Genomic DNA, 72,089 nt, shown 5'->3' with positions numbered 1-72,089 from the left:
AATGTGTGTGCACAAGATGGTGCATGAACCACTCACCTGCTGGTTTCACAGCTGGTTGATGTTTCTCATGTGGTGTTCTGCAGCAAATCTGCTTTTTAATGATTTCTGTTACGTACTATAGCTATGGAACATAGATGTGCTGTGCACTAGATACCAATATAAATAAGGGTTCAGTCAGCATGCTGGCTGTGTTCATGTGCAGAGCTTTTGCTCTTGGAGCTCTTACAGGCTTCTCATGAACCCTTTACTCTTGACTATTGTTCACCTTCTGCAACTTCTGTTTCTCTGGCTTCTAAATTATTTCATATCTAAAAGCCGGTTTATCTGTATTTGAGAGTAATATCACAATTTTTAAAAAGTCTAAATATCAGGATAGTCACAATAGTCATGTAACTCTTCTTGGAATCCTTGTTCTTTCTCAGCTTTCACTTTTTAATATCCTGATAATTGACATGAAGATTTAAAGGTTCTCTGAAATTATGTCCAGTCCAGTAGCTTTTCAAAGGAGCACCAAGGGCTGACTTGTGATATTGCTGACTTGTTTATGTGTATTTTTTTCTTCATTAAAGCATTTCCAATCTCAAGAGTGTGGAGTGTACTAGAATAATATAGATGAGGCTGGGAAAAGATAATTTAGGTGTTTGTGAATATTAATGCCAAGGACAGAATGCTTGGTAAAATGAATTGATAGTCTGCAAAGTTACTCAATTGGCCAGATCAAGTGTTGGCTGCCTTAATAGGGATATTTGAACTTAAATTATTTTCCCCTTGTCTTTGCTCGTGTTGATTTTTATTTGGTACTTTGTTCCACTTAGTAAAATTAAGGGTCTTTCTGCATAGGAAGTCTTTACAACTTTCCCTGTTGGTGACTGTTGCAGATAATCAGTAACCACTTTATCTGTCAGTGTCTCTCATATAATCCTGAGAATTCCCTGGCAGGCAAGTCTGTTAGGATGTACAACTGCATTCTGTTCAGTGTTACTAGAGATGTGTGATTATGGCATGAAAAATCCAGATATTTGTCCATTTCTTAAGCAAAACACTCCAGCTTCTAGATCAGGAAGTGATACTATTTAGTTTGTTCATCCTTTAACTTTATAGTTAATAAAACTAACTGGTGGCCTTTATTCATTCCTCCCCCATTAAGACATGTTTCACTGCTGCTTCACACTAAACCATAGCTATATTTGGAGTAGGAACCTCCCAGACTTTTCCCTTTTGCCCATCTAACATTACCTCTTTTCAAGCTACTGAATCAGAAGTCTTTGAAATGAAATTTTATATAACTGATGGCAAAAGACTTTTTTTTTCTCCTCAAAACCAATAATAATAGACTCTGATATCTGCTTGAATGTTGCTGTGCTAATGAACACATGGAAATGTGTTGTATATTACTGATTGTTTTCTGGCCCATTCTTGGGCATGCTAATTTTGCATTCTCCTTGCTCCAGTGCTAGGAAGAAAACTCTTGCCTTTAATCTATTAAAAAATACCATTTTAGTATACTTTTCTTTGAGGTCATGCTCTCCTGCTACAAAAACCCTTGTAGTTTGGGGCTTATTTAAAAATGAAAATAAGAACTTCCTTTCTATAAGAGTTTCCTGTTCACCTCCACTCGGGTGTCAGACTTTGGTGACCATGGACAGGGACCATCAATGAGCTTGGGCCAGCCCAGCTGGATCACAGCAGGCCCAGCCATGCTGTGATAGGGGACATTTCTGCGTTTCTTGGCTGTATTGGTATTGACCATAAGTATTTGGATGTGCTCATCCTCTCCAAGAGGATTCTTGGGTGTAGTTCTGGGTAATCATTCATCTGATTGCAAGATCTTCCTGGACTGTTTCTTTCAGTATTAGAGCATCCTTAACAACAAGTACTTTGATGAAAAAAAGATGAATACACAATTTTTTACCTAGAGTATGTTCTGCTTTATTGGACTATGCTTTGGTTTGCTTCAGTTTTGCAGTAATTGATGTCTTACAGTGCTTATGGCATTTTGGTGCATTTTGGGTCAGTACACTCCATTGTACAAAACAGCAGTTTATTTCCTTATTTCTGGACACTGCTGTGTCCATAGTATGAAACAGCCTTTTCTGTGAGAAACCAGGCAGTACTTTGCTTAGTCTCTTGGTAGTGTCCTTTCTATGCCTTTAAAATGCTCATGGTTTTCTTAAGCAGGTGAAGAATAATCAGTATGTTGAAATAAATGAAATCTCATTGGCAAGAGTGATGACGCTGCCAAGTAGAACTGATCCGGTTTGCTGTTCCTCTAAAAAACTGAGTTGTACCAGATGTTAACTGGGTATAATGTGGACTTAAAAGAGGATTAAGGAAGGGATAAGTGTTGATAGTTCACTTGCTGTGCTTTACATCATAATATCTCTTCAGTGCTGTAATACATGTTTTGCAGAGGCTGCAGTCACTCCTACCTGTGTTCAGGAGAGGTGTTGGAAGCAAATCCCAAAACCTTGCTGTGCTACAGGTCTGGCCAGCATGGTGTCTTGTGTGACAGTGCTTGCTGCCAGAGAATGAAGAGAATTACAGTGCATGTGCAGAATAATCCTCCTGTGCACCTTCACAGGTCTTACCATTCCTGGGGTGTCCTGAATCAGATTTTGTTTGTTATCTGCTGTTGAATGTCTCTTTGATACATTTGTCATCATTCTTTCCCCTCATCCACCAGGCATTTGACTTTTACAATGGCTTATCATTAAATCAGTTTCTGTTAGGGGGAAGGATCCTGAATTTTCACTTACTGAAATCAGATTGTTTGCTATCTGTTGAACTAAAGGCATAAATAAATCATTCTTCATATCTGCAGTCACTTAGGATTTTGTAAGCATCACTCAGCTGCCAGCAGCAGTTCTGTCACCAATTTAGCTGTGGCTGGAAGAGGAGAGAAAGCTCAGGCTGTGACTGGAGCCTGCCCAAGTCAGAGCTTCACTGGGGTGGCAGGTCTGGAGCAGAGAGTGGGACTTGAGAGTGCTGCCACCAAAGGGTGGTGGGTGATGGCAGTGGGAGGTGAGCAGAGCTGCTCCAGGTGCCTGAGGCAAGGCTGAGCACAGCAAAGCCATGGCAAATGGGATTTGGCTTTAAAACGCAGGCAGGAGAACAAGTGGCATGGACAAGACATCTGGATGGATTTGGGGAGGGGTAGCAGGCTGGTTTCTTTAGTGTTAGTCAGATACTGACTGACTGATTTCAGCCAACTTGATTCTTCACCTCCCTATATAAAAATAAGGTAATTGATTCAAGTGGTATGGAATACAATCATTATATTAGGACCTTGTACAAGTAAGTGTAGCTGTAATTGTCTCTTGGTAACATTGTTTTTTTTCTGATCTTTCTGTCTTTTCTGTCTTTCCTAATGCACCTGAGAAAATCAGTACAATCTATCCTTGCTGTTTCTCTTTGGAAGAAATTTGATTCAATCTTGCTTTTTTTCTTTTTTTTTTTTGAGCCTCACATTTCTTTTGGACAGTTTAGGGTTCAGTGATGGTGAATTGAATCTAAATTTCCTTCCTGTGCCTTTCTTTTCCTGAGCTCTCCTGAGATCTTGCATCACTCTCGCTTTCATGATGTTTGTGTGTCTTCAGCAGGCTTCAGTTGTGAGACAGATGGGGCTGTGTTGTCTAGTAAGGTGTCACTCAGCCTCCTGGAGGTCTGATTGCAGTAGTGACAGGCAATTAGAGCAAATTGTGGCAATCTCAGTGCTTATTTTCTAATTGCTCAACTGCTTCTTCAAGGTCATTCTGGTGTAATCAGGCTGTATTGTTTAAATTGGGATTCCCTCTCTCTTCATGCTTTCTGCCATGAACTATACTGTGCCAAGGTGTTGCATGTCTTATTCTCCAGGAAAATCAAGGTGAGTTAGTGTGACAGTAACTTCCAAGAAATACAAGATATATTTCCTTATATATTTTCAATTGTAAATAAAATTCATAGTAAGAACAGAAATACTTCACACACACACACTTTTCATTATGGTGAAGAGTGCTTGTGGAGATTCAGATGTTCCTCATCATCCATGTCACCCTTCCTTATGGCATTTACCTTCACAAAATAGCTTTATAAAACACAAAACGTTAAAATCATTAAAAACTCAGGAATGAAAAAATAAGGCTTTTTAAAATAAATAAAAAAGTTAGGGTAATCCAGGAGTGACAGCATCTAGCTTGTCACTTCCACTTGAATTCTCTGCACACAGAGTTATATCTGTCAACATATGGCACAGTAACTCAATCTTGGATGGTCCTTCTGCCATTCTCCAGTCTCTTTAGTTACACGAAGAATTTAGTGCTATTAGCTGACTTTGTCATCTCAGGCACTTTCTTATTAGAGGCTTTGGGTAACTGCAGTTTGTCTTTTGAAAGCTTAATAAATAAATAAATTATAAATAAAAGCAGTTGTTTGCTCCTCTCGTACCAGTGAAGCACAAAGCAAGCATTAACATGCTGAAATTATTAGTGCAATTCTGAGGTCCTTGAATTTCCTTAGGATTCTTGGCTGAATGTCATCCACTCTTGGTGGTTTGCTAATTTTTCACTTGTCCATTTTCTCTGTACTGTTTTTGTCTTTTTTTTTCTAGCAGTGTTTGCTTTGAAACAGATCCTCTAATGCATATTCCATGAAGGCCTTTCACTGGGAGAATCTCTTTAAGTTCCTCCCTAATGAACATGCAAAAAATAATTCTGGGTTTGCCCTCACTTTTGGTTATTTAAGTTTTTTTTCTTAATGCTTCTATTTGTTTACTTGCTGTACCCTTACCAATCCTGACAGGCTCCTTGCTTCTTATGTGTCTCAAGAAAGGATTTAGTTGTAGTTTTAATGCCTTTTTTTCCTTCCCTAATTTATTTTTGAGACTGTCTTGTATTTTTTTTTTTCTGGTTTTAGCTTGCTATTGTTTGAGCCTCATTTGGACAACTTTTACAAGATTCTTCTAATATTTTCTCTAATATGTTATTTAGCCATCTTCTTCCTTGCCTGTCACATCATTATTCATCCCCACTTAAGCCTTTTCTTTTTTTGTGATTTTTATGTTTCCTCTGGGCCTCACATACAATGTCTTATATCTCGTGGTCTACACACAAGTTTTTGATGATTCTCTTTGTTGCCTCCTATTTGTCTAATTCCTCTCTTTAAATTCCTTGGTGTTTTTTCCTCCTGCAGATATTTAGGTCACTTTAAATTCTGGGGGAGGGTTGCACTAATATTTTTAAGCAAATTCTGCACAGTGCTTAGGATCAAGAGATGTCTTTTCTGACAGCTCTTTCCATGAAGCAGTCATTCCTGATATTCAGTATTTTGTCTTGGCTTCCTGTGACATTTAGTGGATAACAAAAACCTCCCATTGTTTTTTGTCTTTACTTTTGTAACATTCTGAGTACCTCAGCTTGGTCACTCAATGCCTGCATGTTTCAGTGTGAAGGCTCATGTATTTCTCATTATCACTGTCTTGAATGTAAAGAAGGTAAATGTACTCTTTTAATGAATAAGTAATGTCTTTGGATGAATTTCTCTTTTTATTCATTTTCTTCAAAAACTGGTTTTAGCTGCAGAAACTGTTTCATTCTAAACTTTCATAGTGGTTTCTTTATTTCTCAATGTATATGAATGCCAATAACCAGTGGACCTCCAGACTGGAGGATGCCTTTTCTTGATGAAGAGGACTTCTTTTTATCAAACAACCTTTATTTTTTCCACTTTTTGGGAAGTGTCTGAATAAAAATAGGGAACTTATTCCACATCAGCATTTTTGTTCCCATAATTTTAGACCTGAGATGCTTGGCTTGCATAAGTTTTTTTTTCTTAAATATCTACTCTGGAAAGATAGCATAGTGTATGGAAGTGAAGTTGTGTGATTTCTTATAGGCATTTTCTCTAGCAGATTTGACAATCCCCACTTTGCCTTTGGAAAAATTCAGCTGAAGGCAGTGGCTTTGCAATAATGTCCCTGTCTCTGAACTGAGTTGTTGGGAGTGCTGTGAGTGTATAAAACTGAAGGATGCTCCTTTGCACTGAGGACAGCTCCAGCTAGAGTTTATGGCTTGGGCACAGGGCAGAAATGTTTTTTGAATCCTGTCAGTACAGCATGCAAGACCTGGGGGGGTCTTGGTCAGACATACTGGTTTTATTGTGGTCTTCAGAGTAGTCTTAGAAACACTAATATCCAACAGCAATAGGTGGGAAACTGGAGGGCAAAAAAGAGTTTAGAAAAGGCATGTGAAAGGTGGAACAGAAGCATGAGAACTGATGTCTGAAATTCAAAAGCTCAACCAGTGCTCAAGAAGAAGGAGAGACTAGAATAATTATCTGACTTTATTTCTCCTTTCCCATTTTTTAAAAAGTGAAATGCCTTTTCTTCAAGTTGGTGTGATCTAGAGCTCTTCATTGTCACTGACTTGAATTCATACATTGTCTTGACTTTACTCTTGATTTAGTGTCCTCAAGTAGTGCTGTGAGAGAGCACTTGGGGCTTGTAAAAGGCATTTCATTGCTGTCTGGTGTAGTCTCTGTAGCACTTGTGTAGAGGAGATCTCAGAGGTTTCTGTATGAGTTATAACCTGGGGCAGGAGGAGGCTGCTGCACTGGAGTAGCTGAATGCCACTGGGAGCCTTGCTGTGGAAAACTCTTCTGGTTAACACTGCATATTTTTCTAAGCAGTGTGGTAGTCAACTTTCAAAACGCAAGAATCTTTGTTAATTGTTTTGATTTACAGTGGAAGTTCAAAAGCTAAATGCAAGCGATCAAATACTGAAGGAAAAATGTAGTTTTGCTTATGACTTTTCTGTTTTCCTGTATCAGTTCTTTCAGCTCAGAGTTGTTACTGAAACAGCTATAGTGCAAAAGTCGAAAATGCAAACTTTTGCATCTGTAGGACGTTTTTACAAAAGAAAAGCAGATTTCTGTCTCTGCAGTTGATGATTCAAATTTCAAAAGCTGTTGTATCAGTCTTCAGATACTGAGGAAGACTTTGTTTAATTTTTATAAAGCTCTTTTAGCAATAAACTCAACTGTTGTAACCAATCTCTTGTTATTTTTCCAGGTTTCACTAAATGGTACACAATTTACAGACAGTTCTGTTGGATCAGAATTCACAGGAGTTTCTCAGGTATGTGCAGCCAAATTTTGTGGGTATATATAAAAGCAGAATTATTTACTAATAGGAGAAGATACTAAGCAGTATTAAAGGTACTAAATCAAACTCTTCAAAAAGAATGCTGTGTGAGATTGGGATGTTGGTAATTGAAGTCAATTTCTGATTATCTCCTATTTAAGCTTTAAAAAACAATGGAATTTTTTTTTTAGTAAAATTTTATTGTTACAGTATGCTTGAAATTGGACTTGGATGTTAAAAATATCTATGCAGTTTTATGGTAATAAAGTTATTCTTGGAAATAAATCTAAATACATAGCAGAGATGCAGTTATTTCTGTTCCAACTTGTCCTACTTCCAGCTTTCATTTATGAATGTTATATCTGAACATGTTTCAGAGATAAAGTGAGCCTGGGTGTTTTCTTGCAGAGATGCATCCCACATTTTTTGAAGCTTGACTAGTGGAAAAATATCCTGCTTTTCACAAAATGTGCACTTTGCTCTGATGGCACTGAAGAGACATACAAATGTGACCTAATTGCAGGCTCTCTTAATCCAGCAAGAGTTTGCTGCTCATGTTGAAATGATCACATGAACACTCACTGCATTCATCATGCTTTAAATAAATAAGAAACTGCAATTTATTGCTACATTTTAGTAGGATGGAGTCATAACAGGTATCAGAGATGCTTGTGGTCTAGATTTTGTTGAAGCTTCAGTTTTGATTCTTGATTTGCATTGTGCTCTAGGAACCAAGGGCTTTAATTTGAGATTCACACCTGTTGCAAATGTAAATGTTCACTGAGTGTGGCCGTAACAAAGATTGTTGTTCCTGCTGTGTTTGCCATGGCTTTTTAGTGATTGTGGTGCAGCTTTAAGGAAGTTGCACACATCTTAACTTCTAGAAGTCCCTGCAGAGTGGCTAAGGTGTGTTTGCCATGACCTTTACATTTGCAAAAGAGTAAGTGTCAGGTTGTCTTAGCTTCTGAACTTTTACATTTTTGTCCTCTTCTTTTCCTGCTGGTTGGAAGATGTCCTGCATAAGATGTTCATAAGGATTTGCCTGCAAAATAGCTATGAAGATGTCATCATTCTGACAGGGGCTCACCTAATCTGGCTTCAAAAACACTTGCTTTAAGAAGGAAATATTCAGGGCTAAGGGATAAGCAGCCATGGCCTCCTGCAGGGGTTTTAGGCATGAATGAGATCTTCAGTTGGGTGCAGGTCAGCCAAGAGCAATGTCTAACTTGGGAAATCTCTTGGTGCTTGTAGAGCCTATAAAGGAATTGGTCAGTCCTGGCCTTTCAGCTGGCAGAGGGAGTCTTCCTGCATGAGAAGCTTTTCTAAAAACCTGCAGTAGACTCCTGGAGAGTTTGTGTTCTTTTTCCTGCCTTAGTGCTTAGGTGCAAATTCCACAAGTGGCAGCAGTGAGCAAAGGTTAGCTGTTCTTAATAAATCTGTTAAATTTCTCATGAATTTTTGAAAGATAGGAAGATATTTATGGAGATGAAATCAGTCTGTCTTTTGGGTTTTTATGTTCTAGAATTCTTAATTTTCCTTTCCATATTGCTGAGTCTGTCAGTTTTACAAATGTGAAGAACATAAAAATCAGTGTCTGTAATGCTCTGCTGTTTTTCTTTAGATGTCAGCACTAGAGAATTGATTTGTTGTTGCTGTGAAGACAAGAAGAGAGTGAATTATGGTTTAGCTTGAACTGGTCCTTTGCCCTAAAGAATTGTTCACCTGTGCTTGTGCAGTTGAGCCTTACAAGATCTTTAAAGCTATATTGTTGTTAGTATTGAGATTAGAGCAGTATCAAGAGCAGTGCTTGAATTACTTAAAATTTGCCTTTTCTTTGAGAAAGAATTAAACTATTTTCATGCTTACATAGAAGGTGTTGTTAATTAAGGCAGAGTTAGCAGTTGTAATAAAATTGGGCAAATCGGTGATTCTGCCGTTACATGATATTTTGTTCCAGTCATCTCTTATGTCTGATAAAATTGGGTTCTCTTTGTCTTGTGCTGCCTGAGTTGTTTTTAACTATCAGCCTTGGTGAAGAATCAGCATTTCATGGCTGAACCATAGTTTCATGCACAGTAGCATCTTGGAAAATAATTCAGGTTTTGAAGTACTTCTGTCCTTGTAAGCTGCCAAGTCTGCTTGATTCAATAGCTGATAGTGGATTTGAGGACCCTTTTGACTTGTGTTGTTGAAACTGACTTAAACTTTTATTTTGTAATAGGCTTAGCTGAAAGTGACTTTGTTTCAGGTAGTATTATAAAAGGAAGTGTCACAGAGCTTCAAAGTGGAGATATTTTTCTTTTTTATCTGTAAATGGTGACAGTAAAAGTAAATATCCCTTTTTAATTTTATTTGCTGGATTATTACATCTAGGCCAAAATATTTTAGAGGGAAAGACTGTAGACCATGCCCTTAAATGGGAGTGTATTAATAGTCTGAGTTGTTTGCCTCATGGATATTGAGATTGCTGTGTTTGTTGGGACACTCCAAGTATTCTGACTAGTAAAATATGTGTGTTGGTTTTGGGGGGTTTTGTTGTTAGTTTCAAATATCAGAATATGTACTCATATGTACTCTGTGAATAACCAGTTATCTATCAAAACATTTGTTTGTAGACACCATTTACCTTTGGCTTGGGCCAGAGGGCACCATATACAACTGGCGAGCATTGTCTTCTTTGTAGAAGTGAGCGCAAAGATACTTCGATTTCAGAGAGCGGAATCAAGAATTCCAGCAAAACAGCACTTTCCACATCTCCAAAAGCAAACAACATGCTGCACCTCCCACTGTGGGTGTGTCCAGACTGTAGAAGAACAGTGGAAAAGGAGGAGAGGCACGCTACAATAGAGCAGTCTCTTGTGGTAAGGTCAAGTAACTCGGTAAACTGAGAAGATCCTTAATTATGGGCTGCATGACACTTTGTGCTGTGGCACCACTGGAGCTGTAAATGCTTGAAAAGCTTTTTAGGTGATTTTGAGTTGGCTTTATATACAATGAACAGGGAAGTTTTTCCAAAAGTGAGGAGTTCTGGTTCTGAGTTGAGGAGTTTTAAGTAGAGCAAGGTTTGGATCTGTTTTTTACTGAGCTTTTTGCTTTTAGTTCATTGGATCTCAAGCTTTGTCCTTATCCCCGTACTTAAATACAATTTCTTCTACTTTTACCAACATGACTTTACTCATTGCACTTTTTTCTACTCTGTCTGCTCATAGTGTGTTTTCCTCTCTTTGTGAAGTAAACTGTCAGAATTTTCCTTGTTCTTTCAGTGGACTTCTTGAGTCACTGCACTTGCACTGACACCTTCCTGCAGATTTCTGAGTTTTGCTGTCTTTTCTTTCCTACATTTTTTAATAAAGAAGCACTTTATTAAAACTTTGCATAGCATGAATGTAACAGTTTGCTAGTCTTGGTAGCACAGCGAGTACTAATTTAATATGTGGTGCTAATATTTCAAGTTGTGAATTCAACCTCGTGTAAGAGCTGTGCTTATTGTTGCAGGAAGATGCCAAGAGTTCATTGACAGGTCCAGCAAAACCTCATTAGAAGCAAACTATGTTATACTGCAGAACCAAGTCTTCATGACTGACCTGGAAGTCACACACTTGGGATAATTGGAAGTACTGTAGATTGCAGCTGACACCTCCTTACAGAGAGCTAACAGGCTTGTGCACACACCCATAGGCACATACAGGTTTTTATTTCAGAAAATCACTGTGAAGGAAGATTGTATAGAGGATGTTGTTTAGCTTGTGTTAAAAGTATAGATAAGAACCTTTTTTGTGAGGAAAATCTAAGAGTATATCACTCGTATACAACTTGTGTTTACAGATAATGTTGCTATTAACAAGGGTGGTAAACTAATCAAAAGAGGTTACATCTAAGGGAATTATAGTGGTGGTATGGTGGTAAACACATCCTAGGGAGTTCAAAGCACAGCAAGACCGAGGCATATTATTGTTCAGTTGAGTCAAATCTTTTAACACATTTAAGCTCTGTTTAAGGAACTAGCAAAGAAAATGAGTGTTCTAGATTTGCAAGGAAGGCAGCTTTTGCTTCCTACATGTTTTGTTAACTTACAGATACTCCAGGTGTAAATAAAAATTCAGATTTTTTTTTAATTTGGCAACAGTTTTCTTTTTAAAGAGGAATTTTTAAAAGCAGACAGCAAATAGATTTTCCAAGGTTGGAAGCTTGACTTAAAAAGGCGACTATATGAATTAGTCAAATTAGAGAAGCCAGCTGGGAAAAAAAGCCAAAATTAGCTAAAAAATAAAATGTTACCAATGACTGCAAGTCAGAATACAGGTGGTTTGCTGTAGGTGTTCCTGTTTTCAGGTTGCTGCTGCTCTCATTAGCTTGCTTGGTAGCAGCTGCATGCAGGTTTGTTCTTACCTGTGTCTGCATCTTGATCCAGGATTTGGGGCACAGAAAAACCCACCTTCAGTCACAGTACTGATGTGAGAGAGGTTTCTGCCTGGTGCCAGGGAAATCTGGTGGCAGACTTGGGAGGGTGCAGGAGAGAAGTGTGGCGTGTGCTGGGGCTGGAGCACAGAGAAGGGAGAGAAACTGCAGACAAAAATAGCAGCGGTTTGGGTGAATGGTCTGTGTCATCTGCTGGAATTGAACAGCACTGTGCACAGGAGATTGCATCCATCTCCAATGGCAGCAGCTTTCTGACATCCATTGCTCTGAAATACTATGTCTGGCTGTTACAAACAAGGAGATTTTATCATTTTTACTGGAAAGGATTGTTAAACTCCGGAAGCCAAACACACTGTTACATGGAGACTGAAGAGATAGTGCTGGTTTATGATTAAGTGTGGGTGATGCAAGCCTTCCTTTAGCTTAGTTCATTGTTTATGCTGAAGTACATAAAGGTGATAATTATAGCCAGTGTACTTTGGTCATTAGAAATGAAGCTTTGTTTGTATCTTTGGTCGTCTCTGTTCATCTCTTGCATTTATTAGTCTTCTGAAAGACTAATTCTTTGTGCCTGATTGAGTGTGCTTCCAAAATACATGCAGCACTAACAATTGCCACTTAAATATTTGTCTACCTAATATCATTTCAGACCTTACAAACTGTTTGGGTTATTCTTTTTGTTTTTCAGAGCCAAGATTTCCTTTTGCACATGCCTCTTGGAAACAGTGGATCACAGCAGGAGTCTGTAGGAGGAGGAAGAATAACTGTTGGTGCACAGACAGTGCCTGCTGCAGATCTTAGCAATTCCTCTCCTTCAGACATAGCATGCAACTGTGAGGCCTGTAATGAACGCAGGTAAGAGCTGAACTCATCCTCAGCAGCACAGAGGTTGTAGTCAGACTCTAGCAGTGTTGTACCTTGTTTGTAGGTGTGTGCTTCAACTCTTGAAACAGTAATTTCTGGATGTCAGTATTCACCCAGTTTCATACTTTATTCTAGGCATTTTCAGATGTACTTTTTGTTTTTTGGAATAGTAGGAATCAAAACACTTATGTGATGCATACAAACAGAGGGTAATTATTTTTGTCTTCAAATGCAGAGAAAATTCAGCAGAGCCTGAACGTGAACCTCAGCAGCTACAGAATTACTGGTCTGAAGTCAGATACATGGTCCGGTGTATTTATCGTCAAGCTGGGACCCCTCTGGCAGATGACCAGGACCAATCGTTGGTACCAGATAAAGAAGGAATGAAAGAGCTGGTGGATAGGTATAATACTTCAAAGAGGATTCATTCTATTTTATTCAGGATTTTTCAATACTAGTTTGAATGCATGGGAAGCTATTAAATTCATATACTGTCTGCAATAAGAATATAAATGCATAATTATGAAATGGTCCCAGAATGTTGTTCTTCAAAAGGCCTTAATCATAAGACACTGTTAAGTTTGAATTGCCCCATGTGAAAATCTTACCTTGTGGAACTAGCCTGAATTAGTAGTAGTTAGTGTTGTACCATACTGTGATTGTAATACCTGGAAGAAATTTTATAAGAATAAAGAAAAGTTAGATTGGACACTGATCACTAGATGAGGCAGATTCCAATTTCATTCTTACTTTAGAAATCATAATTGTAGCTTTTTAAGGTGTTGAAGTGAAAATGGGCTTAATGAGATCCTCAGTGGAGAGCTTTCTGCTTTTTAGAATAGTGGGGCAAACCCTGAAGGGCTCCAGTAGGATCATCTCAGTTTCTCTCTAACTCCATGTGTGGTCAAGGAGTTTTTGTTCTCCTTGGTTCCATATATGTTTAATATACTGAGATCTGAGCAGTCTCACCTGAGCTGTAGTTCTCAATTTCTAGTTGAACCTAAATTCTGATGAGGTAAAGACACATTTGAAAGAGAAATTCATCTAGCACTGCTCTTAATATGACTGTACACCTGAACTGGCTTTAGTAGATAATTAAATAAGCATATTGCACTTTGTTTATATAAAATCTGTTTGGTTTCATACATGAGTTGTGTACAAGCAGAGCAATATAATGTCCCTCCCTATTTAGTCACACTTCGTTTATTCAAGTGTTTAAAACATGCAATATAGGCTTGGAAATCAAAGTTGTTTAAATGTTGCATAGTGTGTTGGTAATTAAAACTGAATCACAGCTGAAGTGGTTATTGATGTTATGCATCTCCTTAATGGAAAAATTTTGGAAATCAGAACATAATACTGTGTAACTTGCTTACGTACTCAGTAGCTTTCATTACTCAGAACTGTTTTTCACTTTTGAGAGAGATTATTAACAATACAAAGACAGAAACAGGATTTCAAAGAAGCAATCCTTAAGTGCCAGTTGGATTATTTTTCACTTGAGTTTCTTATGGTCTATAAAGTGAAAAATAAAAAAGGATACAGTTTGGGCAGGCACCAGTGTGTCCAGTCTCTAGTGCTAGTATCGTGCAGAATTTTTTTACAAAGCTGGTCCATGTAGGTACTGAATGCATTTTTAAAATATCTTCCATTTAGGTAGGATGCAGAAGACCATGCTGTGGTTGAGTAACTCTGTTTAAAAGGCAGAAATTCCCACTTCCATGCTTGGCTCCTGTTAGACACAGCTGGCAAAAAATGGAGTGTCTGGTTGTTTTTGTTGGAATAAGTAGTGGTGTCATCTAATGTTCCTATTGTATGTTGGAATACTTGATGGCAGTATGATAGAACTGTTTTGTGAGTGCTGAGGGAAAAGCATGGATTAGATAGCTGCAGACTTCTATTCATCTAACTCTTAAGTACTTACCCCATTCATTTCTCCCTGTGCTGTAAAAAACCCAAAGCATTCTGTGCATGCTTAAACTCCATGCACAGAAATTTAGAGTGAAATTGGATTATTTAAAGTGGTTCAAAGCAGCCATCATGTTCAGTTTTCTTCTGTAGGCACTAATTTGTCACATGTTAAGAACATCATGGAGAAATGGTGAAGAAGCTTATCTGAATAGTCTGGGTGCCTGCAGGGTTGGATGCAAATGGAGTTAAGATTTTGAGCTCACAAGTTGAAGTGAAATTTTAAATCCTAAATAATTGTACTCCTCAGGTGTGCAGACATGCTATTCCTTAAGGTACACAGGAGCTCAGTCCCATATGTGTACAAGTAGGGGACTGGACTGTGTTCTCTGAGATTTAAGGTAGTTCTCTAAACCTGAGCCACCGAGGTTATTTTTTATGATGATAATAGTAACTGGTAAATACTGCTAGGAAAATGAAAGCTGTTGATTACATGCTCTCTTTTTTTTTCTTTTCTGTCACAAATATTGTAAAACTAAAGGCTTTGTGAAAGAGATCCATACCAGCTTTACCAACGGTTGGAGCAGCAGGCTCGGGAATACGTGCTGGAGATGAAGGTTCGCCTGCTCAGACACCTGTCCCTGGGATCCAAGGTTGCATCGACCTTAGCCACAGAGGGGCCCCCCCAGGCCCAGCAGTTCATCTCCCTCCTGCTTGAGGAGTACAGTGCACTCTGCCAGGCAGCCTGTACAATCAGCGCCTTCCTGGTTACTCTGGTAAGGCTGAAAAAACAGCTTTGTGCTCCTGCTTGCCAGGGCTGATGCTAGCAGAGTTATTTCTGGGCTCTTTCAGGTGTCTTCTGGTGGTTGTGTTCATCATTAGAGACAGGGAGATTCTGAAAATGCAGTTAAATATTCAGAAGTGTGAAGTAGGCATCTCTGATATCTTTTATATATACAGACTTGATGTAATTTTTTTTTTGTTCATAAAGAAAAAAGTGGGATGTTGTTTGTGGCACTTACTCTGAAACAGATCTTTAAGCGGATGTACAAAATATTAGATATCCTAATGTGGAAAACTCTTCTCTGGTAATCTTTAATGGTAGCTTCACAACCATGATTAAGTGACACCAACTTCTGTGTGTAGCACTAACTTAAATTGTTTCCATATATTCTGAGGCAACACAATCTCTTCAAGTAGCCAGCCTGGATTTTGAGTGAAAACTTTTCATTCACAGTCTAGGATGGCTACTTGAAGACATTGTGTTGCCTCAGCCTTAATCTGCTATGTAATTTATTATTTCTAAGGTTCTACCTTTAATGCTTTTTTTGCCAACTGATTGTGATGTTGGACTTAGGATTACATTTTTGGCTATAAAATAGGCAGTAGCCTTAAAAATGTCTTCTTGAGTAACTGTCCATTGGGTGAGTAATACTTATAAGCATGTTCTGTAATTCTATTTGTTTAAGGTCTTAGAAGGTTATTAATCCTGTTTTGTTAATAATCCTTTCTTGTGCATCCTATGTTAATGTCATCATCCTGCCCATCCCTTTTCTTGTGTAAGCTTTGTGCAAGGATTAAAAAAAAGGGGAATTTGGATTTTATTGCCAGTTAGGTGAAATTGACTGTCTGGATGGGTAAAGAGAGGAAAAAACAGATGGGACATACACTATGGTGGCCTCAAGTGAGGATATAAAGTGGAGAGGAAGCAGAGTTTCATTACTGAAGTAGGGCTGTCAATAAAATTAAATTGGCAAAGCAGGAAGATGTTTCCTCTAAGAAACTTGATCATATCTGATGGGGTTTTTTGTTGTCTATGCTCTGTATTTGCTGTTGTCTCTATTATCTTTCTCAGCTTTATCACTTAGATACAGACATGAGGTCACTGCTATCTCCTGTTCATTGTCTGCTTTTAACAGTCAATAATTTTCTAACAAAGTGCTTGAGAGAAGGTTGCTCTTGAGGTTGGTTTGCATTGCAGCTGGTTCAGCTGTAAAGCAAATGGTTTGCAGTGCACCTCAGCTTTCTCAAAGTGGCTCTGCCAATAATGAACCCTTTAATGCCAGAATTACACAGCTGATCAGAAAATAACCACTGTATACCTTTTTCCTGGCAATTACTGTGAACTAGTAGTTATGAAAGCCAGTAGGTATGGGAGATGGAAATCATAGCCATGAGAAAACAGAAGATGCTTGAACTCCCTAGTCAACCCCTTTCCTGACAAAATTTAAAGTAAAATAAAATTCTTCTCTTTTAAAGAATGAAGCATAAGAAAAGAGAAAATATGCCAGATTTTCTTGTCTTTTTCCTTCTGTAGCCCAGTCAGTACTGCAAACAACTTTTTACTAAGCTATGGCCTTGAGAAACTGAAATGTGAGAGTGTAGGATACTGTCTCTTGTCATACATTTCTTAGCTTTATTAAATAACCTATTTGTTAAATTGAGTAGTATGTCACAGCTTGCAGTACAGGTTGTAGGGTCACTAGTTTTTTCAGTGTACATGGATATTTCTTCTGAAGATACCAGTACACTATGGAAAAAGGAACCTTTTCAGCTAAAATACATAACAGGCAGCCAAGATCTCTAAACTTGGTGCTGCCTTCCTTTTAAGGATGAAAGCTTTGCATGTAGTGTACTGTATAAAGGCATCTAATGCCTTGAACCTCCACCTGTGAGAAACTGATTTCTCGATGAAATTGTGAATAGTTGTCCTGCCTCTCAAAGGAATTCATCTGACTTCAATAGCAGGACCTAAAGCTTTGTGCCCCAACAATGCAGGGAATGTCAGATTATACTGACAACAATTTGCAAGGACTCTGGTCAGTACAGAAGGGCCCTCAAGTACACAGCATACAGACTAGAGAAGAAAACTTTGCTGATGTTTCTTTTTGAGAAATACTACAATCTGCACAAACTGGTACACAGGAGTTTGTAGGTAAGTGTTTATTGCTTAGTTCACAGCATATATGGAAATTCCTTTAGAAGTCAGCCTCAGTGAACCTTGAGAAATTATTAGCATTTTATAAAAATTTAAAATATTTTGAAGACATAATACTCAAAATGAAAAAGTACATGTGTCTTGTGCAACTCATAAAACCTCACCACTCACCCTTCTTAATAATAATACTTTGAACTTAATTGTTTTTTTTAATGCTGGTAGTCTTGTCTTCAGGTCTGATACAAATATGTTTGGTTGGTTTATTTTTTGACCCACTGCTATTAAAAAAACTTTAAAATTCAAGAGTATAATGGTGCTTCTGGGTGCTTGGGGTTGTAGTACTTAAGGCCTACTTGCTGACCTGAGAACCAAAATGCTTGCATTTAATTCTGCTGTGTGGTTGAGTCCTGTATAGAAAACCTGCATAATGCTGGCTATATGTAGGAAAACTTGATGCCTTGAAATGTATATTATACATGTTTTGAATTCTTGTGTTTTAATGATAATAATTTTAAGGTTTACCTCTTGAAATTGCATACAATTATATGTTAATAACTTCAAATACAAGAATATTCTGCTTACTGGAGAAGTAAGCTGTTGGTCTCTTCTGTTTAGAGAACTTCATTCTTTAACCTGTAGGTGAGGAGAACTGTTTATTTGATTTTATGTCAGTTTTGAATAAAGATTATAAGTTCACATTGTATATGTCTTTTACTAGATAAGTTCAAAAAACTGAAATATAATCATAACTGAACAATTGTTTGACAAGAAAACCTGAGAATTATGGGTTCAGATCATAAAATGCATCTTTTGGTGCAGAGAGGAAAGAGAACTTTGAGTAATGTAGACTGATTTTTTTAAAATTTTTTTTCCTTAAATTCATGACAATTTAGAAAGAATGATGCTATGGTTATTTAAGTAATTAAAAATTGCTTCAGTTTTGAGGGTTTGGGTTTTAAAACTGCATAAGATCTGAGCTGGTTCATACAGCCTGTAGGTTGGAAATAAGACTTTTTAAAAAAATCTTGCCTTGTACTGAATTTTGGTTTTTTTCCGTAAACCTGGTTTATTTCTGATTGTTTTATTATTTTAGGAAAATGAACATTTGAAGAAATTTCAGGTGACATGGGAATTGCACAACAAGCACCTGTTTGAAAATTTGGTATTTTCTGAGCCACTCCTGCAGAATAGCTTGCCAACGCTGGTGTCACAGCTAAGGTAGAGTTTAACTTCTGTTTTGTGGTTTCAAGAAGAGATGAAAACACATGTTTGCAACCACAGCATTAAAAAAAATATGCTGCTGCAATTGAATTGGTAAAAATCTTTGTGGATCTCTCTTGAAAAGAGTGTTGATTGATCAGGCTGCTGTCATAACTTGCTTGTCAGAAGAATTACAACCCTAATTTGCTTAGTTGTAGGTTACCCAGTAAAATGACAGCATCCTGTGTAAATACTGATGGTATGACTGAGTAGTACTGTTTTCAGTTATCAGGCATTGCTGCTGTTTCTACAGCTCTACAAGCAAATTAAAGCCTCATTACCTTCTGCTTCCCATAGTGCACAGAACTGAATTTGGAATTTTAAGCATCTTCTCACTGGAGAAATCCCCTTGCTGTGTGCTTGTAGGTCTCATGCTTTAAAGCTCCTGAGGCATTAAATTGTATATTTTCTTAGTAGGGTTGCTCTGATTGTAATTTGTGTACTGCCAAAGTGTTTGGGTTTTCTAGGAAAGAGGTATTAATAGAAATTTTCTTTACCCTAAGTCTGAACATCTTTAACATACAGTCATGGGTGGTTCGTGTTGACCTCTCAGTCTTGTCTGTGATGAGGACACATATTTGATCTGTGTACATCATGTCTTGTCTTGGGTAATTTTCCATGGTGCAAGAGTAGTTTGACTAATTCTGCTACAAGAGATGTACACAGTGAATCAAAAAATTTCTTTTGAGTCCTTCTTTTGCTAGTAGATACCAGAAAGGAAAAAAGAAGAGACAAAAAAACTGAATTGTTGCCAGGCTCAGCAAGAAGTCTTAGGTCCCTCATAAGTTACCTGATTTGTTTAGATGGAACTGGGTGGATATTGAAAGTCTTTATCTCCCTGCCCCAACAGCTGATTTTGTTGCTGTGTTCCAGCAGCATTTTAATTGTGTATTTTTCCAGTGATCTGTGCCTTCTTTTTCTGTGACTATCCTTCATCATGTCCATGCTTTTTGACAAGGTCTCTCTGTACCTCTTTACTCCAGTAGTCCTGACTATATAAAAGTATTTGTGTTGCCTTTATCTGCAGAGCTGAGAATGCTCTTAGTGAGCTTTATGGTTATTTCTTAACAGAAGCATTTTCGTTTCCTGTACTTGTTCTGTGCTACTGCAGTTAAAGTCAGAGCAACTGACTTTAACTCAGAAGTTGTGTTTCTGCTGTCACTGTGGTGACAGCCATCTTCAAAGCTTACAAATATGATGGAATCAGAATCTCTTCCTGCAGGACTTTGTTTTCCAGTGCATTTGTGTTTTCTAGGTAGTTTATGTGAAACATCCTTGAACTTATGGTTTTGCCTAGTTTGGTTGACATGAATAATTTTTTGACAGGAAAGGTTCAGCACAAGCTTCCCATTTCTAGGTTATTTAGTGTCTGTCTTGTTTTTCTTTAATAAGCATAGATTCTGTTTGTGTTCATGGTCTCTCAGGATTTTATTGTTGAGTTCTCTGTATCTTGAAGTGACAGAATTAGATTTCTCTGGGAAGGATATGTTTCTTCCTTCCATTGGAAATGAGTGGAGAAATGTTCCATCACAGAAGCCTCACATGGAAAAGGAGGGATCAGCCTAGTCCTCTGGACATTTGGTGAACAGAGAATCACTTATGTGCAGTGGAGAAAGTATTGCCAGAGTTCCTTTACAAAGAGCATTGGCCTCATTATTTTCTCTTTCTGAAGAGAAATGTGAAATGGCATTTTGACATCTCAGCTTCGCTTAGATTTTGGGTGTTCGTCCTTTCTTTCATCCTTTGCTTAAATCACTAAATTTTTTGTATAACTGACTTTTTCAAAATATGTAGTTGGTGTTCTGTGGTTAGTTCCAAGGATGCTTATCAGATGTCAGACTAGAAAAGGTGTTCACATAGTGAGGTTTGAACAGCAGCTCTGTGGGGATGGAGTTTGCTTAGCTGATACAAGATCAGCTGTGTCAGTATTGCACAGCTGACAGGGGACATCTGCTGGGGTAAACTACCTGGGTCTTCATGTGTTGTGTCTTGTTTGGCTACATCTGTGGCTTGTTAGGAGGCAGCTCAGCTGCACAGTCTGCAGACCAGCTGTAAGGGCTGGCCATGGCTTGGCGAGAGTTAATTATTCAGCAGGGCTTCTGGGTCAGACACAGCGGCTCATAAGGATGTATTTTCATAATGAGTGTTTGAGGAAATCCAGTTCTTCCAAAGGTGAGTGATAAAGGTGTCAATATGAAGAGTTTCTTAGAGGTTAAATAATACTGATTGGGTTAAGGTGCCTCTGATTACATGCAGCCTCTGATGTGCCCTCTGAATTCACCACACTGCTTTATTGGGATGTGGTGACCAGTGTCTGGGGCTTCTCTGTCCCCTTTGCTTTTACAGCATGAGATGGGACAGTGGCGAGGATATTTGCAGAGCTTTGGTTAAATGACATTGTCCAAAAAAATTGTGTTCCTGATCAAAATATGTAGGCATACAGTTTGTCAACAGGTATGGCTTGAAAGTCTCAGTTACTTTGAAGTGAGCAATTCTTGTTAAATTTTATTTATGTGTTATCCTTTTTATTACCTTTGTTTTTACTGCAGTTGAGGAACTTACTGCACCTCTGTTAAGAGGACTGAAATGTTAACTAAATTGTTACTTTAACCTTGCCTCGGGGCTGAAAGAGTGTGTTTACTAGGATCATGTTACCTTTACTCAGAGTCACAATAAAAAATTAAAGTGTAAATGCTATTGCATTGCTACTACAAATTTTTTTAATTGAGTTATTTTTCTTCTAACTTGAGCATATTTTAAAAATTATTTCATGTACAGCTGCTGTGTGAAAGAGTAGTACTAGTCAGGAGCAGTAATGATAACAAATTACTGAATTTTATATAGTAGGGATCTGATTTTCACATAATTACATAATACTAGAAACAAAGGTTCCAAAAAAAAGTAGTAAATTGTGGTCTCGTAACAGGAGTTGACAGTGTTTGTACTAATAGTAAGGAAGTGTTATAGCATGAAGACACTGTATCCACTGAAACTTCTTTGTGCGCTCTTCAACCCACGGACAGCCCAGGTTTTAATGTGCAGAGTTGCTTGTGCACCCTTCTTAAGTGGTTGTGTTGCAGGTTCTGGGCAAAAACAACAAAACAAATTTGAATTTATTAGCAAATTCACACTGTCAGCTGTAACTTGGTGCTTACTGAGTTGTCTGTTTGCTCAGCTCTCCGTTATGCTTAATGGCCAAGTTAAGGGATTAGTTCTTTGCCAGGTGACAGCAGGACTGTGTGGTTCTGAGGTTGGGTTGACATCCTATTGCAATGAAAATCTACAACCTCCCTGAAATGCTGGAACTGGGCTTAAATATCACATTTTGTGTTGCTTCAATTTTGGTTTTTTTGCTACTGGCTTTGATTGCTACACAACCTCTGTGACTAATTAATTATCACACAGCTTCTCTTTAATTACTGAGTAAAAAAATGTTGTAAAGCTTCAGTTTATTTATGTCACTTGACATTACAATTCAGTGTGGTTTAAACACATGTTATTGAGTAGAATTTTGTCTTTTATTATTTGTCAAGTCAGTGTATTGGGAGTTGGCATATTTGCGTAAGAAACATTATGCTGTGCAAAATGCAGCAGCAGGAAGGGAGGTAAGTATGTCTCCTATTTCTGGGGCTCCTCACAGACACAGTCAGCAGTGAGTGGCATCCCCATGTTGTGTATCCCATGCTGCTCAAGTGGTAGTAGATAACTGCTTGTATCTCACTTGCCTCATTCTACAGCACATTTCCCACCTGGAACTCCAACTCATCTGGTATTCTTCTTAGCATTGGTCATGAGAGTTCTGCCTAACAAGCTTCTGGCTTTATTTTTATTATGTAGTTCTGCAGTGGATAGTCAACATGTATATTTAGCCCATAGAATTTGGAAGGATAAATATATCAAGCAACCAAATTTGAACAAATAGGTTTGTCATCTGGTTGCTCATGGGAAAGAGGCTCTAGCAATGTGGCACTTCCCACATTCTTGCTATTGTTGGTTACAGAAGATTGGAATAAGCAGGGTTTGGATATTTTTTGAAAAACTACTAAAAATACTCAATTTTTGGGATGCAAGCAACTCTGTGGGCCTAGGTGTGTCAACAATCACATTTTCACAACATTGTTTTTGGCTGGCAGATCTTAAAAGTGTGATTCTTCAGTGAAATGTCTCTTGTGTAACAAGTGCTGTTTGAACTTTCAGGCTTGGAACAACCCACGATTCCTGTAGTGAAGATATGTACAGTACCTTGCTACAAAGGTATCATCAACTGGAACAGGAAATGGGCCAAGTTGCTGAAGCATGGCTTGAATGCCAGAAAAGAATAGATGATTATGTTGATGAACAGGTAAGAGTCATACAAAAAGTCTCAAGATTATGTAGGGAGCAGTCCATGCAGGACTGTGCCTTCAGTGAAGAATAATTGCTTGGGTATTTTTATCTAGGACTTTGAAGCAACAAAATGTAACTTTTTTCATTCATGTAAGTCATTCACAATAGAAAAGCATGAACTTAAAATACTTAGTGGTGATTGTAAAATGACATATTCAAATTGTTGAAGCAGACTGTTGTGTTCTTGTTTAGAGATGGTCTTTGAGCATTTTATAAATATGTTAGCCAGTAAATGAGCCATAGGAAATAAAATAACCTGTTCCACAAAACCCCCTAAGCTTTCAAAATAATAAGTGCATTAAATGAAATCCAAAGGAAGAGGTAGATTTTAAAAATTACTCTATGTTTCATAGTGTCATGGTGATCATTGTACAGTTGTCAAAATGGAAACTCCAGTTTGTCTCAAGGCATAAATATTTGAGACTTCTGAAGCAGTCCTTTAATCAAGTATGTGGTCTGATAGCTTATTCTTCTGAATTTGTGCTACATTTCAGAGAATAATCATGTCATTGTGCTGACTCCTAGGTTGCTAAGAGCTTAATTTTCAGAAAAATAGCTGTTTACTTTGCAAGTGGTTGTTTATACTCTTCAAAAATTTCTCCTGTGGCTTTTGCCTCGTGCTCAAAATAATTAATTTTTTTAAACACCTCAGAAAAAGTGAATATCTGCTTAGTTCAATCCTGAGTGTTCTAGAAGAAAAAATGTCTTGGAAATATAACTGAAGATAGTGAATTCTGTGAATTCTAGAATCTTTTTTCTATTTTGAGGTTTTATGAACAGTGGGAATGTGGAGAACTAATTTGAGATTCAGTAATACTGTGTTGCTTCTATAGATGACAACCATAGTTAAGTCTTATGATGCACTGTAAATGTGCTTCAGAAGTTGTTCCCTGTGTTGAAGATTTAAGTGAACTTCTGCCATTAATTTCAGTGCCTTATCGATGGAGACAGGATATAACTAATTTTATTTTTAGAGTTCACTCTGTATTTGGGGACTGCATCTGTGAGCTTTGAGTTAAAAAGTTTTCTCTTGGTCTGGCTGCTTTTGTGCATCTAAACATTTGACTGCAGCCCAATAAAATGTCATCACCTCACATTTTATGCTATTAGAAGTCATCTTTTCCATGGTGTCAGGGTGTCATGGCTGTCTGATATTGCCTCTTTAGTAAGAAAGGACCCCACTTAACTGCCATCATTCAGCTATTTTTTTAAATGGCATTTCTGTAGAGTTACATTAATATTTGGTTTCTGATGGTTGTCCTGTACCACTTGGTCAGCTCTTAACTGACTTTTCTGTGTTTCTTTTTATCAAGTGACCATGCTGCTGCCATAAGTCCTGTCTTGTAGCATTTTTTAAGTTTGCTCAGTGATGCCTGTATCCTATGCAGACAGACACTCTTCTCCCAGCTGGGGAATTTAATGTGATGACTTATTTCCTAATGACCAAAAGTACCTGCAACGATGTGTGGGGGGTGTGTAGGAGAAGCGACAGTAAAACTTAAACCCTCAAATTTTAAAGAAGATAATCATATTTATATTGCTATTTAGTCATATTTATGTTGCTATTTATTTGTAGGAAAAAGCATTTTCACAGTCATACCTTAAGCCCTGTGCTGGTGATAACCTGTGGTTATACTCTTGATCAAAAATACATTATTCAGTATAACCCTCATACCTGAATTTGCAGTGATATTTTTGTCCACAAGGTAGAAATCAGAAAGCCCAGCTGCTACAGAAACTGTGAATCATTCACTTAATAGTGAATGCATGTTCATTAGTTGCTTGCTTATTGGCTCAACAAACTTGTGAGGTTTTCTTGGTAGTGTTTGAAAAGTTAAAAAGGAAAGGAGATTTAAGAATGGTTCTCACTTATGCATTGTGGAACTGTACCCAGAGGAGTCCATCAGCAAAGATAATTGATGGACCCTCCACTATAGTATGTTATGTTACTTGTTGGTAAAAAAAAGAGATTAGCTCTTGCAAGCAGTACAAATATTAATTGTTTAAGACTCTGTAAGATAGTTGTGCCATGCACAGATATAACTGAATACACTGGGCCATGTGTGTATGCTGTGATGAAGTTTAGAATAAGCAATCATCAGTGCCTGTAATAATCATATGCTACATCTTTGGAAAAACTTTGGCCTATCTTGAATACAGGAGAGTTTTAAGTATATGCAACCTGTACATCCAGTTTCTGATTTCCTTACCAAACTTAGATTACGTTTACCTAGGAGGTCCTGGGTTATTTCAGCAAGTAATGGCTAGACAGTCATATGTGCTTCATGCCGAAAGATTTCCTTTTTTTATTTCCTTTCTTACTTGTTTTTTAACTGAAATGCTTTTGCCCAGGCAGAGCTTCTTATTTGTCTCTCCATATTAATGTATGATTTTTTTTTTTTTTTAAGTCCTAGTCAACTTAATAGACAAAATAATATGGACATAAATTAGTTTTTGTCTTTATGGTGGCTGTATAGATAATTGAAGCAATCATTATTTTTGTGTGCTGAGAGTTTGTGATGGAGGAATTATTTTTGTTATTTTTTATGAAATAGTCTAGGAAAAGAGGTTCACACATGAAATTTGGGAAGATCAAATGTGCGATTTCCATTTGGTGCAGACTTCAAGATTTGGGAGAAACAAGCATCCTGTGATATATGTATGGACATCAGAGTTTTCACAGATGATTTAATGTTATGTTTCTGTTCTGACCAGGCTGCTGGTTTCATTTCTTGATTAAATCCATTTCAGAATGGAAGAATACTTATTCACATGTCTGTCTTGCTTGTCTGATGGAGCTCAAATACTTTTTAGCCTCAAATAAGTAGGGAGGAAGCAAGAGGGTGGTAGTGACCCTCTCTTCTCCATTGGGCAGTGTTATTCATATTCAGTCCAGATGTACAAGACTGAAGTGTAAATTTTTTCTTCTGATGGCATTTGAGTTTATCTCTCACTCCCTAGCAGAGTTCTTGGGCATGAGTCATGTGGTTTGTATTGCATCTGCTTTGCTCTGGTGAAATAAATATTCACTGGGGAAAAGAAAGGAGGAAGAGAAGTGGGTTTCTATTATTTATGGAATCAATAACTTAAGATACTTGTAGACATGGAGTATTGGCAAGGCTGCAAAGGTGGAAGTAGGAACACTTGAGTGTCAGCTCCTGTTCCCATTAATGCTCAGGTACCAGGCCTTGCCCTGTGCTGTTTGCTGTGACAGTTTCTGGGCAGGCTTGAGTGGCAGCTCCCAGTTAATGCACTGGCTGTTTTAAATGTCATTCTGTGGCATTAAAAGTCTTCTCTTACAAAGTGTAGTGAATGCAGGCTGACTTTGATGGTGGGGGCACCCAAACCAGTGAGAGCTGCTGGCCTTAAATATAGCTCAAGGGTTCTCAGGGGCTGATAGTTCATCCAGGATGAAGTTCCTGATGTTGCTTGCCATAGGCTCTGCAGTACCTTTTAGAGTGTCTGAGAAATGGTATGAGTGATTTAAGAATATTTCATAGGTGTCTTTTTTTTTTTTCTAATTTTTATAAATGGTAAACTCATTTTTTGGTGTTAATGTTATCCCACTGGAGTAAAGGAAATCCAAATCCACAGTAGTAATTAAAATATGATGCTGATAGTTTCAGAAATTAATTAGGCAGATTTTTTCTACTTAATACTGCTTCAGATCCCCAGCTTAAAATTTTATTTTCCTAAGTAAATAATGATAATAGCAATAATGTACTTAGCTTAATGTAGTGGGACTTTAAACTTTTTATCAAGTATTAATTTCTGGAGGCATGCTTTTGAAGATAAAAAGAATGTTGGTAGTGGTGTAACCCAGTGGTCTTTGGCTCACTAACCTATTTTATGAAGCAATCTCTTATATTCTATAAGGTGATAGATTATGATGATGATTATTAGGTAAATTTTTAAAAATATCTGTTAAAAGATAACCCAGGTAGTTGTTTTTCCTCACTGATGAAGTAATGATATTAGAATTTTGTAAGGTACAACAGGAGGAGTTTTGTTCTTGCATTTTGTTGTGTTAGAGTTCATGAAAGCTTTTGTGTTCCCTCAGAATCAATTTATTTACTAAATCAGTAAAATAGCATTTGTGTACAAAAAGTTACAGACTCTTGTGTTCATTTAGGTTGATATGATTTGAGAGACAAGCAATTATCGAGTGTTTTTCCAGCCTTAGATAAATCAAGGGGCATGAAAAACTTTCATGATTAAATAGTGTTAGTCTAGGTCACTACTTTTGATTCTTTGACTCTTTGGCTGATTAGTTCCACATGTGGTACTTCAGGGTTTACACTTGAGCCTGCACTGGGCCTTGCTGTAAATCCATTATCTCTAGATTTTAACAGATTGCAATGAATCTGAAATGTTGAGTATTTAATAGCAATCACTGTTTATCAAAAATATTATGAAACTATTTAATGAAAAGGAATATTAACATAAGGAGTAAGAGTGGATAAGTCCGAGTGGAAAATACAAGTGAAAAATCATATAAATAAATAGAAAGTCTTTTGTTTAAGTGACTCAAATTATTAGCAAATAAAACACATTTCATATTGACTAAGTGTAAGTACTTGCAGAGTAATATAGGTAAGCTAGGTTTAATGAAACAGGCCAATGACATCAAAGTAGGTTTTCTATTGTTAGATCAATGAGTTTTTCTTAAATTCTGTTTTAGATGGCAATGAAAACAAAACAACGCATGCTAAAGGAAGACTGGGAATTTTTTAAACAGAGGCGTTTTATTGAAGAGCAGGTAGGATTTTTTTTCCATACCCTTCTAAGTTATACTTATGCTGCACATATATTTGCAAGATGCAAACATGAGTGTAGTATGTTGTACTAGTTCTGTGCAATCTAATTCTGCAACTATGCCAGGCATGAAATTTGCTCAGTTAAAATGCAGAGAAGTGAGATCCAAGAAGAGCATGTAAAGGTCTGTAATCTCAGTTACTGCAAGGTAAAACATAAACACTGTAGTCTTAGGACTGAATGCCAGGTGTTTAAAATTTTTGTACAAAAAAAAAGTGGAATTTTTGTTGCCTTAGAGTGGGATCCAAAAGCAGCCAATACATTGAGTGTCTTGATGTACATGGTAGGGAATATTGTGCTCAAGAGTTTAACAAATGCCTGTGTGTGTGCAGGAGTGTGAGCCTCAGTGTCGGGGCAGGTAATTCCACCTGTTGAGACTCCAGAGATAGCTCCTGCAGTTGTTTCTTGGGGAAAGGGCTGAGCAGAACTGTCTTCCTTTTTTCAAGCTGTAACCAGAGAGGGGCCAGTAGAAGTTTCTACCTTATTGTAAAACTGCTGTTTAAGACTCAGTACTCTCTTCTGCAGCCTAGAAGTGTTCAAGTGTGCATCATGCTTTCCATAAGAGTACAGTGGGCTTCGGCTAGAGTCAACTCTGGATGGAGAACCTCTCCGTTCCTGTGCCAGTATGCAGAAAGAAACGCTAGTCATGAGCCAGAGAGAGTATGATAGTACATTTTAATAAACTTAAACTTAAGCTTAAATTGGCAATGTCTCAAAGCAGTCATCAGTAAGTACTTTTTCCTATAAGGAACCTAAGCCTATGTTAACCATGTATTCAGAACATCTGGTATGCAGGTCTCCTCAGAGGACTTGAGGAAGAATCCTCTTTTTCCTTGATCTTAATTGGCCTTAAGTGAGCTGTAAGACCATGGCTGCTTAGGTAAGGATCAGGTCTGGGCATCTATAGAAGTGGGAGCTTAGGCACATCCTTGTTTAACCTAAGGCTTGTAGGTATCTAATGAAATTAGGTGTTTTCAGGATTAGGCCTCTGCCAGGTGGAGATTATTTGGATTGTATTTTTTTACTAATGCAGTCAAGTCCTGTTTTGGGCAGCTACTCTTGACTCCATACCATTGTAGCTAACAAATTAGTCCTAAATTTTTTTTATTTGCAAGTTAAGGGTCAGTTTGCTTTCTCCATTTGTCAGCAGTGTCCTTTTGTGCATATCATGAAACAAGACAAAAACTGCTCAAGTTCAGAATGCATCAGCAGAAATACAGTGCAAGATGTACCTATGAATCCGTCAGGGAGACAGACTTGTCCACTTTCCTATTTCATACTAGAGACAGACTTTATTTGAAGAGTATTGATGCCAAATGTTTGTCATTTGTAACTTTGAACTTCCTTTTTGTGATCAAAACGCCACCGTCATGGAATTATTCTGAATTATTCTGCTTTTCAATTATTTTGCCCAAAGAACCCTTTTTGGTTATGTGACTTGTCATTATGTGCCATTGAGTTTTTAACGGGAAGACTTGCACTACTAAAACATTACTTTTACCATTTACTTCAGCTTAATAACAAGAAAGCACTATCTGGGGAGAACAACTTCACAGACACAATGAGACACATGCTGTCATCACGTTTGAGCATGCCTGACTGTCCCAACTGTAATTATAGAAGAAGGTGAGCTGATGTTTTTGCTATGAAATCATAAAAAATCATTACTTTCCTGTTCAAGGTAAAAAGAAATACATTATTGGAACAAAGAATATAGTTACTTTGAATAAATGCTAGTTAAACAAGATCATAAAAATCTGTAATTTAATTTTTGAGCAGATGTACTTGCGATGACTGCAGCCTTTCACACATTTTAACGTGTGGCATCATGGATTCTCCCATAACGGATGACATCCACATTAACCAGTTACCACTACAAATCGATTCTGCTCCGGATTATTTATCTGAGATCCGCCCACCCAGTATGTCTTCAGCAAGTTCAGGATCTGGTTCCAGCTCACCTATCACAATTCAGCAGCATCCCAGACTCATCCTCGCAGATAATGGTTCTGCACCGACTTTGTAAGTTCCTTTTCCTGTTTTAAAGTTTTATAGTGAATTGAACTTAAGCAGACAAATGACATTGGCTGGCTATCATTATGTAATGCTAGTTTAGCCCCAGAAAATTATTTAATAATGGTACTGTGTTCAGCTGGCCACAACTCCAGCTGTTTGCTGTGCAAACATCTATATATTAAAATAGATGCTGTCAGGTTTCTGAAAATTTCTGAGGATACTGTATTACCACTATTGCTAGAAGTTTCTGTGGTACGCTTTCCTGCTTTGCAATTACAGGGACGTCAGATTCTGACTGCTTTAGAACATTGTCTTTAAATGTCAGATTTTCCTAAACTGAGCAAGGGAACTGGCATTCCTTTTTTTGAAGGATCATCAATTCACATGAATCGCTTTGGTTCCAAAAAAACCCTTTATTATATGGCTTTTTGGATTGTTGAACCTGTGTTAGTATGGCTTCCATCAAAAATTGTTGTCCCTATCAGAAGTATCTGCCACTCAATTTCTTACACTCCACTCCAAGTCTTCAGGAGATTTGAGACATTAGCCTAATGGTAACTTCCACCTCTTCGTGATTCCAAACAGTAAAAGCTGCCTGGTGGGCTGGCTTTTGTACTCAGTATGGCTACAGCTAACCAGGAGTCTCCTCTGTTACGTGCTGTTCTAAAGAAATACTTAAAAACCCCAACTTGAGTTACTTAAATGGTGGGAACACTGAAATAATGAAATACCTGCTGTAGGTACAGTCAGGGGAATTTCCCATTGTATTCCATGCTCACAGGGTGTGATGAACAAGGACAGTGCAGGTGTGTGGGGTGTTTGTGGTCACTGTCAGTCACTAAGTTCCGTTTTCTCTAAGCATTTATCTACTGCCACCAATGGTTTAGTATTCCATTACAGAGCTGTAGTTTCTGTACCTATTCAGGGAGCCCTTGAAAACTGCTGTGTTCTTAAGTATGTACTTTGCCATTTCTATAAACTCTCACTAATTTTGGTGCTGAAATGTCAAAAATTGTTCACTTTGTCTCTTCAGAAGCTAGTTCAGTTGAATCCAAGTAAGATTCAACTGTAAGAAGCCTATTTTTAGGGAAATACCACTGCTCCTTGGGGAAGTGCCATTTTATGTCTTATACTATCTGCTGTGTTTTGTTTCTTCATTGCCTAATGGTGTCATCATGTAATTAAATTTTGGCTGAGTATTTTATGGTATGCAAAAGATAAAAGTGCACAGTTTAAGAGCTCTTTTAAGAGCTTTGGATTATTGTAGCAACATGAACTAACTGATCTTTGCAACACTTCCCTGGAGTGAGTAATTAAATGTGCACGTCCTATTACTATCTATCTGTTAGGCAAAAAATTCCACTAAGTATTTTAGAACTAATTTTGAAAAGCATGCAGATGTGAGGTTGTCTACAAACTATTGAGAAATTTAAGAGCTGCTGCGATGTGTTCAGTGTTCCCTTTTTACTGGTGTGACATTTAACGTGTGGAAAAACTCAAATTTTATATTCTGGGTTTTTCCACTTAGCAATTTGAATGAAGGAAGACATTGGCATAAAGCTTTTTTCATCAAATTTAAGGTCATCAGTATCCTGGAATTATTAATTCCCTAGGTTCTTGGTCAGAAAAGAGTGCTTGAAAAATATTTTGCCCAAAAGCAGTAGAGAATCCTGTTTTCAATTAAGTCTGTCATTTAGGCATGTGACTGCTACATTGAGTAGGATTATGTAGCAAATCGTTTGATTTTACTTGCTTGAAAAAGTAAATTCAGTTGAACAACTTGGAAGACCATCCATTGCTCCTAATTGGAACATTTATACAAGGGATGCCCTCAACTTTATTTCATCTTGGTATTCTAGCTGCTTTCACTATAACTGAGCACTGGGATTTATCTAAGCCTCTTTTCCCCTCAGTGGTAGTGATGATGATGATGTTGCACCATTATCAGCAAAATTTGCTGATATCTACCCACTGAATAATTACGACGATGCAGAGGTTGTAGCCAACATGAACGGAATCCACAGCGAGCTGAACGGCGGCGGTGAGAACATGGCCCTGAAAGATGAGGTACAGCATTTGCAGTGCCCTAGCTTGTTCTGCTTTTTGGATGTGCTCACTGGAGAAAGGCTTGTCCTTGTTAATGTCCCCATGTTAATGAGTTAATGTTGTCCAGTCTCCTCAGGTGAGCAGTACTAGCAGCAGTTCCTCAGAAGCAGATGATGAAGAAGCAGATGGGGAGAGCAGTGGTGAACCACCAGGGACTCAAAAGGAGGAAATGTCTCTAGGAAAAAGGGCATTAAGGAAAGAGGAAACAAAAATGGATAGTCCACCACCTTCTTACCCCAGTCAGCAGGTACAGACATCTAAAAGCATCTTGTAGTAGATTAATTTCTGAAATGTGGCTGTTGAATGAGAAGACATTTACATTGTCAATTAATTTTTTAACTTAAAATATTAAGTTGTCAGTAGGTAAGTATGACACCTAAAATAACTAATTGTTACATTGTCATGTCAAATAATCTTTTAGTCAAAACCTGAAATATGTTAGTTATATTAAAAGTTGCTTCAGGAAAAGGGGAAAAGGCCTATTCCTACCTGTATGAATGAGAAACAAACTAACAAGCATTTCTGTTTGGAACATCAGCCTGGTCTTTGCTAAATATTGGTGTTATGTTATTTGAAATGAATTAGGGTGGGGGTGGATGTTATGAGTACTTAGTTAACACAGATTTCTTTCATATTTGAGGATAGTCATATCCTCTATTTGAGGATTGCCTTTCCCTGTGTATATACATTCGTTGCATGACTTCAACAGCATGGGTCTTGGGATGTTTGGTTTATTTGTTTTTAATGGCTTGAGATTATGAAGCTCTTGACTGTGAGGTCATCAGACCACCTAGAGAACCATGCCTGGACTACCTGCTCTGCAAGTAGCAGTGTTTGGTTTAACAACTGAGCACCAAAGCAAAGGATCCAATGGATTTGTCTCTGTAACCACAAGGATTTCAATCTAAGTTACCCTGCAGCTACAACACAGGCTCCCTGCTTTGAGAGAGACTGTCACTTTCATTTCTTCTTATTGCATGAGAGAGTGCATAGTGGTGCACCTTTGAGACCTTAGACAATAATCATCTCCCAGCAAGTGTTATCCTCTGGTTAGGATGTTTTAAGACCTTCCACTGAAGGTATTAAGAGTATTAAACCAATTTTCTTTCAGCAAGTACATCGAGGGTTTATTCTATGTATTGCTGACCTATGCCATAAAAATTACATGGGGTGAGACCTCTGTCAGACTAGTTTGAAACTGGTGAAAGAGATTCAGTATTTGTTGTGGAAAATCAAATTAGATTATATAAGTCTGCTTGCCTTAGGGAAGCAAACTAAAATGCAAGATAAAAAGATGGATTTGGCCTTTTTCTTTTCTTTGAGGAGTAAGAGTATTTTCAGAATGATTCTGAGGAACTCTTAATGACATTCTTATTTAGTCTGATCTAATCAGAGCTGAGTAGTGTAGTGTTGTATTTAAGTGATGAATTTCACTTATACATGTCATGTGAATTTGAGATTTTTTGGCATTACCTCTTGGTTTTGCTAATTTACTCAGTACCTCTATTTCTCTTGGATTCCTTTTCAGTACCCAATTCATCAGAATTGGGGTTTGAGTCTCTTCAGTTTGTTTGAAATATTTTTTCCATTTTCATTTGTTAGTAGATTAGTGTTGATTTCTGGATAGTACTGATTTTTTTATTATAAAGGTGGGGGGGTTTGCTTTCTTTATACATGAAATTAATTCAGCTGTATTTAGTTGATGACATCTGTTATTTGTTAAAATATACCTTATGTTAAAGGCTGTAATGCCTTTAAATGCTAATGATGAGTTACTTGTTTCTGAGAGGAAGGGATATGTAAGAAGAGCATCACCTGGCAGTTCTTCTCTAGAAAGCTAATTTTAATGTTACATTTTTGGAAAAATGTGAACTGCCACATTGGTGGGAAAATGAGAAATTGGGAAGTATTCTTGGTATTGCTTCTGATAAAATTATATACCAGTGAAATATCAGGTGACAGTGCTGGAAAAAGTAATGAGCTGAAAGGGAAATGAAACTGCTCTTTCCTGGGCTGCTTTTCTTCTAAAGTCTGGAGTTCTTTTGAGACAATAGAGGCTGATGATACCTTGAGATCTGTCCAAGTTTCTGAAGTGTGGATTTTTCATGGTTGGTGCAATTGTGAAATTTTTAGGAGAAATGTCAGCCTCACACATTTACAGGGTAATTGAGTTTAGAAGGGGCTTGTGCAGATAATCCAGACCAACCTTCCTGGTCAAAGCAAGATCATCTAAAGAGAGTTGGTCAACACAGTGTCCAGTTGGGTTTTGAGTACCACCATGAGTGGAGGCTCTAGAACTGCTGTAGGTGTTATGTTCCAGTGTTCAGCCACTCTCACAAATGAGTGGTTTGAGTGGAATTTCCTGTATTTTAGTGTGTCCATTTCCTCTGATCCTTTCATGGGATGCCACTGAGAGGAGCCTGGTACTGTCCTCTCTGTTCATCCCTTCTCCACCCAGTCAGGGTGAATCTCCTCTTTGAGGCTGAACAGTCCTAGAGCTCTCCTTCACTCCTTGACAGATGCTCCCATCTTTGTGGTCCTTCCCTGGTCTGACAGCAGGGTGTCCCTGTCTCATACTGGGGAGCCTGGCACTGAGCCTGGCACTGGAGTCACCAGTGCTGAGCGAAGTGGAGAGATTGCCTCCCTTGACATGCTGTTTGTGCTCTGCCTATTATACTGAGGACTACTTCCAATTTGATCAGCTAATCAACTCTTACCACTGCTTCCTACACCCATTTTTTACATATGCTTGGAAAGTTGTGAAAAATATTAATCCAGTTAGGCCTTTTCTTTTTATACTGGGGTGTTTGCCTGGTAATGATTGAATGCTGTCAAGGTTTGTATCAGTATTTTGCTTGTTGTCACTCATAGTGGACATTAAATCTCTGTATGGTATGAAATCTCTCAGGTTTTAGGGTATTCTTTTAAGTAAGACAGAGATTCTTCACTAGTGCTTTTGCTTCACTATGAGACTTTTCTATTGGTACTAGAAAAAAATTATATGGATGCTCTGAAAATATTAATTGATGTATGCAAAATGAAATAATACTACTGATTAGTAGGAATTTTTTGTCTGTTGAGTAGATTGAGTTTTTAATAGGTTTTGTTGGGTTTTTTTGTAGGCTGACCAAGGTCCAAATGCTTGTGAATGTCATGTTTGCAAACAAGAAGCCTCAGGACTTACAGTCTCTGCACTTGCTACTGGACGCCTGCCTGCTGGGCACCAGTTTATGAATACTGAAAAACCTGCACATCCTGCACTTCATCTTTACCCTCACATCCATGGGCATATACCATTGCATACAATTCCTCATCTGCCTCGTCCACTTATCCATCCCACCTTGTACACTGCTTCTCCCTTCACACACAATAAGGTAAGCCTGACCAAGGAGATGGATGCATCCCCATCCCAGGGGAAATTCTGTACAGCTGCATAAACCAGCATGACTGAGTATCAGTGAAATAATGAAAAGTTGTTCCAAATTGTGGTTTGGTTATAATATTTCTTTTGCAAGGAATGCTGAGGGGCAGGGAGTGAGATTGAGAACTGCTGGAAGGTTTGTACAGAATGGCTGAGGGTGTTTTTTCGTCAGGAAGACTGATAATGTCTTCATTGTGATTAGGAAGCATGTTGAGTCAAATGAGGCTTGCAAGGTGGAAGCAGTGATGGATCTTCAGTCAGTGTAAGAAAACTAATTGTCTTCATTTTATATGTATCAGAAAAATTTAGTATTCCATTTTGGCAGTAATATTCTGAGATTTGTAATTAAAAATTTTTGTGAATTCCTCTTTTTTTTTTTTTTTGGTTGGGATTTGTTGGTTTTTTTTGAGCAAAGACATACATCATATTTGTAAGGGGTTTTTTGTCCTTCAAGAGTACTCGTGTTTCTGCAGGTTCTGCAAAGTTCTTTTGACCTTAAACTCGTAAATAATAAACAAGAGAGAAAGGTGTGGAACAAGAATTGGGACCAAGTGACAGCTTTTCAGAAGTATGAGTTGAACCCAAGCCTCCCTGTTCTTGGGGATGCTGTTTCACATATGTTTAAAGCAGCTGAACTGTGGGTGATGCTGAGAGGGGTAAAAAAAGCCTCTGTCATTAGGTACATCCTTGTCTTCTCGTGGTCTGATCAACTGGTCAAGGTTGCAAGGAGAGTAGAATAATCCATCAAGATGACTCTTACTTGCTCTTTTTATCCTTCTTAGCATCCACTTTGGGTTTCCTGTCTTGGGTGTCCCTTACTTCTGTTCCATAGCTGCAATGTGCCAGCAACAGCCCATTGCTGTTCTTTTGAGACCATGTTAAGTATTTCTTTGCACCCATGTAGTCAAATTTTCTTCAATGCAGGTTATTCCAGCCCCTCCCACCTTCACCATTAGGCAGATAATGAAAATCCTTCTTTATAAAAAAGGGAGACTATGTATTTAAGTAGTTTGTTTGGCCATGAGTCTAATGTCTGAAAGGTCTTTGGACTCAACTGATATTTTTAATATCTTTATCTATAATATCTCTATCTACTTCTGCATAGCTTTTAATTTGCATCAAATCTAGTATAAAAAGAGAAAAAAAGCTGCTTTTCCTTTTTAAAGGTAGCAGTATTTGAATATAATGTTTATGTTGCATGAGGTCTCTGGGAGACAGGTAATTTTAGAATGTGTAAACAATTTCAGCCAGAAGAAATCGAGTGAGCCCAAACAACTTGTCTCTATAAAATGAGAAAAAATGTGTGCTTCCTTTTCTTTTTCCCCCACTTGGTTCTTAAAAGGAAGGGGTGTATTCCTTGCTTGTTAATTTTAAGTTAGGAACCACTTAATACTTGAAAATTAAAGGAAGAAAATAATTAGCGTTTTTTTTATGTGTTTTGTTTCTTTTTCTTTTGTCCTTATTTTCAGTGCTGAAGTGTTTGTAATCCCTTTTTCACAATTGTGTTCTGTGGTAATGATTGTCATGTCAGAGAAGATTAATTTGTTTAGGCAGCTCATGCTTTGAAAGGTAGTAATTCCTAGCAAGTTCTAAATTCATACAAATACTGGTTTTAATTATATATTGACACAACTAGTTTTTGAGACTTGGGTATTTTATGTTCATCTGTTATTTGATTCTAAAAGCAATGCTTTGTGAGTGTAAAATATACAGATCTACACACAATCTGTCTAATATGTTATATGCATTATAATTATTAACAAATCAGCCTTTCTATCTTTCTGGGAAATAGTGTCTATTATACTTTTGATAATGCTTTTTCCAGTTAAAACACTATGACTTGAATATTGCTATTGGAGTGACTGTGCAAGCAAACAGAATATTAATGGGGAAGATATTCTTTCTTTTTGTTGTAGGCATTACCACCAGCTCCAGTTCAGAATCATACAAACAAGCATCAAGTATTCAATGCATCTCTCCAAGATCATATTTATCCAAGCTGTTTTGGGAGCACTCCAGATTGGAATAGCTCTAAATTTATAAGTCTTTGGGGTTCAGAGGTGATGAATGACAAGAACTGGAATCCTGCTACATTTTTGCCTGACACAGTTCCTGGTGAGGGTTTGTTGCTACTTTATACTGACTAGTTAAAAGCCTTATGTTTTATGTTTCTTTTCAGGACTGGTGGATTTTATCACCATGGTTTTATAAAATGGGATTCTGGCAGATTTGCTGCCACTTCTACTCCAGTTGGGCAGAAAATTGGAAAATAAATTCTTATGTACTAGGGAGAAGATGCTAAAGGCAAACAAATAGCATGCTGGTTTTCACCTGTGGTCATTGTAGAGTTGTTTGTCTTCAGAAGTTTAGTATTGTAAAGGAAAACTTAAATAACTTCTAGACTTCTCCACAAAAGCCTGCCTTGTTCCTACAGGGTAGTAAGAGCACTGGTAATAACGCACTGTGTCCTACTTCTTACAATGCACACAGATAACCACATTGTCACTGAGAAAAAGGCTCAAATCAAGAAAAAGATTAACTTAAGCCAAGAAGCATTTGGAAATCCTAATGGTTAAAGTGAAAGAGAATAAAAGGAAAATTAGAGAAATCTTTCCATTCGCATCCAAGCAAATACTAAAAAGCCGTTTTTATTTTTTGTCTTGTATACAAAAGGAGGCTTGGGGATTTTGCGTGTTGGCTTTCTTTTTCAGACTCATGTGCTGCTAAGTTGTTGAAGCTACTACAGTGATATTTAAAAAGAAAGGCATTAAAAACATCCAGAAAATTTCCCCAGTGGGACAGCTCATCCATTTACAAGTGTAGTTGTGGGTAGCTATTCCAACAGATGGTTGGTGGCAGACTCATCTGGAAGGTCTATCACAAAGGTGTTTCTGTTAACTGCAATTCAAATTAATAAATGGTTTATAATTTTGTATTGATAAATGGATATGTTGTTTCATCTTACAATTTTGTCATGGCCTACTTGGATTTCAGATAGTGGATATTATATCTTTAGCATGTTAAAATGTTGTCAAGTTGAAATTTTTCAATTATAAATGGATGAAGATACCTGTAGCACATTTACTGCTTGTTAACACATTTAGTGACATTCTTAGAATTCTGTCTTCAGGGTTTGTGATTCTGCTCTGATACTTCCCAGCACATTTTGTTACACCTACATTATCTGGGAGGATGGAGAGGGAAAGGAGAATTCCCTTCACTAATCCTACTAATCCAACATTAACAATATATCCTGTGTCTGCATCTGAATTATTGAATGTGTAATTTAAATCCTGTAAAGACACTTCAGTAATTATGTGATTCTTAATTACTCTGTGTTTCAATTGAAGGGAGTGATATATTAGCACCAGCACTCTCAGAAATAAGACCCGAAGCACTTCCTACTACATCTAGCAATGAAACAACAGCAGTTACTGACAGCAAAGAGAAAAAAAATGGTGCAAAGAAGAAATGTCTGTACAATTTCCAGGATGCCTTTATGGAAGCTAATAAAGTTGTCATGGCAACCTCTTCTGCCACTTCTTCTGTCTCCTGCACAGCAACTACAGTGCAGTCAAGCAGCAACCAGTTCAAAGTATCATCCAAGAGACCTTCATCGATAGGTAAGGATTTGTAACTCACATACAGCTTCAGTAACTGGCTCAAGTACATATAGCTAACTATAAGGATTTATATAAGTGTTTAATTTAGTAAAATCATGCATCTTGATGATTTTTGTTAATTGCTGTTATTATTCTTGAGATAGTCTCTGTCTGGATTGAAGTCTTCTGGATTGAAGAACTTTGTGCGACCTTGATGTTAGGGTTGGAAAGTGGTAATGGAAATTAGTTGAAATACTGCTGGTTTTTATAGAAGCTGAGAATATACAGTACTCTGTATGATTTTATGGATAGTTTATGGGGACTTAGTAATTATTTTTAACTGTAGGTGGTTTCTTTTTTCCCACCAATTTAGGTGAAGTGTTCCACAATATTAATAAAGAGGATCATAGACATTCTGCACCAGTTGCACCACGAAATAGTCCTACCAGTTTAGCATCCCTTCCTTCACTGTCTCCTGCTGCACTGTCTCCAGCCTCCACACCACATCTTCCAAACCTTGCTGCTCCTTCTTTCCCCAAAACTGCTGCAACAGCCCCTGGATTTGTGGATCCTCATTCAGGTCTTTGTCCTACTACAGTTGCACCTCCTACTTCAACCACAGACAGCTCTGTAAGTGCCCCACCAAGTGTCTGCAGGTAAGTTTGTTGTTATTCTTGCCATTCTTTTTTATTCAGTAGATAGGAAATGAAAATACTGATACCTCTTCTCCTTTGCCACTGGTTGTAGTGTGAAAGCTGTGTTTGTGTTCAGCAAATGAAACCAAGTGCAGATACTTAGTATTTAGCTTGGTGTGAGACTTCACAAATATGATTTCCATTGTGCAGTCCAGTTACTGAATTCAGAGGCTTGAAAAGAAATGTTTGCACACTTCTAGAAATATTGTCTGGGATATACAAATCAAACTGTTCTTCCTTACTCTAATTACTGGTTAATGATGCTGCTGAGACGCAGACCTCTTGTTTTCTGCATTTTGGCATTACATGGCAAGCAGGAGTGGAAAGCTGTGAAGACCTTACTCTGTAATTTAGCTCAGAATATAAAGAGGTCATACATGGTCTTGAAACCTGCCATGTAGTGACATGTTTTCCTGACTGCACTTTAGGCTTCTCAGATATAACTCCTACCATTTATACAGTGGTTTTAGCGTGGAAGGGATGTTGTGATTTCTGAAGATTTTCAAAGGTCTTGGAGGTGGGAAGCATTTTGGTGGAGCTGTCTTCTGGTAATGTTATGTACTGTGGCAGGCTGACAATGGTGGCAGCCCTTTGATGTGTCTGAAGGGTGGAGGCATAACAGAAAAGGAGTTGAGTCATTGCTCTGAGCTCTATGACCTGTGGGGCTGTGATCATGGATGGTATCAATGTAGTCTCCTGGCTGCTGTAAGTTTTTGGAAGATGGTGTGAGATTTAGTTAGGGTTTGGTAAATACTTCTAAAAATGTCCTTGTTTCTGTTACCAACTGGTTTTATTGATGATGTCTCCAGATAAGTAACTGTTCTTTCATACTTGAGAAATTATCACAATTTTGTAAAGAATTTTTCTTATGTAGTGCAGGGACATAATTGAATATGGACACAGTAGAAATCCAACTTTTTATCATTGTTTCCAGGTGCTAATGTGATATTTTTTGTTTGGGAAAAAAAAAATGAACTGAGAGAGACCCAGAAGCAGTGATTGCAATCTGGGAAGGGGGAGTGAGGTTAGAAAGCAGATTTATACATATTCTGTAGATAAGGCAGAATATGGCCTGTTTTCACCTTTCTAACATAAGAACAAAGAAATACTAATGATAGACAAGAAAGGGGATTTTTTTAGTGCTACTTTCTTTTGGAGCAAAATCATGTCTGTTTTAGAAGACCTGGGCAGTAGAAATGTTGTGTGCAGTTACACAGAGCTCTGGGGGAATCAAATGCTTATTGAAGAGATGTGCCAGTATTCCCCCTTCAAAATCAAGTTGCAGACAGGGTAATGGAAACTTCTAGGTTTTAGCTGACACTGGATTTTTTATTTAAGTCAAGAGCTTGAAAATATATCTAAAACCAGGAGATTTGCAACTGCATTTGAAACCTTCTTGATGTCACAAATGGTGAGAAGGGCAGCAGTTTCAAAACTATTCCATTTAAAAAAGCTAGTCAGTACTTCTGAAATACTTTACCTGTTTAAAGCCAGGAAGAGCTGTTCCAAAACTCACTCTCTAGGCATGCTTGTTCAGGGCATCACTAAATTTGGTTCTTAGAGATGGCTTTCCTGTGTATCATTTTATCCTGCTGCTTGGTTTCAAATGTCTCCATTTGTAAGTTAGTGGATGAAAGCTTTAGGATGACTGATATCCCAGTTCGAGAACCATTGTTCCTGTTAGAGACAGGAACATGTATACATTTCTCTTTTTTTAAATAATCATAATAATATTGTTGTTGTTATTGGTTATTATTATTATTATGCCTTATTTATTATCATTAGGGTTTTATAAGCGTTTTTTTCTAATTGGACACAGTGACCCTGATTGTGAGGGCCATCGCTGTGAGAACAGTAACACGTACGATCATCAGCAGTATGATGGGGAGGAGAGCCAGGATGAAGATAGCTGCTCAGAGCATAGCTCCAGTACCTCAACTTCCACAAATCAGAAGGAAGGAAAATACTGTGACTGCTGTTACTGTGAGTTCTTCGGCCATGGAGGAGTAAGTTTTTGTATTTTAAATTGCCTTTGTTTGCTTTTTGTCACTTACTCATCATAAGGTTGCGTGTGATTTATCAGACTGCATCTTAGGGGATGGCATTGGAACTCACTCAAGAGGTTGTAAAAGGAGTTGAAAAGTAATTTTCTTCTTTGAAATGAAGGATTGAAATAAACCTTTCCAGTTCAAAGCATTTAAGAGCAATAAAAATGACTAAAAGATTTAGGAAGCAACCGACTTGGATAATAGATGCCATGTTTGACTGAAACTGCAAACAGGGGCATTGAGCCATTTAAATAACTGTGCAAAATTCATTTGCTCCTCTGTAGTACTGTAGTTACAATGAATGTGATGAGGTTGGGTAAAAGTACCCTTTATATAGGATATTAGTTTAAATCTTTACAGCAATTTATGAGGTAGTCTGCTAGCTGTAAAAATAACAATCCTCAAAGTATTCACTTTATTCCAATTCTTTAAAAAGGAGAAAAAATAAAAAGAGAAACTCTAGATTCTTAGCTGAAATATAACAGATTATTTTTTTCTTAACTTGAAAATCTGTGTGGCCTGTTTTAATAATCAGTTTACTGGTAAAATTTGAGTCACTGGCATTTTTCCTATTTGAAGTAAAAGCTCAGCTTATTTGCCATGTATTCGATCAGGTCAGTTTCATCTTAGTGTTTCAAGTGAATTAAATCCCCTGCCCTGTGGCTTAAAGGGGCCAGGGAAGGCATCCCATTTCTCCTTGAATGCTCCCACCATATCCATGCTTGATTTGTGTTTGATGGTTACCTGACTGCACAGTAAGTTATTCATTTTGCTGAAGTGGCAGAATGTGACAGGATTTTTAAGTTAATAGGCTTTGTTTTGCTGGTTTAGTGAGTTGAACTGGTGTAGCTGTGAACAGATGGGCACCAGGGCTGGTACAGGAGCAGAGAGGGTAAGGCATCAGGAGGGGAGAGATTGGAAATACAGATATGGAACATGATGCAAGGATTCCACTTGCAGCAGTGTTGAGTTATTCACAGGACTCTGCTGGAGAGTGGGCTGGCAGGCTTCAGTGCAGGATATCCAGCCCTTCACTGGTACAGCCCAGAGGCCTGGGTAGCTCAACCTCTGAAACAGATTTCATGGGAAATAAAAACAGAGCCAGCGTCTGCTCCTTTGAAATTTTCAAATACAGCTTACCAATCATAAGAGAATATGGAAATAAAAGTCACTGTATTTTTTCTTGCTTTTAAAGGTTATTTCTTTGTCTTCTTACTCATGCCATCCTCCTCAAGATCTGCTGTTCTTTCAGTTGGAAAATGTAGTTCAGAAGCCAGCACCAAGTGTGGCAGATCTGTTGCCTGTTAAATAGACTTTAGGTTCACATAGAAACAATGAGCTTGATAGAGGTTTGGACCTCCTGTGTTATTTGAAGGCAGAGTATTTTGGTATTTCAAAAGCATTAAGTCAGTGAAATTTTTCCATTTAGTCACTAAATTTTTGTCGTGTGTCCTTCAGCCTCCAGCTGCACCAACCAGTAGGAATTATGCAGAGATGCGAGAAAAGCTTCGTTTACGTTTAACAAAAAGGAAAGAGGAGCAGCCGAAGAAACCAGATCAGATCTCTGAAAGGGAAACTGTTGTTGACCATCGAAAGGTGGAGGACTTGCTACAGTTTATAAACAGCTCTGAAACCAAACCTGTGAGCAGTTCTCGTGCAGCCAAGCGAGCCAGGCATAAGCAGAGAAAGGTAAGACATGAAAGTATCTTTGTCCTAGACCTCACACTTTTGAATCTGTGCACTCCCCTCAAGAAGCCACTGTGTACTGATTTATCCTAATGCTGTAATTGTGGTGTGTGGCACACTGCCGGTTTGTTTTTACACAACTGGCTCACCTGTTCAGGAGTTATATACTCAACTGGGAGGATTCCTTAAAATGCCATTGTCATGTGTTTTGGTGCAAATCAGCTTTATATGGGAATTCCCCACACTTCCAAAGGTTATTTCTGAGTATCAGAAGTGTTACCAATTTTATTGTTTTGTGGCATTGACATTTAAAAGTGAGGGAAATTAGAAAGTCAGTGTTTCTGTACTGGGATAATGTTTTGATAAAGTGTCTCTGTAGAAAGCCAGGAAACATAGGTCAGTGCTTTTATGAGAGAGGAAGAGTTGCATTTGGTATTTTTAAAATAATTGCACTGAGCACCTTGCTGTCCTGAGTGACAGAGGTTAAGTGCTGTGCCACGTGATGACACAAAGGGTTATCCTGAGCTGGAGTGGCAAGCAGCAGAGAGGGGGCAGGGAAGAAAAAATTACAGGTTGCTTTCAAATAAAAATTGGCACAAAAGATTTCTGAAAAGTTCCACTGTGTAATAGTGAAATTAATTTTTTTGAAACAGTATTTGCTGAGGATAATACAGAGGAAATATGAAAGAGGAATAACAGAAGAAATACCTTTTTTTAAAGTTGGAACAGTCAGGAAATCTTTTCTTAGAGCAGTTCAAGTATCAGCCATAAGTATAAAGTTCAAGGCTCAGTGTAATTGGTTGCTGAAGGTTTTTGATTTCTGGTAAGCGTGTTATGTGATCACACTGTAAATATTTTCTTGTTTGTGGATTTTCTTCTGGCACTGCTTCTGCATTCTTTAAAGGCTTCCATGGGTTTGGAAGACCCATGGGTCTTCCATGGGTTTGGAAGATTAATATTCACAAGTTAAATTCTCTATGTTCATCTTGTAGCACTATTCAGCATCTTGAGGGTTTAGTGGATTACTTATAAATAAAATAAACTTTGTAAAACTTGCAATGCAAAATTCACTTTGCTCATACAGTGCAGTTGGAGTGTAAGTGGAAAATTCCCATAGGGTCATTCTCATGAGTAATTCCCATTTTTGAATGACTTCCATAACTGAAAAAGTAATGCCATACAGGCACCTCTAAATGTGCAAGAAAATAAATGTTCATGGTTGTTCTCATTGTATGACTTTGTTTCATTTTGTTAATGATGCAAGATCAGTGCTGCCCAGCAAAGTTTTAGGCATTGGCAGTAATGGCCGGCAAAATCCCTCATGTCTTTGTTTTTATTAATGAACTAATGGCTGACAATGGAAATCTGCCATCCTTAGGATTTTTGACAACTTCTAATGTAACTATTATTTGCTTAGTGTTTTGGTGCAGAATGTTTTTAATGATTTTTCCTTCTAATGTTCCTGATCTCTGAAAGAGGGCAATTCTGCTACCATAGCAAGAGAACAGGTAAATTGTACAACCTGATACAAGCTTGAGTTACCTGAGAAACACACACGGTCTTTGAGAAGGAAGCTGAATATTTTGTGGCTATAGAAAACTTTGATGTGAAGTTAGGCGTAGCAGCAGGGAAGAAAGGATCAACAGTTGGTATTAACATTAGTCAAATGAGTTAGAGAAACATAGAAAATGTGAACAGAGAAAGGATTGTAATATATTTAAAAGGACAGCTTTTGTATACTTATTTGCTTGCTCTGCAAAGTTACAGATCTAAGTACCTTCATATGTTCACATCCAAGGGTTTATAACATTCATAAAGCAAAGTAGTAATAATCCCTAAAACTCTTCATTTCCAAAATATTTGTCACTTTCAATAAACCATTGTTACTTTGCAGCTTGAAGAAAAAGCTCGACTTGAAGCTGAAGCCAGGGAGCGGGAGCATCACCAGCTGCTCGAGGAGCAGAGGCGGCGTGAGGAAGAGGAGGAGGAGAGACTGAAACAGGAGTTACAGCGGCTCCAGGAGCTTCAGCAGTTGCGGGCTGTGAAGAAAAAGAAGAAAGAGAGAACAAGTAAGGACTGTGCAAAGGCAGAGCTGCTCACTAGGAACTGCCAGGCAGTGAAGGAAGCTGTGCCAAACAGCCCAGAAGACATTCAGAATGGTACCCTTGAGCAATCAGAAAAGATAGAAACCTCAGCTGGTTCACTGTCCCGACATGTGAATCACACAGAACAGAGGCCAGTTCTAGAGACAGGCTGTGAACTGTCCAACCCTGTCAACACTAGAGACTCAAAGCTGCTTTATCAGAAGGAGGGCACTGTAAAGCAGCATGAGCCCCTCTCTTTTCTGCTTGATATTATGCATCAACATAAAGAAGGAAACAGCAAACAGAAACTAAAACAGATGAGCAAACAGTGTGTTGAACAAGTGAAAAAGCCTGTTGAGTCCTCCAAAGCAGCTGAGATCCAGACTAAAGCCAGAAACCAAATAGAATCCAAAGCAAAAGTAGCAGAGCTCCCAACACTTGCGGAACCTAAAAAGGATGAGAAGAAATTAAACAATAACAACAAAAAGCAGTTGAACCATGTAAAGGAAGAGAAAGCACCTGTAACAAGTGAATCCCCATCACCAAGTGAGCAGCAGCAAAATAATAAGCTAATACTTGCAGATTCTCCTCAACCAAAAGGCAAGAACAAGAAAAACAAGAAGAAGAAAGGGGACAAAGTCAACAATTCCATTGGTAAGTGTGTAAGAGAGTTGAAAAACTTGGCTTATGTTCTGTTCTTACCATTTAATTCCAGACATATTTATCTTCAGGCATTCCTGCCAATGTCAATCAGAGAAACTGGAAAACTGGTATCAGGAAAAGTCAAGTCATCAGAATTGTAACAATTAAGAGATGGATAGTGTTTTAGTAAAAAATTGTAGGATGCTTTTACAAACAAATGAATAAGGATGTGTTCTAGGTTTTCTAGGGGGTTTTGTCAGTTAGGCTTTCCAGGAGACTGGCTTTCTTTTCTTGCTTAAATATATTGTTTAATTCAATAGTATGTTGAAATCCATTTTGAATTTTCTTTAAAAGCAAGATTGTTTCTCATACAGCACGAAGAGTATATTATGAAGTTGGTCTTACTCTTTAGGCAAGGGAAATAAGGGGATTCTTCAGTCAAAGAATGGTCTTTCATGTGTGGTCATTCAAGTATGCATTTTTTTCAGTGACAATAATTCCTTTCTTATATTAATTACATCAACAGGTAAATTAATGCGGAAACTAATTTACTTTTTTTTATTTGCCATAGTGAAAAGTTGTAGTGGAATGTTAATTAGTTGATAAAATTGAGTGTGTTCTCCACATTAACTCATTCTAGTCAGTTATTTTTTATTTCTCAGAAATAATAAAACTGTAGAAGATTGAGTTACGTCAAGCAAGTTGCACTTGAATAATTTTATTTACAACTTATTTTTTGTTTGCCTGAACTCATCCAACAGCTAATACCAGGGCTGAGAAACACACACAGTTCTGGCCCATTGGCTTTGTCAGCCCCATAGTCAAACTGCTTTCTCAGGCACTTCTTTATTCCTGCACATCCTGGGTCCCTACTGGGACTACCAGCTGGGATGGCAGCTTTGTGCTTTGTGGTGTGGACATCTGTCTGCTTGGAGCACTCAGTCATTCCCCTGGAATCACCTGGTAGCTGAGTGCTAACATTACATAAATTCAATGTACACAAGTTCTTGCTGCTGTTCTGGTAAGCACAGCAAGACAGGAGACCTTCATGCCTTGGCAGTTTCTGCCAGTGTTCAGAATACTTACTTTTGTTAAGCTTTGTTACAAAAATACAAAGCTAATTCCTGGTTGCAGGAAGTGCTAGGGATTTTTTTAGTGATTTCATGTTTGGATTGGGTCAGCCCACTATCTTTGTTTTTAAATCTGGTGCCTAATGTTTCCATTCTATGTCAGCCAAGCAGCAGTACAGTATGGAACCATTTTCTCTGACACCTCAGTTCTTGTGCATACTCTGTTGTGGGGTGTTTGGGTTTTGGCTCTTTTAATTTAACAAGAATGTACTCCAATGATTGGAGCAAGACAGAGCTCCAGAACTGGGATCAGAAAGAAGAGACTGGAGACATTTGAAAGAGAAAATATGGGAGGGGGTGTTTACTGTAGGAGAATGCAGGTACCTTCTGCATCTTATCCTCCTCCCCGCCCCCACCATTTTTTTTCTCCTGCTTAAGTCAAAGTATACATAAAATTTCCGAAAGTTAATGTTTACATCTGAAAAAATACAGGGATGTGTTTCTGAATTTGTCAAGAAAAAATTGTGCTGTTCTCTGTAGACTTGGGACTGAGTTTTTACTTTAAGTCGTTCTGACCTGAGAGCTACAAGAAAGATACTGTAATACATGGTTTTTCTTGTAGTTATAATTTTTTTAAGATATAGGGTTGATGTACCAAATTAGCAAAGATACAAAAAACTAGGGTAATTGGGAGAACATGAAAAAAGGGAAACAAAGCTAGCGGGTTTTAATTGAGTTTTCAAATGAAGTGTTAAAGCAGTAAATATGCTTTTGGTGAGATCTCTGTTTCTTAAAGAAATTTCTTCTGGCAGAGTATTTTTACTCCTTATTACTAAAGGGCTGAAGAAAGCTAGAAGTGTTAGGGATGCCCTGTGTTTGTAGGGCTTTCTGCTTCCTCAGAAGTAAGTTGAATAACAAACACATGAAATTTTTAAAACTGCCACGAGTGTCTTTAGCATGAGTTGTCTATTCTCATCATCTCTAGGATTCTCTAGTCAGGTGTGTACTTGGTGGGTTTGGTTACTTGCTTTGTCACACCTGGTTTTTGAAATGTATTGTAAAGCTGCTTCAGAAATGAGACTGGAATGCATATGAGACTGGAATGCATGAAATGAGACTGCATGTATATGCAGTGAGAAAAAAAAACTTCAAGAGGAAAATGTTCAAATTGGTTTCTACAAAAATGTGTGGCTTGCAATGCATTTCTTTTTAAAGTCTAAAGGAGAACCATATGCTGGGATAGCACAATGTACCAACGGGCTCTGTGGTGACTTCTCTGCTAGAGTTGAGGCCATACAATTCAAGTCATACATTAATGTGTTAAATATTTGGGTTTGGTTAATTTTTTTTGAAATCTATTCGGTGCTAGCATGAGTTAAACTCTAGCAGACGCAGCCTGATCCTCATGTCCCAGAGGGAGTACAGCAACTCTATAACCCAGAAGTTTCCAAGTATTTTTCTTCAGAAATACAGCTTTAAAAATATTTCTAGAACTACATTTTTAGTAGTCAGACCAAAAATTTCAGGCATTAAACAGCTATCTGATTCATCAAGCCCTCTGTATGATTTGGTTACTCTAATGTGCATTCCAGGTTTATGGTACCTTTTGCAGCCCATGCAATTAGTGAATTTACTGTTAAATCATCTTTTTTACCAGTGTAACTCCTTCAAGTCTGGGCAGAGATGCTAGTATAGGGGTTTTAAGAAGTGTCTATTTAATTATGTGTGTATTAATTCAGTGTAAATATGAATAATGAATAGTCTGTGAGGTTCAGTCAGTTCTCCAAAGACATCTTTAATGCAGCTTCTTCCTCTTTCCTTCCCCCTTCCCCATGGAATCTAACATTGTGCCATCATTTTTTCTTTGTAGATGATGTGTTTCTTCCCAAAGACATTGATCTAGACAGTGTGGAAATGGATGAAACAGAACGAGAAGTGGAGTATTTCAAAAGGTAAAGTGCTGTAATCCCTGTGCATAATGCTGATGTTGCTTCTTTCCATGTGTCATGGTTGTAAAGCAAGCAAAAACAACCTCACAGCAGCCCCCAAGTTAATAACTAACTCCTGGCAGAAAAGCCTGTGTTGTAACACATCAAATCCTGTTACAGCTGACATTCCGAAAACTAACAATCACCAAAGCTGTGATCTGTGGGCACAGCTTATGGCTGAATAGCACAGATTCAGAAGCCAGTGCCAGAACGATCTGTGTGACCCCTAGGTACTCATCAAGGCCTTCAGAATATTCTCAATTACATAATTTATAAGCAAAGTTTGTGTGGATATTTCTTAGCCACACAGGTCAGATACTTATTAATATTTTTATTTTTTTAAAAAAGTTATTAGGTTTAAGTTTCCAAACAGATAGTTCAGAAAGGCTTGATTGTTTTGTTTTCTTCCTTGTTTACAGAAGCTGTTAGTTGGGAATTGTTCACTGTACATTAAGCAGAGGTGTAGAACTGTGGGGTAGTGTCTTACACCAGACTTTAAGGGGAGATGCTTATCCTGGAATCATAGAATGGTTTGCATTTGAAGGAACATTAAAGACCATCTTGTCCCACCCCCCCTGGCATGGGCAGGGACCCCTTCCAGTAGAACAAGTTGCCCAAAGCCTTATTCATCTCACCTAGTACAGTGACAGTAAAAGAATAATATAAATCTGTGCTTGTGAAAGTTTTTTCTTCTGGACTTTTTGGTTGATTTTGGGATTTGTGCATCATAATGAGAGTTGGACTCAAAGATCGTAGCCCTTCCTACTCAGACTATTCTGTGATATTAGTTACCTCTGAATTCCTCAAATATGAGGAGACATCTCATGTTTAAACAGTGTAGCACATGTTCTTCCATAATACTGAAATCTATTTGAATTTGTTCTCCAGTAGTTTGGTTGTGCTGGTTCCCCATGAATGCATCTAGTGAGCTATTCACTATGGTAGCCAAATCTGTAATGGGCACAAATAACTTGGTTTCCTGCAATTGAATAATTTAGGACTCAACAGTAGTATTTCCCAAAGCAACACAAGCCATTTGTTACAAGAAGGGGCTTTCAGTATGGATTTCTTTTCTAAATTCATGTAGTTTTCATAGCCTACATGCCTGGGATGCAATGTGTGTCTGGGTCTTGGAAGGAACTGAGTACAACTCCTGCTTATTATTGCTACAAAACGCCTATATCTAATTACTTACGTGCAAGACAATGAAATTGTTGTAGGTACATGGTCTGTAGTCTTAAAAATTATTTTTCTGAATGGTGCCAATTAAAGGATTGTTTTAAAAATCAAAATGCAGGTTTTACGGGTGAAATATGGCATGTGTTAGATCCTGCTAATGTTGATACAGTATAAGCCTTTGTTATGGAATATTCTTACCTCCTTCAAGTTTGCATAATCTTCAGTAAATGGAGAATTTCTCTTCATCAGTTATTTACTCTCAATTGAATGAATGAAACAGTGTCTTACATTTGCAGAGGTGCAGTTGAATTTTGGGAACAAATTTGTCAAATGTTATCCAACTGAAGCGTTAGCACTTTAAAGCCTGCTGTTTGTAATCTCTTCACTAATTGGTGGAGTCTACTCCTTTACTGTCATCTGTAGGAAGTGTGAGTAACTGTCTAGGTTTTTACGAATACCTGTTTAGGAAAGGTGTCTGAAAAGCCTGATAGGTGCTCTTTTAGGGGACAAAACCAACTACTTAATGCCATTAAGGCTCCTTTAATACCTAGGTAGGTTCTCTACCATTTGGTAATGCCCAGCATAATACTTGGAAGGCAAGTAGCATGGCTTGTTCTAGTAACCCTACATGGCAATGAGCTACAGGCTGACTGAATTAATATTTTTCACTTGGAGTTCATTCATCATCTTCTCTTCATGTTTTGTAGTGGTATAATAGATGAATATCTTAATTACACCCTGACATCATGATTAATATTGCATGCTGCTTCTAACCAGCACAGAAAGAAAAAAATAAGTCTGACTATAGTCTTCCACTGTACCTGTTTAATTGTGCTCCTTCTGACTGCCCTCCTTTTTGGCTTTCAGTTGTTACAGAAGCAGTGTAACCTTCTGTACAGAGAGAGGTTTGCACTGTTTTGATGCAGTCATGCATCCTTTAGCCTCACCAAGCTGCACCTTGCCTCAATAAAGTTCTTCAGATCAGATTAACAGTCCCTGAAAGGCCTGCATGTGGCAACTTTTTCCAGAGTTATTCCATAAACTGTGGTCAGTGCAAGCAAATAAGAGGATTTTTGTTCTAGGAGTGTTTTTTCCAGGCATGTGGGCTACTTATCTGCTGTACTATAGAGACCTCCTTTCCCTAGGTCTTTTGTCTCCAGTGTCCTTTTTTTAAGAAGAGAAGCAGCAGTGTCCCATGCCATTGGTGATGCTGCTTTACACACCATCTGCCACTCATTCTTACCCTTTCAAAATTTTTCATGGGTACAGCAATACCATTTCTGTTTCTAGTTGACATTGAACTTGCTTCTGTGCTGCTGAATGTGCAGCATTCTTTGCTACCTCCTTTGCTTTATTCTTATAATGCAGTGGTGTTGAAAGTAACTGTTTTGTTATGTATGTGAGTGATGGACAAGTGATTTTTTTTAATGTATAGTTTTGTCTTTCTGAATGAGAGCTTATCTCCAAAAGAGGGATATGTGTGGATTGATTTTAATTACACTGGTTTCACTTTATCACTTTTCTTTGTTTTCAGATTCTGCTTGGATTCTGCCAGACAGACAAGGCAGAGACTTTCCATCAACTGGTCCAATTTTAGCTTAAAAAAAACCACCTTTGCTGCACATTGAAATGACACAATACAGGGAGGGAACCCTGCAGGAATCAATGAACGACAACTCCACTTACCTGTCCTGCTGTGCTGAGAGCTTATCTGGTCTTGAGCCAGTGCTGCCTTGCCTTGTCCCCAGTGCTGTGTGGATCTGCACTGAACCCTTTGGCCTGATAATTCTTGCGGACTGAAAAATTGCCACTTTCTACCTGAATTTGTTAGCTTGTGTGCTTGTAGTCTGTGAGTGAGACTTACTTGATTGTAGCTGTATGCTGTTGGAGTTGGAACAATAGCTCTTTTCCAGCTCCTTCTGAATGCCTTGGCCTCAGAGACTTTAAATTGCTTAGGCTTGGGTGGAGGCCAAAATACTAGATTGCATCATCTGCGGTGGCTCCTGTCACTTCTGCATCTAGCTATGTTTTGTCATTCTGACTCCTGACAAAGGAATGGACCTAGTCAGTTGTGCTTTCATCTGCTCCAGAACTCTCCTGACATGACTTCATGAAAGAGGCTCTTATGGGACAAGTATTCCCTCAGTTCTTTCACAATCTACTGTTTAAGAGTGTACAAGTTACGCTATTTGTGTTTTGATTTTTTTCTTCCTGACTTGTAGCCAGCTTGTGTAAGAATACTTGCAGAATGAGAAAATTTAAAAAAGAACAGTACTCACACTATCAAATCTGTTATAGAGTGTATAATTGTATTAACACTGAAGCCTAACTGGCTACTTTTTTAACATATTGTTAAGTAATATTAAAATCATGTCTTTCTTTTTGAAAGATGGAATACATTAGTATGGCAGATGACTTGTGTCTTGCTTTTTTCTGCATGGGTGGGGAAAGGGAAGAAAGAAACATACCAAAAAGTTTTGTCAAATGAATTTCAGCTTGTGTCAAAATTGGTCAATGAAGACTTATCAACTTTAATATATTCTCTGTTTGCCAACTCACTTGATAGGAAAAACTACCTGCTAGAGCAAGAAAGATGCCTCCTGATTATTTGAACTAAGTTTTTGTGAATTACCGTTATGTTCCTATTTCAGTGGATGATTTGTGAGCAACAAGGTAATACAGAAATTTCCAGTTTAATAGCAGTGCAATAGTGAAGTGGGTAGGTTCATTGCTGCTGTCAGGTAAATGGTTGACAATATAGTAGTGGTTTGCAGTTCCATAGTATGCCCAGTGAGAAAGAAGATGGGTGATTTAGGAGTTTGAACTGTGTAAAGATAGCACACTTGTAGAAGTTCTCTGATACTCTGTTCAGAATAGAGACAGCAGAAGCTTTTTTACTTCTAGATGACCATACCCAAATTGTAAGGCAGTCTTCTTCTTTTTTTCTTTTTTTTGTTTTGGTTAAGAAAATGCATCTTCCACTCAGCATATATTTAATGTCCTTTTCCAGAACTGTTGCACAGTTGTCTTTCTTCTACTTGTTAACACATATTTTTCTGTGATCCACCCCCTGGGCTTGGGACTGAATTGCAAGACAATGTCATTACACTGAGCTTGGGACTTGGGAAGGTTTGACAGATGATTGCTTTCATGTCCCCTGTGAGGCATGGATGTAGCAGGATTGGGTTGGCTGCACGCCACTGAAATATCCACAGCTTCACATCCCTCTTTTTTGTTCTGGAGCTCCTATCCCAGTGTGTGCTCCTGGTACAGAATATAGTTGCTCAGCTTATACCCAGCCATTGTAGGTAAAGGAACCCTTAGTCTCCTCTTGCAGAAGAGATTTTGAGAACAATACCTGTCTTCCAAATATAGTTCAGGGACATAAAGGGGACATCTTCTATTATTCTTCTTCAGAAAAAAAGTTGAGGAAGGGATTAATATCTTAGACTCACATTTTTTGGCACTGCAGTGTTTGTCAATGGATTTGTTTGCTTGTGCTAGAGGAATGGCAGCTCAAACCTAAAAAGTAATATCCATGCCACTCAGCACCAGTTGTCCCAGCAAAACTAAAAAACTGTGTGCTCTTGAAAACACCTGCATCAGTGGAAAAGGATGAGCTTTGTTTCTTGGGAGTGTGGAGGCTTGCAACTGTTGCAGCCTGAGTTAGATCTTAGTTTTATATCTATAAATAAAATGTTACTGGAGAGTCTCCTCATGTGGAGCAGTGGCTGGGGAAGAAATTGCTGTTAAAACAGCAGAAGCTGGAAGCGTATGTGACACCCAGCTTCTGAGACTTTTTCAGTTCTAAACCATAACACAAGATGGCAGTGCATGTCATCACTTTGGCAAGGATCTCAACAGATTGAGACCTGGGCTGGGAAATCTGTTTGATGTCACATGGGTGAATATTGTTGGAGATCACACCTTCTCTAGAGTTGGAATACTTTGAAAGTACTGAGATTTTTAATGGTGCTAGAAAACTCATAGCATTTGTTTTCACTAGGAATTAGATAAGAAAGTTGGTTTTATTCTCTACTAACAAAGCAGTTTAAATATTGACATGATTATGACTGCTTTCCTTTTTTTTTGAGATCTTGGGTGCAGACAGCAGAAGTTGTACTTTTTGCATTTGAGGAATATATGTATGTATTTGTAATATCCTTCAAAGATATTTGCCATGTGCTCCATCATGGTGTATTGGTACATGAGATGTGCTCCCGCACTCTAAACAGAAAGCACCAAGAATGAGTCTCCTTGGATTTGAATGAGTCTCCTTGGATCTGATGTTGTGCCCCTTGAGGAGAAGTTAAAGGCAAATCATACTTTTTTATAATAATTGCATAATTAGGTGAAGATAAGCATGGTTTAGTCTGGGAGATTTGAGGGGAAGTTGTAGCCAGGTGGGGTTGGTCTGTTCTCCCAGGTAACCAGTGACATGGTAAGAGGTGATGGCCTCAAGTTGCACCAGGGAAGGTTTAGGTTCAATGCTAGGAAATATTTATTCACCGAAAGGGTGGTCAGGCATTGGAACAGGCTGTGAAAGAGATGGCATGACCACCCCGGAAATATTCAAAAAATGTGTGGATGTGGCACTTGGGAGCATGGTTTAGTGGTAACGTGGCAGTGATTGGATCAAGGTTGGACTTGATGATCTCTGAGGTTTTTTCCAACCAAAATGATTCCATGAGTCTATGAAAAGCACTGGCTTCTGTTCTACCACTTTGTGGCCTTGGGCAAATGCATTCGTTACTGTTACTCCATTCATAAAATGGTTTTATTGAGGATTTGCTGAATTATAAGTTTGTTTCTTAATGCCTAAATTAAGTAGCTATGTGAAGTCTGTTGAGGTACAACTTATTGGAAGCATAAATCATCCTCATTGGTATTTGTGTAGTTCAGATAAAATACATTTCAAGCTAACTTTGAGTAGAGAGACCTCTGTAAATGATACATCATGACTGAGTAAGTTAAGGGTTCTCATGAGAGTTGAAGGGGGAAATAATTCCAAGTTTGAGAGTGGCCTGCTTTGATAGCTGTAGTGTAGCTTATGCCCCTATTCCTTACTGGCTTCAACCTGTATGAAAGATGGAATCCAAGTTCTGGAGGAGGCTGGTGACACATGTATTTTGTGCCTGTCTGCTGAATCTGAGGATGTGATGCTGTCAGGCATTTCCTTAATGGAAGAGGGCATAACTGCACAAAATGTGTCTATCTTGAACTGTGTTGATTTTGGAGGCTCTAAGACAGGGATGTCTTATTTCTGTTTGGCATTCACTACTGCTGCTTCCTGAGGTAATGTAACTTAGAGTTCAAAAATCTTCAGCATGTCTTTTTGGTGTGGTATCAGTGTTACCTAAAACTGTGCAGCTGAGGTTCTGCTTGCTGGCAGCACAGATCTCACCATAGACTGAAAAGAAGATTCATGTGTTAAAAATTAATTCATGTAAGTGGCTGTTGCGTGTGTAGGCGTTTGTTGTGCTCAGTGCTGTTCAAAAAGGCTTTGCAAGTTGCCTTCAGTTTCAGAGAAAGATTAGCTTACCTTCACTTTAGCATGTTGTATCATAATGGAGAAATATAATGGTTACTGGAGTAAATGTTTACATTAATATTTACATTGACACACATCTCCAGTACAAATGAAGGTGTGTGATATGCAATTGCAGAAGCTATTCTAAAAAAAAAAACTCTGCTTGCTTTGTTGTAACATACATCTGAGCTAGATGAGGTGTGTGGTATCTTTGTTGTCTTTGGCTCTTTCTGTTTAAATCTCCAGGAAATCTGAAGACTCAAACCTTTAATAGGGGAATTCTCTGAAGTGAAGTCACAGAAGTGTTGATTTGAGATTCTCCTTTCTTCTTCCTGCCACCAGAAAAGACTTCTAAGAAGAATTCCAATTTTCCAGATTTTCAATGCCTTCCTCATGGACAACAATGTCTGTCAGCTGTTAACCCTGTTTGTCACTTTGTTAATCATAAAAATATTGTATTTTGTACTGTTGCTACAAGTACCTGATGTAAGGGAACTGACATTGGAAAGAAGATGTTTTTCTCTTCTGGTCTCTCCACTGAACAAAGAAGTAGCAATGCCAACCCTTTTTTGGGGGCGTGGGGGTGGGTAGGGGGCTCATTTCTCTTCTTCACAGGTCTGTGCTTTTAGTTTCAGCTTTGCTGCTGCCTTTAGGAGAGTTGGGCCCCTCCTAGCTCACTGGTTAGAGATTTGAAAGAAATTCATTGATGTGCTCTGGATCTACATTTCAACATTCCCATGTTGAAAAACATGCCAGGTAAACCTGTGTTTTCCTGTAACTACTTTTGAGTTTTTACTGGTTTGCTTATAGAGATCATAAGTATAAATGGGATTTTAAAATGGATAGTGTCAATTTCTATCTCTCTAAAAAACCAAAAGAGTTATATTGATTGTGTCCTCTCTGATGGGTTCTTCTCAATTTAGAATGGCTTGATTCAAGGGTTTTCACACTTGATTCAAGGTCCATAGCCTTTAACATTGCTCTTTTATGAGAAATATGCAGTCTTTTTTTGTGTTGTTAATGGCTCCTTGGGCAGAGTTTCCAGGAGAGCAGAGGGTGTGTGCTCTGGGTGTTTAACCTACCTTTTCCTTCCAGTATGTCCGTGTTGCAGAAGTTCAGCAGTCCACAAATCTGCATAGAGGGAGCTACTGGGCACTTCTGGAAATTGCCCAAATACAAACCCTCTGCCAGTGAGGAGTGTTTGGGAATCTCATATCAGCTCTTAACCTCCCTTTCCTTGACTGTTTTCTTCTGGAAGCTGAACAGAAAATTAAAATGAAGATCTCAGATACCCATTGGCTGACAATTCCAGACTCATTAACTGGCAAGGAGATTGTGACAGTGTAATGTAAGTAAATAATTCTTACATCCAGTTTGCTGTCCGTGAAGAGAGGAGGCAGTGGGCAGGTGCAATATCTGTGAAAAAAGAGACATGTAGTATTAAATGGAAAAATAAATAAAAATCTATACTGATGTACTCACAAATAATTATCACTGATAGTGCATGAACTAGCATGCATTCCACACAAAGTATGTCACTCAACCAGCTTACACAAGTTTGATTTTTCTGAGGCAAAGATGTCTGGGCTTATTTTCCCATTCTGATTTCCCTTAAACAGCCTATTCACTCAAATCAAGTTGCTACAATGGCTTGTGCTGGTTTAGGAGGAGCCAGAGGAGTTGTATGCAGGCAACATGATGTTGGCCAAGATTGTTTTGCTTGAGGCTGTAATACAAGATTTGAATCCAGGGGTTTGGAGTAGAAAAGCTGCAATGCCAAACTCATTAGACCAGATGAGTGTATTGCTGCCTGCTGTTGCTTCAACAGACTTCATGCTTCAATCCACTCATCTGTGTCAGCTCTTGGGAGACTGGTTCAGCTGGAAACCTATAAACAGCAAAGCCCTCTTCTTCCTAGAGGAAAAAACATAGGAATCAAGTCACTTGAAGTCAAATATTTGACCATACATACCTTGTCTCATACAGTCTGTCTTCAAGATCTGATACAAGTTTTTGTCCAGCTATTGCTTGATCACTAAATAAATTCCACAGTATTGCTAAAGGCAGTTAAATTGAGGTTTTTATGGTTTTTTGGATGGTTTGTTTTGTATTAAGTTGAGGGCAAATTAGATATAACCAACTTGCAAGAGAGGTCTTCTCAGGACAGTCTTAACAGAATAACAGGGAGAGTGAAGTTTTAACATTACATCAGCCTCTTCACTTACATATATTGTTTGTATCAGGCTGTGAGCTCTTTGGTCTTGTAAGTGAAATTTCAAGGCTGGAAGCAGAGCCAGAGTTTTGTAGAATTGCTGACTGAAAGGTGTGATGGGTAGAAGTATTGAAAATGGGAGGAGCAGTGTGCCCTGGTAGCCCAATACCTAAGATAGCAACAGTACTGTCACCTGTATCCTTTAATGCAAGTCACCTCTGAGATTTCTTAATTTTGTGTACTCTTACTTTTTGTAACAGTTGCAGATAAAGTCCTTGAGTTCTAGTTAGTAAGTAAAAAAACTTTTGAATAGAGCAAGAAAATTTGCTGGCATTTATCTTATATGTGCATCTACCTTTTCCTTTTCCTGCCATCAGTCTCTCCTAAAAGCCTTAAAGGGTGATGTCTCTTTCCTTCTTAGACTGAATTCTTGTTTGAAAAGTCCATTTGAAGAATTAATGAACCTTTTCAGTAATGTAATTGTGGTGCATGTCACTTGCCCAAGCCATTTTGTGGTCTAAAGTGACATTCTTTCTTTTATTCATTCTCCCCAGCTGCCTGTGACCCTTTTTGTCATTTATATTGGTCATACTTGCATACTTCCCCAGGTGGGGAAGCTTTCTGAAGGCAGTCTTGCAGAAAATCTTACCCTTTCTGAATCATGACTTATGCTCCTGAGTCAAAAGTCATAAAATTGTGTATTGACTGGGGGAGAGGATGGGTTATTAAAATAATAATAGTAATAAAAAATTTGGGACTGCCTGCAGTATTGAAGTGTAATTCTGGGAGGAGATAGCTTAATAAACTGAACAGGTAAGAGTAGAATTGTGAGGTAAAGGGCTTAAATCTGTTACCTGATGCTCCTTATTCTAACTGAGAGCTTCTGTTTAACGTGAAGCAAAGTAATTCATTGAACAGCCTGTCAGAGAAAGCTCTGAGTACATCACTGAGCTTCTCCATACTGTCTTTTAGTGTTTTTGAAGTGGTACAAAAGCATAACAGGTAGTTGAGAACTGGTGGAAGAGTTATGTAAATGCATGTATAAAGTCATAAGAGGTTTCAGATGTTCATTAAATTTGCTGCAGAGCCACAGCTGGGAATGTAATGCTAAGTAAGGAGGTAAGTGGAAATGCAAGAGTTAAGCACGTCAGTGTACTGACTGTGCAGTGTAAGAGTCAGTCATCTTGCCACATCAGGACTGTTAATCTCTTCCAAGATATTTCTTCATTTCAGTTCACATAGAGACCACCAACTGTGATCATTACTGTAATCACTCTTCTGAAATCCATTTTTAGCCCGTCTTACCAATTGGCCAGTCCAGACTGGTCACAGCTGAGTTACTGCTGAGAGTTGCTGTGTTCTCATGTGGTCTGAACTTTGTGTCTTTTTTTGGTCACTGTTAACCAGTATACCAGTTAACCTGATTTATTTTTTTTTTCTTTCTTCATGCAGATGCCTTTTTGAGCACTAATCTACACTTGTGCAACAGGAGTGTCATTGCTGTGTGCCTTGGAATGTTTCAGGCATAAGAGTCAAGGGCTTGAAAGGAATAGACACTGGCAATCAATTTTGGCAGTGCCTTGGACTAGGACATGCTAATCTGTATGATGCCTGCAGATAGAATAAACATGGAAAAGAAGGTTTAAAAAGTTGAAGTCATTTCCATGCAAAGGTATGTTTGTCCTTGAGTTGGAATCCTTTAAATGATGTGGTATGGGGAGAGAGGAGGTCTGGCATGACCTGCTGCCAGTTCCCTTTTCTCAGCAATATATGAGCATGATATGGTCTGATGATGTGGGTGAAGCATTTACTAAAACCAGTTGGATCTCAAATACAGTTGCAGATTGCAGTCTCCAGACTGGCTGGCTGACTTTGTTTATTGCACAGTTTCTTTTAAAAAAAGAACCCAGCACCCTGTATGTATTTAGATGGGGAGATTATCATCTCTACTTTGGATTTGGTTTTGATGTCAATTGACACTTCATAATGTTTGGCTGTTGGTGACTTAAGCAATCTTGAATGTTGCTGTAATACAGAATCACCCAAACAAAAGTCGCCCAGTAAGGAAACAGTGCAGCTGGTTGAGAAATTGTGGAAGTGATAGTGTTTTGAAATGACTGTGAGGGGAAAAAAACACCGCCACAAAACCTAATTTTCTAGGGGTATAGCCTGGAATGCATTCTGTGTGTTAGATTGCAAGAGATAGTGCAGCATAAGTATGAAAACCAAGCATGTTACTTGAGTTACATGTGTAAATATTGATGCTCTGTTTTAATGTGATGATCTAAAATGGTTTTGGTCATGAAGGTACCCTTGTTCTAACTGCGTAAGGCTTACACATTGCACAGAGATGACCCACTTCCTCTTCAATATTTTTTTCTGTTGTGGTAGGGTTTCATAAGCTAAACTTCAGAAGACATGCTATTTCTTGGCTGTGCTGAGCAAGTATTGTGCTCTGCACAACTTCAGATGCTGTATCTTGTGTGATAACTCAACTTAGGTAGTGAGAGTAAATGAAAAAGTAAAAAAAATGCTATTTTGAAGTAGCTTTAAAAACAAGATTTTGTTTTCTTCATTATAAGGTTTTTAGCAATTATTTTCTTCATTTTAACTTGATTTGTAAAGCATATAGAAAAGATTGCTGTAAATTTTTATACCAGGTTTTGTGTCTTTGACTCTTTGGGAATGTGTTTCTTACTTTTGGTGAAGGACTTTGATCACTTTCTGAAATGTTTTTTCCCCTGACCAGCTGCCAGTATTTTTGGTTTATTGTGGTCTGTGGCATTCACATTCTCTGAAAAAATTCTTTTGCCCAGGCTTTTTCTCCTGAGAAGCTGAGAAGCCTCAGAGTTAAGGAAAACAATTCTTATTTTATTTGCTTCTCCTGTGTTTTGCTCCTTTGGAATGTGTTTGGAGATTGTTTACCTACAGGTGATTGTTTCATTGGATTCTGGTGTGAGTTGTTTTGACTCATTGGCCAGTTGGGGCCAAGCTGTGTCGGGACTCTGGAAAGAGTCACAAGTTTTCATTATTATCTTTTTAGCATTCAGTAAGTATCCTTTCTGTATTCTGTAGTACAGTGTTCTTTAATATAATGGAGTATCATAAAGTAATAAATTAGCCTTCTAAGAACATGGAGTCATTCATCATACCTGCCTTCGTCGGGGCATTCCCTGCAAATACAGTAGTGGTCTATGCAATCCAGTAGCTCCATCACTGCACTGACAGTTGGTCTTTCCTAGGAAGATTAGTGATGAGGATTTGAACTGTGGTAAAGATGTCTCCAGGCTGACACTGATGTCCCACATTGATGTACAACTGGAACAGGTGAGGCAGGAGAGACATGGTGCAACTACAGCTTGACTCCATTTTACAGAAGAAGCATCAGCACAGAGATGAAACAGCTTTGCCTCAGAGCTACCTCAGCTCAATCCATCTCTGAAATTGTGTTGGAAACTGAACACTGGCATTCAGAGACCAAAGTCAGCTGAATTACTAGCCTGTCTTATGAGGGTTTAGACAAGAGTTGTCACTGGATAAAGGAGAGGAGGAGCACTGTGAAGCATTATATTCTTGCTCTGTGGTGATTTTTGCACTATGTGTTCTCTTCTCATCCATTTACTCTCACCACCTCCCAGATCATCACATCGATCCTTCTTGCTCCTGCAGACCTTGTGGCTGAGGTTCCCTGGAAATATCTGAAGAGCAATTGATTTCTATAAACAGTAATGTTCTCCTCAGGCTTTTTGACTGCAGAACTTCAGAGTTAATCCTATGGGGCTTAATTTATTCAGTTGAAGCATGTGTGAAATAACATTTTAAGTACCAGCATCATGCTGTAGTGTTTCTTCCCATGTGTGAGCAGTGACATCACTGAAAAGGGATGAGTGCCCTGTGCTGCAGTCAGACCATGTTGTCAGTAACCCTGGTGGGGTCAGAGTAAAAGTAAAACAAAGTAAAACTCCTCATTGTTCTCTAAACAGCATTTGGTGAGAGGAAAGAGGAGAGGTCTGGTGTTTCTCTCTTACCTCATTCATTCCTGCCACAGTTAACAGTGTGTCCTCTGCTGGAGGAGGCAGTCACTGGGATGGATGGGTGGATGGGAGCTGTGGATTTCCTGGTCTGTACTACTCTCTTGGTAGAGTCACATAAATCAAGAAGCTTGTATCTCACAGCTGTGGCCAGATTGCAATCCAAACCCTCAGTGCTCAGTTTTCTATGGATTGGTCTCACCTCTTGCTCCTGGCTTAAGTAAATCAGTTTTTTTGTTTCACCATATCAGCGTATGGGATTGATCTGGTTGCTGTTCTCCATCATACATGACCACATTTCTTTCTGGGAATAGGAACTGTGACCCTAAAACTGAGTATCACTTTTGTACTTTTGAAATAAGGGCAGTTGTTATTAAATACTTCTTTTGTACCTCTGAAAGGTGTTTGGTCTTTAGGTCATGGAACAGGCCAGTGGGGGGAATTTTTGTCTGAAAGGTGTCATGAAGAAGTTTAGCAGAAACATTTAGTAAGTGAAGTGATGGGAACATTAAATGCTAATTAAGGATGTAGGTTGCATTTTGTAGGTTGCATGGGCTGGCCACCTGGTGCAGTATCCCCATCTGATGGATGAGGAAGTGAATCATCTGACTTACACGTTTTATGCTTAAAAAACTATAGATGTGAAAGACCTCAGGTGTTCAGCTGTGGTATAAATGATCTGAAGCAGTGATTGTGGACTGTGTAGAATTGGAAGAATTCTACCTGCTAGAAACGAATTTCCAGGAAAGCACATGACTTACTTGGTTCACTTTACTTTTGCTAATAGAAAGAAACTGAGAGTTTTCATCAGCAACAGCAAGTTTTGCATTGAATGAGGATCCTTGTCTCATAGCAGATGTACTTATTTGCATGGGAGTGAGCTAACTTCCCATTATCAGCTCAGAATGGGCACTACCTGCCCCTGCCATTTCCTGCTGAGAAGTGTTGAGGGAGCTGAAATAATCTATGCAAACACAGAGAAAAGATAACAGGTATATGTGAAGAGCTTGGCCAAGTGTGTTTAAGCATCTTGGTCTGGTGGGATAACTTCTGATAGAATGAGAAGTTGCCTCTTAAAGATGTTTAATGAGAATTCACTATGAAATTTGATATTGTCTAAAAAAAGAAATTACCAATTTTCTCATGTCTTGGTCTTCAGGTGAGAAAATAATTCTCCTTATAACCAACAAGAAAGAATATTGGATGCTGGATTTTTGTAAGGAGTGTGTGGTACTTTGGATCACTGAAGAGTTGCCATTATCTATGCAGAAGATTATCAGTCTTATCACTTGCTCTGTTTTCAGCTAAAAGTGGACTTTGCCAGGATTGTAAAAGATGTAACTATTTTTAATAGTGATGAGACCCAAAGTTTAACTTGAAAGGTTAAATTGCCTTTTCAGGGTAATGTTCACCTAGGTGCAATTTGGTTTGCCCTTTTCTGTGTAACCAGTGCAGAAGCTTGGTTACATTGCATACTGAGCTTTCAAACCATACTACATCTGAATTTCACTGCTTGGAAACAAAAAGCATTTGTGTGGTTCTTGTTCTTTTGGAGTGTGGAAGTTATGGCCTGCTTTTCCTCTAGGATGAGTCACTGAAACAGCCCTGCTCCCTTTTATGGTGACATTCTGGTGGTCCCTTGTTGGAAAAGCCACCCAAGAAAGGAAATACTCTGCCTGTGAGAGTGATGTGGCCAGTACAGAGGCTGGTGCTTTGTGGCTAAGTGGGCTTCCTGTTTTATGTTCACTGTAGTCTTCCACTGCTGTTTTCCATTGCCAGCACTAGATCTTTTGGGATCAGCATCAGAAATATCTTAAATATTGTCCAAAATTTAAATAATTTCCAGGTTTTTGTCCGTGGCATGTCATGAGTGGTGTTTCAGTGGACATACCTCAAAGCACAGATGAGGTTTTTGAGCAGAACTTCGCTGTGCTCTACAGGAAGGGAAAAAAAAAAGGTGAATTTTCATGTATCAATAAAAGTGCAAATGTATTTCAACACTATTCTTGTCAAAGTAAATGTGACAATCAATGGATTGTCAAAGAGAGTTCTGACTCATTAAGGCAATTAGCCTGGGGTGCTGCTAGCCAGGAACTGATTAAACAAAAAACCATATGACAGATTGGTGTTACAAGTCTGCCTTAAATTTTGATTGCACTGCTCCCTGTGTTGGTTAAGAAAATGAATGTTTAGCAGGGTAAAGACTGATAGCTCTAGGGAAAGGTCCTGGTGCACATCCTGCTCCTGCTGGCAGTGCTTTCACAAGACACGAGGTGGCAGTCAGGGAGGGTGGCACCTAGTGGAGGGCTGGCCACCAGCAATCAGGAAACAGGCATTTTGCAGAGGGCCTTTTAGATTTTGATTCTGTATGACTCTGTCTAGTTTGACACTCCAGGAGACAGACTGAGGCCACACCAGTTGCAAAATGCCACCCACTGCCACCCTGCTTGCTGTGCTGGTGCATCAGCCTGACAGATGTGAAGTGTGGGCTGCCAACTTCACAGGGATTGTGGTTTCTAGTGAGCCCTGAAAATCTGGCAGGGTAGTGAAGTCTAGCACTCATGTTACAGCCTGTCCATCCTTCTAGATACTCTCTAGCACCTTTGCAATGCTGTTTCAAGGGCCCAGCTTGCTGGTGCTCTTTCAAAGCTGCTGCACCATCTGGCAATAGGAGTTGATGGTTCAGTTTTACTGGGCTAGAGGGTTGATGACTTTCTCACTTGAATGCTTAAAGGCTGGAGAACCTGCAAGGGGAGTTTTGGTTCTGAAGACTGCATGTGAGCATGTCTGTGTTGCCAGACTTGAGGAGATTCAATCTCTTTAGTCAGAGGCTGAACCCAGGAAAGCTGTGTAGCAGGAGTAAAAACCAATAATAATTCAGGGCAAAAGGTACTTGGGAAGTTCACCAGTCCAGCCTCCTGCTCTAAGCAGGATCGGATTTGAGGTGGGATCAGGTTACTCTGGTCTTTACCTGGTTTGACTTTGGAAACTTTTTAGAACAGAGAATGAAACATGCCTGGACAGTCTGTTCTTTGATTTATTGGTCTTAGTAAATTGGCATTCTATTTGTTATTATTGTTCATTTACTTTCTAGCCCTTAAACTCATCTTTCATGTCTCTGTTTTACCAATGGAGACGCAAAGCTTATTTATGGCTTCTAAGCAAGTTCTGGAGAGAGAATGGGAATTAACCCATGCATTTCAAAAGTTTCAAAGTGAAACAAAACAGCATTGCCATTGTGAAGCACCTGGTTTACATCAGCCTAGAGAAAATGTTCCTGTGGCAGATTTTTCCACTATGTGACAATAATGGTGTAGGCATTGTAGCTATTGTGTTTGTATGTGGTGGAATATTGTATTTACCTGGCATGTGAGGTGATGTTTGTTAATACTATTTCAGGCTGATTTGTTGATGGGGAGCCTTGTTTCATTTTGGCTGCATCACAGTTGTGTCAGGTCTTTCCCTTTATAACCTACTCACTCTGTAGTTACATTAAGGAAATAATAAATAAATGGCAGTGGGCTTTCCCTAGCTGAAATTAGCTGTTGACCTTAGAGTACCATAAACTACATCTGCAAAAAGCCCCTGCCGGTTTTCCAGGTGGGCTTGAGGAAGCCTCTGAGTGGCTTTTTGTGAGTTAATATCCGGAGGAGGAGTGGTGGAGATGGTGTGAATGTTGTGTGTTTTTCTGCAGGAGCCGGGTGATTGCTTGAATGAGTGGACTTCCTGATTCAAAGGTAAAGAATGAATAGTCTCTTCTCACAGTTTCAAATTTATCATAAAAGGTACTTTAGCGGCTCGTTGGTGTCTGCAGCCCTACACAAGGGCTGCCTAGACAATTGTTTCCACTGCTTGAGAAAAAGTCCATCTGACGCACCAATGGGAAGTTGACACTTTCAGTTCATTAACGTGAACATCTCTGAGTGCTTGCACTCAGCTGAGAATGTTTCAGCTTCTAAGAAGGGTCTGAAAAAGGCTTGAGCTTCAAAAGCTTTATTGTCCAAAGGCACAGACTTACTGCTCAGCTTCCTCCTGCTGGAGCACTGGGACTAATTGTGTAGCTGGTATTTGATTGTTGCAGGAGTCTTGCCTTAGTGCTTGGTCTTGCTTTATTTTAAAATCATCATTTAAACGGTGGCTTTCTGTGTTTGCAAAGGTAACAATGAATTTGGAACATGTAAAAGAACAGGTCTGGCTGATAGCTGAGTGAAGGGACCTTTACAGAGACCTGATACTATACTGATGCTTTACTTAAATTCATAATAGTTTCCCGGTTTGTTCTCTTCACAGAGCTAATATACCTGTCTGTATTTTTCCTTCAAATTGGTTATTACTGTGCTCCACTGGAAGGTGCCCCTGTAGGGGCTTTTCCCTCTATTTTGTTCTAATGGTTGCTCTGATGTACCCTAAGCACTTGGGGACCTTTTAATAGTAGAGTATAATACGATTAAATTTCAGCCACCAAATCTCTGATGTCAACCCTTTGGTAATGAGGGAAGCAATGATGTTATCAGCTTTTCTGATACGGTTTAGAGGGCAGCAGTGTGTTTGGCCCCATCTTGTTCTCACCCAAGATATTGCTGTTTGAAAACATCCCTCTAGAGCTGTCAGCATCTGACAGAGTAGTGTATAAGAACTGGTAGTGAAATAAAATCAACATTTTGGGTATGCATTGTTATGTCTCCTGTCTTGAAATAGAGCAGCTTTTTAGCTTTGGCATAGTTGTGGTTAAGATGATAGACTGAAATGATGCTTCTACCTTGTTTCTTCTTTGGATAGTAAAAGGGTTAATGGTGATCCCTGGGAATTTGAATCACAGCTGATTCAGGTTAGAAGGGACATCCCCAGGTCATCCAATCCAGTCTCCTGCTACCTTTTATGATGCCTCATTTGCTGAAGTGGCCCCTAATGCACTTGCATAGACTCTGCCCCTACCTTCAGGGAGGTCTGAGAGCAGACTTTGCCAGCCAAGTAGATGTTTTATGCCATGGTGGGGGATTTTGTGTTCTTTTCCCTTGGATCAGTGTTTTCCTTACTGCTGAAATACTTCTTGTTGCATTCTGCACACCTTCCATGTTTCAACTCCAGATAAACTTTTATTTTCCTGCCTTCCTATGTGCTCAGTATTGGCTCAATACTGCAAGTAGCCTGTCCCCAGTTCCACCTCCTGTCCTCTTCCTAGTCGAGTTTGAGCTCAGGCAGGAATTCCCCCTTGGGTGGAGCTGGCTGCCTGCCACTTTTGCTTGACTTCCTGCCCATCAGAACGCTCTGTTCTGCTTGAAGTGCTGCTGCTTGGAGATCAGCTGGCCTCCCAGTCCCTTTGCCTTAGCTCCACTGGGATCCTGCCTGCCAGTTCCCTGCACACACACAGATCTACTGTTCTGAAGTGCAAGATTTCTATTCTGCTACCCACCTACCTGGCTACTTTCAGGATCTTTAAATCACCCTCAGGACTGCTGCAGCCAAGGCTGTAATCAACTTTCACAGCTTCAGCTAGTTTGTCTACATTAATGAGTAGCAGATTGAGCAGAGGGTGCCTCTCCTAATTGACTTGTCTGACTTGTCTTCTTTTGTGAAGAAGGTGCCCTTCTGGATAGCTCTCTGGGATTGTTTTCACCCTTCCTTGTTGTCCTGCCGGGCAGATACTGGCATGGTGAAACCCCCCAGAGAGAATCACAGAATCATTTAAAGGAGGAAAAGACTGCCAAGATCAGAGTCCAACCTCTGACTGAGCACCACCATCAACTAAGCCCCAGCACTGCCACATCCAGTCATTTCTTGAACCCTTTCACAAATTGTGATGCCATCACCTCCCTGGGCAGCCTGTTCCAATGCTGAACCACCCTTCCAGTGAAGAAATTCTTCCTGATCCCCAGCCTGAGCCTCCCTGGCACCCCTTGAGGTTCTGTCCACTTATCCTGTCTCTGAGAGAAACAGGGCCTGCAGACAAAAAGGCTTTTCCTCCCAGCTGATGACAGCTGATTTCATCAACTTTCTCCTGGTTTTGGTGGCCTGTAGCAGACTGACTGTGCTATTCTGCTTGTTGGTTCCTCTCTCGTCCTGACCCTTAAGCTTTTGATCAAACTGTGACCTATTGCTTGGCAGAGCTCTGAACATTAACATCACTTCTTTGCAAAAAAACATGGCCCCGAGGTCTCTCTTCTCTTTTTACCTTCCTGGACATCCATCCATCCATCCATGCAATGAAATCATGCAAACTGTCCCACCATATATCAGCTCCTAAAAATATCACTGCTTTGTGCCCTGCACACAGACTTTCCCTTTCTTCTGTTTCACAGAATTTTTTATGTACAGGCCCTTCAGAGGTAGCCCACACCTGGAGGGTGGGAAGTCTTGGGAAGAGAGTAGGCTGCTGGCTACTATTTGTTCTTTAACTTTCATTTTCTGTGGAACACGTTCTGGTGTCACAATGTTAATCTTTTTGTGAAGCAAAGAAGCTGCTCCACTTGTGTGGGAAATGTCAGGAATGTAATTCCTGGTACTGTGAATCCTGAGAAAAAACCTTTCATGACCTCCTTCTGGGGCGAGTGAGTGAGGCACTCAGTAGGAGATACAGGCATTCCTAATCTGGCTCTTTCATACTGGTCTATCTCTTAGAGGTTGGTCACTCTTTATGGTTGTTTTCAAACATTCTGAATTACAGATTATTTACTTTAATACATTCTTTCACCTACTTCACGCACTTGCACAAACACATGTTCTGTCTCTGTAATAACTTCTGCTCAACCTTCTTCAAGCAGAGTTTGCTTTTCTTCATCATTTTTCCACATAGTGGAGTATGAATGTCCCACAGTGGATTTGAGATTTAGTCCCCAATGAAGAAGAATGGAAGGAAGCTCTTTCTTCCTCTCTCCAATGTAAGGGAGCAGAATCAGCTGGCATTGGCCCTGTACTTCCTCCTTCTCTTCTCAGAAGCTGGAAGATTGTAGTTCCCTCCTCCCACATCCTCATCTCTACTGAGATGTGTGCTGCTATTGATGATTAGAAGTAATTTTTTTTCATGTCCAGGGTTCTTCAGGTGAATTCCACCCAGGCTGTGATAGCTCCAAAAGTGACTATCTGAAGAGGAACTATCCTAGAACAATTGCTTGGAGCTCATTGCACACTTCCCCTGAGCACTTCTCCATAGCTGTGGAAGTCATGATGTGCTCATTGGCTGAGGTGTCTCAGTGACTTCTCTTTGAGGGGATTTTACTGTACACAGTTTGAGAGACTCTTTCTTAGGGCTGTGCTGTGTCCCTGGGCTATGCAGCTGCTGTGAGCAGACTGCTCAGCTTTATTCTCTCCTTTACTGTACCTTCCTATATCCAACAGACTGTCTTGCAAGGCTTGATGGTGGTGAAAACATTGCAGTAAAAGGGATCAGAGTCTGGTGGCAGCTATAAAAGCTTGGGAAGCAGTGCCTTGCTGTGTCATATTATTGCATGCAGCCTGTCACTAGGCACACACGAAGATGGAAACAGCCTTTTAGTGGAATCCTTTTCAAAAAGGACTAGAGCTTTTCACATGCTTGATATCTTACTGTAATATCCTCCATTTACCACTTATCTAAGAGCCTGTATGTTGTGATGAAATCATAATTATGGGGCTTTTTTTCTTGTTTCTGTTGTTAAAGATTTCCAGAGAAGTGGTTTTGGGTCATTTTCTGATCTCTGGTGTAAAGAATGCTCTGTCCTTATCTATTTGTCCCATGTTCGATACAGGCACTGAGGCTTTACGTGCAAACCATTGTTTCCTTGCCTCTTCTTTGAGTAATGCTTTTCATCCATTTTATTAAACTTCTGACTCCTTAAAACATGACCTGAGAAGTCACAGTGTACATTAATGGTGACAGTATTGTGGTAACAGGGTATTCAGTCCAAAGTAGCTTTAAAATACCCAGGTTTAATAAAGCAAGCTGTGGCTCCATTCATTCTTGTGCACTCTTACCCTTCCACACCCACTGCTAAGTTAAGTTTTATCCCCTCCACTGCCAAGCCAGCTTCACCCTCTGAGCTACACTGCCAGTGTATGGCAAGGGGACCTGAGCCACGGTGAGAGGCCACAGGAATAAAGAGGCAGCCCAAACCCAGATGGCTTCTCTGCTGCTGGCACAGTATATCTGTGCTTCAGCCTTGGTTCAGCTCTTCCTCAGCTGAGGCAAAAACACAGCTTCTGTATTTCAGGAGATGAAAGATAGGATGTACCAGCAAAGAGGAAGGATTTTTCCTAGGATTTTGATGCCTCCATGTGGAGAGTGTCTGGTGTACAATGTCTCCTTCACTGCAGCAGTCTTGCTCCCAGCAAAGTCCACTCACGCTTCCAGAGAAGCAAGAATCTCCTGCTTTGGACATGCTTATAAGAATGCACCCATAGCCAGGGTGTGAAAGAGATGAACTGATGCTTTGCTGAAGAGTCATTTCTTAACTTGGAAAGTGCTTGTACTTGGAAGCCTAATAACCTTTCATGCTAGTAAACAAGCACCAAAAAAGAAGTGGTCTGATAAGATTGCTTTGTTCTTAGATTGCACTTTTCATATACGCATTGATGCTAAGGGCATGCATGACACTTGTAAGGTCAACAGGAGAGTAAATGACTGGCTGAAAGGAGTAGTCAGTCAGTATCAGAGCATGGAGCATCTATCTTATCAATGGATTCCTCTTTGTGTTCCAAGCAGAGACCCATTTGAACACAGACTAAATAATTTTGTAGCAATAGTGAAACACAGAGGTTGCTCATGTATCAAGTTAGTGGTGTCTGTGTTAATATAGGCTAATCATTATTCCTAAAGAGGATTTTCCTGTTATGAGAAGAAAAGGTTCTTTTCCTCCTCTCCCCCCTATAGCTTTATTGTTTCACTTGGAGCAAAAGATTTTTTTAAAAGCAGAGGTTAGCTTGCTACCATTAATACAGTTGTGAATATAAGTTTAAAACAAAACTTCATGTGATTCAAATGCAAAACATGAATTTATTTGGAGCTGCAGTCACTCAACTTAAGGACTATAATGTTCAAAATAGATGTTTTAGAAATGTATTAGTTATGCTGAAAAATGCTCTGTGCTTCATTTCTTACAGCATACATCTGTCACCTGCTGCAGAGGACTTTCTGACTTAATATTTTGACTTCATTATTTAGGTGAGCTTTTCTTGTTTAATATTTTCAAAATTATGGGGGAAAAGCTTTCTCATCATTTCCAGCAAGGCACTTGGAAATGATGAGAAAGCTTTTTGCCTTGGTCAGATGGTCTTTAAACCAATATCTCTCAATTTTTGAAGGTTGGATTTTGCTCTGATGCTTAGTAAAACAAATGTAATTTGAAGATTGTTAGGTACCTGTGATTTCCAGAAACTCAGGTATCATTTAAAGCTGGAGTTGAGCCTAATGAATGCAGTATTCTGTGGTTTTTTATCCACTGCTGGATAATGAATTTGAGCTATGAGGCACAGCAGAGGCAAAAGTCAGGTCATTTTCATTTAAGAGCCATTAGTCTCATATAAATGGTTTCCCTCTTCTAGCTGATTTTTTTTGAAATGTTGCCCGGTTTTGATTGTTAAGACCAAATGAAGCAGATGAGCCATACTCCCATGTTACATTTTCAAGGTATGTGTCTCTCAGTGGCAGCTTTTGAGCTGGAGCAGAGACAGAACATCTCTGCTGCATCCAGGGCTGAGGCCAATCTCTGCTCTTGACCATTTGGTTTCCAAACCCTTGTGGGGATGGCTCATATACCTAATGCACAGGTGGTATCCCACTGATAATTTCTACACTCAATTTGTCTTCCCTGCTGTGCAGAAGACCTGCTTAAAATAACAGCACCCCTCAACCACAGTCTGGTTGCGGTGGCCTAACCCTGCAGTCACTCAAACCACCTTGGTAATTCCAGCACACCGTTCATGCACTGCTTGCTCATCTCAACAGGGGCATTCCCATGCATGGCTCTGAAGCTGACAGCCAGTGTCTGTCTTTGTTCCTGTCTAGAAGGATTTTCATCCTTGTTTGTGGCCCCAGCTCCATGAAGCTGCTGCTGAAGCTCCCATTGGCTTCAGTAGGGTTTGGCATTCCCTGCTCGTT

The 72,089-nt window shown here is 38.8% G+C and overlaps 1 protein-coding gene across 1 annotated transcript; it reads left to right on the top strand.

Moving 5' to 3' along the window:
- Nucleotides 1-14,849: 14,849 nt before the first annotated feature.
- FAM193A (family with sequence similarity 193 member A) lies at nt 14,850-52,605 on the top strand. The gene is made up of 17 exons (XM_058803534.1): nt 14,850-15,084; nt 18,340-18,464; nt 22,704-22,848; nt 27,574-27,651; nt 29,221-29,333; nt 29,487-29,729; nt 31,637-31,790; nt 31,897-32,076; nt 34,952-35,203; nt 37,167-37,365; nt 38,601-38,873; nt 39,226-39,508; nt 41,367-41,553; nt 43,054-43,284; nt 45,176-46,019; nt 48,948-49,029; nt 51,779-52,605. The coding sequence occupies exons 1-17, from the start codon at nt 14,920-14,922 to the stop codon at nt 51,870-51,872; spliced, it is 3,648 nt and encodes a 1,215-aa protein (XP_058659517.1). The 5' UTR covers nt 14,850-14,919; the 3' UTR covers nt 51,873-52,605.
- The last annotated feature ends 19,484 nt before the right edge of the window (nt 52,606-72,089 follow it).

Source organism: Ammospiza caudacuta, chromosome 4, assembly GCF_027887145.1.
Source record: "Ammospiza caudacuta isolate bAmmCau1 chromosome 4, bAmmCau1.pri, whole genome shotgun sequence".
NCBI classification, from domain to species: domain Eukaryota; kingdom Metazoa; phylum Chordata; class Aves; order Passeriformes; family Passerellidae; genus Ammospiza; species Ammospiza caudacuta.
This window is presented reverse-complemented; position numbering and strand designations above follow the sequence as displayed.

Bases quoted from the DNA above. Each gene is read 5' to 3' on its own strand.
- FAM193A (XM_058803534.1), top strand. From the start codon at position 14,920: ATGAAGGTTCGCCTGCTCAGACACCTGTCCCTGGGATCCAAGGTTGCA. The intron at 15,085-18,339 runs GTAAGGCTGAAA...TTATTATTTTAG, and splicing joins GCGCCTTCCTGGTTACTCTG to GAAAATGAACATTTGAAGAA. The intron at 31,791-31,896 runs GTACAGCATTTG...AATGTTGTCCAG, and splicing joins ACATGGCCCTGAAAGATGAG to TCTCCTCAGGTGAGCAGTAC.